Raw genomic sequence first — 68,639 nt, 5'->3', positions numbered from 1 at the left:
TCCCCGCGCTCAGGGCTTCGCCCTGAGCACGGGAACCCCTCTCACGCCTCTCTACCACCCTCCCAACAACACACCATATCTCCAAAACACTCCACCCAGGACCACCTCCAGACGCCTCAGCGAACCCCGAAACGCACTCTAGTGAGGTTCCCCAACAACCCCCAACGTAAACACTTAGAGCAATTTCACCCATTTTTCAACTTGCTCCCACCCAGTACATGACCTCTCCCGCACTCAGGGCTTCGCCTGAGCACGGGGAACCCGCTCCCGGCTCGATCCGACCTTCCTAGCCGGAGCTGAAAAATGAATGGGGGTCTATGCAGCTATAGGAAGGGGAGGGGCTAGTGCACCAAACTCACAGGGAACCTGGGGGGCCCATGGGGAGTCTACACACCGAGTTTCAGCCAATGAACCCCTTCCGTTCGGGAGTTATTTTGAATGAACCGTTTTTTGAAATGAATGGGTGTCTATGGCAGCTATGTCTTAGGAACCAGCCACCTCAGCCAAACTCACAGGGTCCGTGGGGGACCTCCTGGGGATCCTCTGTGCCAAGTTTGGTCCACCTGGGACTTTTACTTTTGAGTTATTGAGCGTGAGCACTTGAGATTTTTGGCTATCATCCTATATCCTAACCCTAACCCTTACCCTTACCCTAACCCTAACCCTAACCCTAACCTAACCCTAACCCCTAACCCTAACCCTAACCCTAACCCTAACCCTAACCCTTACCCTAACCCTAACCCTAACCCTAACCCTAACCCTAACCCTAGTGAGGTTCCCCCAACAACCCCCAACGTAAACACTTAGCAATTTCACCCATTTTTCAACTTGCTCCCACCCAAGTACATGACCTCTCCCCGCACTCAGGGCTTCGCCCTGAGCACGGGGGACGTGGTCTCGGGTCGCTACGACCTTCCTAGCCCGAGATATCACACTTTGAAAATCCACGCTCGGCCTACCAACCATGGTCTCGGGTCAAATTTTGACCGATTTTCACACATCACCCATCCACGCATATGACACATGCCCGCACTCAGGGCTTCGCCCTGAGCACGGGAAGCCCTCTCACGCCTCTCTACCACCCTCCCAACAACACACCATATCTCCAAAACACTCCACCCAGGACCACCTCCAGACGCCTCAGCGAGCCCCGAAACGCACTCTAGTGAGGTTTCCCCCAACGACCCCAACGTAAACACTTAGAGCAATTTCACCCATTTTTCAACTTGCTCCCACCAAGTACATGACCTCTCCCCGCACTCAGGGCTTCGCCCTGAGCACGGGGGACGTGGTCTCGGGTCGCTACGACCTCCTAGCCCGAGATATCACACTTTGAAAATCCACGCTCGGCCTACAACCATGGTCTCGGGGTCAAATTTTGACCGATTTTCACACATCACCCCATCCACGCATATGACATGCCCGCACTCAGGGCTTCGCCCTGAGCACGGGAAGCCCTCTCACGCCTCTCTACCACCCTCCCAACAACACACCATATCTCCAAAACACTCCACCCAGGACCACCTCCAGACGCCTCAGCGAGCCCCGAAACGCACTCTAGTGAGGTTCCCCCAACGACCCCCAACGTAAACACTTAGAGCAATTTCACCCATTTTTCAACTTGCTCCCACCCAAGTACATGACCTCTCCCCGCACTCAGGGCTTCGCCCTGAGCACGGGGAACCCGCTCCCGGCTCGATCCGACCTTCCTAGCCGGAGCTGAAAAATGAATGGGGGTCTATGGCAGCTATAGGAAGGGGAGGGGCTAGGGCCACCAAACTCACAGGGAACCTGGGGGGGCCCATGGGGAGTCTACACACCGAGTTTGGTCCCCTGAGCACTTATGGTTTTTGAGTTATTGAGCGTGTGAGCACTTTTTGAAATGAATGGGTGTCTATGGCAGCTATGTCTTAGGAACCAGCCACTTCCACCAAATTCACAGGGTACCTGGGGGACCTCCTGGGGATCCTCTGTGCCAAGTTTGGTCCACCTGGACTTTTACTTTTTGAGTTATTGAGCGTGAGCACTTGAGATTTTTGGCTATCATCCTATATCCTACCCTACCCTAACCCTAACCCTAACCCTAACCCTAACCCTAACCCTAACCCTAACCCTAACCCTAACCCTTACCCTAACCCTAACCCTAACCCTTACCCTAACCCTAACCCTCTCGGGTCGCTACGACCTTCCTAGCCCGAGATATCACACTTTGAAAATCCACGCTCGGCCTACCAACCATGGTCTCGGGGTCAAATTTTGACCGATTTTCACACATCACCCCATCCACGCATATGACACATGCCCGCACTCAGGGCTTCGCCCTGAGCACGGGAACCCCTCTCACGCCTCTCTACCACCCCCCAACAACACACCATATCTCCAAAACACTCCACCCAGGACCACCTCCAGACCTCAGCGAGCCCCGAAAACGCACTCTAGTGAGGTTCCCCCAACAACCCCCAACGTAAACACTTAGAGCAATTTCACCCATTTTTCAACTTGCTCCCACCCAAGTACATGACCTCTCCCCGCACTCAGGGCTTCGCCCTGAGCACGGGGGACGTGGTCCAGGTCGCTACGACCTTCCTAGCCCGAGATATCACACTTTGAAAATCCACGCTCGGCCTACCAACCATGGTCTCGGGGTCAAATTTTGACCGATTTTCACACATCACCCCAGCCACGCATATGACACATCCCCGCGCTCAGGGCTTCGCCCTGAGCACGGGAACCCCTCTCACGCCTCTCTACCACCCTCCCAACAACACCCCATATCTCCAAAACACTCCACCCAGGACCACCTCCAGACGCCTCAGCGAGCCCCGAAACGCACTCTAGTGAGGTTCCCCCAACAACCCCCAACATCAACACTTAGAGCAATTTCACCCATTTTTCAACTTGCTCCCACCCAAGTACATGACCTCTCCCCGCACTCAGGGCTTCGCCCTGAGCACGGGGAACCCGCTCCCGGCTCGATCCGACCTTCCTAGCCGGAGATGAAAAATGAATGGGGGTCTATGGCAGCTATAGGAAGGGGAGGGGCTAGGGCCACCAAACTCACGGGGGACCTGGGGGGGCCCATGGGGAGTCTACACACCGAGTTTGGGTCCCCTGAGCACTTATGGTTTTTGAGTTATTGAGCGTGAGCACTTTTTTGAAATGAATGGGTGTCTATGGCAGCTATGTCTTAGGAACCAGCCACTTCCACCAAATTCACAGGGTACCTGGGGGACCTCCTGGGGATCCTCTGTGCCAAGTTTGGTCCACCTGGGACTTTTACTTTTTTGAGTTATTGAGCGTGAGCACTTGAGATTTTTGGCTATCATCCTATATCCTAACCCTAACCCTAACCCTCTCACGCCTCTCTACCACCCTCCCAACAACACACCATATCTCCAAAACACTCCACCCAGGACCACCTCCAGACGCCTCAGCGGCCCCGAAACGCACTCTAGTGAGGTTCCCCCAAACGACCCCCAACGTAAACACTTAGAGCAATTTCACCCATTTTCAACTTGCTCCCACCCAAGTACATGACCTCCCCGCACTCAGGGCTTCGCCCTGAGCACGGGGAACCCGCTCCGGCTCGATCCGACCTTCCTAGCCGGAGATGAAAAATGAATGGGGGTCTATGGCAGCTATAGGAAGGGGAGGGGCTAGGCCACCAAACTCACAGGGAACCTGGGGGGCCCATGGGGAGTCTACACACCGAGTTTCAGCCAATGAACCCCTTCCGTTCGGGAGTTATTTTGAATGAACCGTTTTTTGAAATGAATGGGTGTCTATGGCAGCTATGTCTTAGGAACCAGCCACCTCAGCCAAACTCACAGGGTCCGTGGGGGACCTCCGGGGATCCTCTGTGCCAAGTTTGGTCCACCTGGACCTTACTTTTTGAGTTATTTTGAATGAACCACTTCGATTTTTGGTTTTCATCCCTATATCCTAACCCTAACCCTAACCCTAACCCTAACCCTAACCCTAACCCTAACCCTAACCCTAACCCTAACCCTAACCCTAACCCTACCCTAACCCTAACCCTAACCCTACCCTAACCCTAACCCTAACCCTGAGCACGGGGGACGTGGTCCCGGGTCGCTACGACCTCCTAGCCCGAGATATGACACTTTGAAAATCCACGCTCGGCCTACCTACCATGGTCTCGGGGTCAAATTTTGACCGATTTTCACACATACCCCAGCCACGCATATGACACATCCCCGCGCTCAGGGCTTCGCCCTGAGCACGGGAACCCCTCTCACGCCTCTCTACCACTCTCCCAACAACACACCATATCTCCAAAACACTCCACCCAGGACCACCTCCAGACGCCTCAGCGAGCCCCGAAACGCACTCTAGTGAGGTTCCCCCAACAACCCCCAACGTAAACACTTAGAGCAATTTCACCCATTTTTCAACTTGCTCCCACCCAAGTACATGACCTCTCCCCGCACTCAGGGCTTCGCCCTGAGCACGGGAACCCGCTCCCTCGATCCGACCTTCCTAGCCGGAGATGAAAAATGAATGGGGGTCTATGGCAGCTATGGGAGGGAGGGGCTAGGGCCACCAAACTCACAGGGAACCTGGGGGGGCCCATGGGGAGTCTACACACCGAGTTTGGTCCCTGAGCACTTATGGTTTTTGAGTTATTGAGCGTGAGCACTTTTTTTGAAATGAATGGGTGTCTATGGCAGCTATGTCTTAGGAACCAGCCACTTCCACCAAATTCACAGGGTACCTGGGGGACCTCCTGGGGATCCTCTGTGCCAAGTTTGGTCCACCTGGGACTTTTACTTTTTGAGTTTATTGAGCGTGAGCACTTGAGATTTTTGGCTATCATCCTATATCCTAACCCTAACCCTAACCCTAACCCTAACCCTAACCCTAACCCTAACCCTAACCTTACCCTAACCCTAACCCTAACCCTACCACTACCCTAACCCTAACCCCTAACTTGCTCCCACCCAGTACATGACCTCTCCCCGCACTCAGGGCTTCGCCCTGAGCACGGGGGACGTGGTCCCGGGTCGCTACGACCTTCTAGCCCGAGATATGACACTTTGAAAATCCACGCTCGGCCTACCTACCATGTCTCGGGGTCAAATTTTGACCGATTTTCACACATCACCCCATCCACGCATATGACACATCCCCGCGCTCAGGGCTTCGCCCTGAGCACGGGAAGCCCTCTCACGCCTCTCTACCACCCTCCCAACAACACACCATATCTCCAAAACACTCCACCCAGGACCACCTCCAGACGCCTCAGCGAGCCCCGAAACGCACTCTAGTGAGGTTCCCCCAACAACCCCCAACGTAAACACTTAGAGCAATTTCACCCATTTTTCAACTTGCTCCCACCCAAGTACATGACCTCTCCCCGCACTCAGGGCTTCGCCCTGAGCACGGGGGACGTGGTCCCGGGTCGCTACGACCTTCCTAGCCCGAGATATCACACTTTGAAAATCCACGCTCGGCCTACCTACCATGGTCTCGGGGTCAAATTTTGACCGATTTTCACACATCACCCCATCCACGCATATGACACATCCCCGCGCTCAGGGCTTCGCCCTGAGCACGGGAACCCCTCTCACGCCTCTCTACCACCCTCCCAACAACACACCATATCTCCAAAACACTCCACCCAGGACCACCTCCAGACGCCTCAGCGAGCCCCGAAACGCACTCTAGTGAGGTTCCCCCAACAACCCCCAACGTAAACACTTAGAGCAATTTCACCCATTTTTCAACTTGCTCCACCCAAGTACATGACCTCTCCCCGCACTCAGGGCTTCGCCCTGAGCACGGGGAACCCGCTCCCGGCTCGATCCGACTTCCTAGCCGGAGATGAAAAATGAATGGGGGTCTATGGCAGCTATAGGAAGGGGAGGGGCTAGGGCCACCAAACTCACAGGGAACCTGGGGGGCCCATGGGGAGTCTACACACCGAGTTTGGTCCCCTGAGCACTTATGGTTTTTGAGTTATTGAGCGTGAGCACTTTTTTGAAATGAATGGGTGTCTATGGCAGCTATGTCTTAGGAACCAGCCACTTCCACCAAATTCACAGGGTACCTGGGGGACCTCCTGGGGATCCTCTGTGCCAAGTTTGGTCCACCTGGGACTTTTACTTTTTGAGTTATTGAGCGTGAGCACTTGAGATTTTTGGCTATCATCCTATATCCTAACCCTAACCCTAACCCTCTCTACCACCCTCCCAACAACACCCCATATCTCCAAAACACTCCACCCAGGACCACCTCCAGACGCCTCAGCGGGCCCCGAAACGCACTCTAGTGAGGTTCCCCCAACAACCCCCAACGTAAACACTTAGAGCAATTTCACCCATTTTTCAACTTGCTCCCACCCAAGTACATGACCTCTCCCCGCACTCAGGGCTTCGCCCTGAGCACGGGGAACCCGCTCCCGGCTCGATCCGACCTTCCTAGCCGGAGATGAAAAATGAATGGGGGTCTATGGCAGCTATAGGAAGGGGAGGGGCTAGGGCCACCAAACTCACAGGGAACCTGGGGGGGCCCATGGGGAGTCTACACACCGAGTTTCAGCCAATGAACCCCTTCCGTTCGGGAGTTATTTTGAATGAACCGTTTTTGAAATGAATGGGTGTCTATGGCAGCTATGTCTTAGGAACCAGCCACCTCAGCCAAACTCACAGGGTCCGTGGGGGACCTCCTGGGGATCCTCTGTGCCAAGTTTGGTCCACCTGGGACCTTTACTTTTTGAGTTATTTTGAATGAACCACTTCGATTTTTGGTTTTCATCCCTATATCCTAACCCTAACCCTAACCCTAACCCTAACCCTAACCCTAACCCTAACCCTAACCCTAACCCTAACCCTAACCCTAACCCTAACCCTAACCCTAACCCTAACCCTAACCCTAACCCCTAACCCTAACCCTAACCCTAACCCTAACCCTAACCCTAACCCCAATCCTAACCCTAACCCTAACCCTAACCCTAACCCTACCCTAACCCTAACCCTAACCCTAACCCTTACCCTAACCCTAACCCTTCAACTTTCTCCCACCCACGTAAACGACCTCTCCCCGCACTCAGGGCTTCGCCCTGAGCACGGGGGACGTGGTCCCGGGTCGCTACGACCTTCCTAGCCCGAGATATGACACTTTGAAAATCCACGCTCGGCCTACCAACCATGGTCTCGGGGTCAAATTTTGACCGATTTTCACACATCACCCCATCCACGCATATGACACATGCCCGCACTCAGGGCTTCGCCCTGAGCACGGGAAGCCCTCTCACGCCTCTCTACCACCCTCCCAACAACACAACATATCTCCAAAACACTCCACCCAGGACCACCTCCAGACGCCTCAGCGGGCCCCGAAACGCACTCTAGTGAGGTTCCCCCAACAACCCCCAACGTAAACACTTAGAGCAATTTCACCCATTTTTCAACTTGCTCCCACCCAAGTACATGACCTCTCCCCGCACTCAGGGCTTCGCCCTGAGCACGGGGGACGTGGTCCCGGGTCGCTACGACCTTCCTAGCCGGAGATGAAAAATGAATGGGGGTCTATGGCAGCTATAGGAAGGGGAGGGGCTAGGGCCACCAAACTCACAGGGAACCTGGGGGGGCCCATGGGGAGTCTACACACCGAGTTTGGTCCCCTGAGCACTTATGGTTTTTGAGTTATTGAGCGTGAGCACTTTTTTGAAATGAATGGGTGTCTATGGCAGCTATGTCTTAGGAACCAGCCACTTCCACCAAATTCACAGGGTACCTGGGGGACCTCCTGGGGATCCTCTGTGCCAAGTTTGGTCCACCTGGGACTTTTACTTTTGAGTTATTGAGCGTGAGCACTTGAGATTTTTGGCTATCATCCTATATCCTAACCCTAACCCTAAGACCAAACCCTAAAGACCAAAACCCTAAAGACCAAAACCCTAAAGACCAAAACCCTAAAGACCAAAACCCTAAAGACCAAACCCTAAAGACCAAAACCCTAAAGACCAAAACCCTAAAGACCAAAACCCTAAAGACCAAAACCCTAAAGACCAAAACCCTAAAGACCAAAACCCTAAAGACCAAAACCCTAAAGACCAAAACCCTAAAGACCAAAACCCTAAAGACCAAAACCCTAAAGACCAAAACCCTAAAGACCAAACCCTAAAGACCAAAACCCTAAAGACCAAAACCCTAAAGACCAAAACCCTAAAGACCAAAACCCTAAAGACCAAAACCCTAAAGACCAAAACCCTAAAGACCAAAACCCTAAAGACCAAAACCCTAAAGACCAAAACCCTAAAGACCAAAACCCTAAAGACCAAAACCCTAAAGACCAAAACCCTAAAGACCAAAACCCTAAAGACCAAAACCCTAAAGACCAAAACCCTAAAGACCAAAACCCTAAAGACCAAAACCCTAAAGACCAAAACCCTAAAGACCAAAACCCTAAAGACCAAAACCCTAAAGACCAAAACCCTAAAGACCAAAACCCTAAAGACCAAAACCCTAAAGACCAAAACCCTAAAGACCAAAACCCTAAAGACCAAAACCCTAAAGACCAAAACCCTAAAGACCAAAACCCTAAAGACCAAAACCCTAAAGACCAAAACCCTAAAGACCAAAACCCTAAAGACCAAAACCCTAAAGACCAAAACCCTAAAGACCAAAACCCTAAAGACCAAAACCCTAAAGACCAAAACCCTAAAGACCAAAACCCTAAAGACCAAAACCCTAAAGACCAAAACCCTAAAGACCAAAACCCTAAAGACCAAAACCCTAAAGACCAAAACCCTAAAGACCAAAACCCTAAAGACCAAAACCCTAAAGACCAAAACCCTAAAGACCAAAACCCTAAAGACCAAAACCCTAAAGACCAAAACCCTAAAGACCAAAACCCTAAAGACCAAAACCCTAAAGACCAAAACCCTAAAGAAAGGTTTTCCCAGGGCCACCTATTCCTTAAAAATGATTAAGTTGAATGTATAAATTCATTTAGAAATTTAAAATTTCTAAATGAAAATATACATTTCACATTTTACATATACAAGCAATAATTTACTTTTCTGTAGAGTTGAATATTAACATTATAAATCTCTTGTCTTAAATCCTTTAAGTTTTTAGCCATTTCATTTAGAAGTGCATAGAAATTGAACTTAAATTTCTATGAACAGGGATCCACATTTGGCATGTACTCCACAATGCAAAATTCTACATGTAATTTTATTGTCCTGCAAGGTTACAGCTACAATTGCTAGAGGCAATTTGGCTAAGGTAAGAGAAGCACTTGATCCTAAATACTTTCTGGGGGGAACAAAATTCTGTAAGTCATATTTTTTTCAGATTGGTGCATAAGTTACATATTTTTCAAGTTTAACCATTCATTTACAATTCTCCTTTAAATAATTTACCAATTTGTGGAAATAAAGACTTTAAGATTTACAGTTAACACTGGGAATTTTTGGTAAAAAATGTTACAATACTATAAATTGCTGCTGTTGTGAATGGTCACTTTCTGTCACTGACCTTTCAAACTGACCTCTCAATTTAAAATTGAACTTTAAATTGAACTCCAAATTTAAAATTTATCTTTAAATTGGATTAAATTAAATATTGCAACTCTACTATATAGTAAATGGAATTTTATTTTAAAAAATCTACAAATATTTTTACTAGGTTTTTCCAGAGCACTACTCTTTAAAGAGATGGAGCTACTGGGGTTAAATAGTGGCCAAAAAATGAACATTGAAGGTGCCAGTTAGAGATTTAGGATTAGCCAATAGTTGGCAAAATGTTCTACAAAGATCTCTGTGGCACATGAAGAGCATCATGCTCTTTTTACATAGAAGCAGCTAAAAATGTCAGCTAAGCTTGATAACTGACTTTTCAGAGTGAAAATTGGACCCTGACATTTTACTACAACAGAAAAAGTGCCCATTGAAGGCCAGATGCCCATATGTAAAAGGTGGAAAACTTCAACAATCCAATGCAGAGTTAAAGGGCATCACCAAAAATTAGGGTGCATTTTCTCTTCTAACAGGCAGATTACAATTGTTACAAGGCCGTTTACACATAAATATAAGCATGATCCCATAAGTGGAAAGTTAGGGGAAACCAAACCATCCAAAACATTTTAAGTAGGTTTGGCGTGAATAAAATTAAATGTCATAATATATTCAGAGATTGAAATTAACTGTTTAGAACAGCAGCAATGAAATTGGCTTAGATAAATGTTACCCTTTAGGGAGATGGATTTAGCCTCTACCCGTTAGCAGTACTTTGAATAGGCCACATTTCTGAAAGAGTTACAGCTATTCTGTGTATTGTTTTGGAACTCAAATATCCTAATCTGAACAGACACTAAAGAGTTTTGGATTTCATCCAGTTGTTTAACTGTTGTCTTTTACATTTAAAATAAATCTCCTGATGTTAATTTTTCTCATCATGTCAAAATAATTTTATTTGGGCTGATTGGGACCTAACCCTGCAATAATAATCCATGCCATGCTAGCGCTCAGATCATAGGAAGTTAAAGCTATTGACTTTAAGCTGAAGATTTTCTGAAATTAAAATTCTTAAGCATTTCTAAGCTGTAGGACTGAATACAGAATACCAGCTGGAGTGCATGTTGCTGTGTGAGGCTATTCCTCTAGAAGACTGGACTGCATTTAAGACTCCCGAGTCCTGGAGTCACCTTTCCCACGTGCTGTTCCTATAGGCGGAACCTGGGAAGGCTGATACGTACCGCGCCCCTGGTTTAAAAAACACACTGTCCGTTAACACCGCAAGGTGGAACCAGCATGCCCAGGAAGCAGAAGAGTTCTCCGTTGATTCTCTACTGGTCTGAGTTGAATCCTGGCAGCCTGCAAGTTTACTGACTCACCTTAGTTTCCAGTGCAGAGTGAACTGCACACCAGTAGATCTCCAACAGGTTGTTACAGAGACCAAGAAAGATGAGAAAAAGCAGAAATAGCAAGCTGTTGCCACCCAATGATCCTCCCAGGAAAAAAGAACCTGGACACCATCAAGCTGCTGCCTTCCTGATCTCCAGAGAACTGCTGGGATTCAAGCCACCAACCTTGAAATGAGAACAAAGAGCAATTCTAGTGCCATCATACACCGCAAGACCTCTAGAATGCTCGTTATTTGTGGTCCAAGAAAATGCATGATCACATTCACAAAAGGACGCCACTTACCGAAAGCTGTCAGTAGGGGAGTCTGCAGCAGGTAGCAGTTCAACAATCCACACCCCATTCTGACTCATGGTGCTGATTTTCTACATGTTTCCAAGGTCATTTTCAGACATCAAAGTCCACGGATGATATTCAGAGCTGTGTTTAACACTCATTTCTGCAACCAAGCAGAAGTTCAGAGATGAGATGTTCAAGTTTGGCTGTGATTTATTTAAAAAATAACTGATGTTAGGGATAAGTACCAGCGAGGAAATTCCTAGCCAGTTTTTGATTAGGCTGAAAAATGAATGGAAGTCTATAGGAGCTATATGAAGACAGTGAGCTAGGACTACCAGGCTCACTGAGGGCTGGAGGGCGTATGCATAACAAGTTTGGTAAATTGAGCACTTATACTTTTTTAGTTATTTTGAATGAGCAATTTTTAAAATAATGGGAAATAACAGCTGCTATGGTACAGAAATGAGCTACTCCCACCAAACTTGGAGAGTATGTTTGATGATCCGACCAATTTTTGTTTTCCAGCTACTCCAAGTGCCCCATCGATCAAGCGGGCTTTTATTCCTGTGTGCCCTAACCCAGCACTGTTTGAGTGCAACAGTAGAAATCACTCCTGAGCAGTGAGTGAAGCATGGAGTAATGCTGTTTCAGGCTTTCTTTGGCCATTCACCTCCACCACATGCAGGAGGTGAACTATCTGGGGTCTGCCTCAGAGAAAGTACTCATGTAAATACTGCTGCACCTCCCACTTATAGGAAGAAGGTAGGAAAACAAGCACTCACCTGCAGCCCTGTGAATCCAACTGTAACACCTACATATGAATCTCTACATGAAGCTGTTTAAAGGTCATTGATGGGTGACTTTTGAAAATATCTCTGCTAATTTCCTAATGGAACCACATCAAAGTTTATCCTAAATAGAAACGAGTTACTGTGTCTTATCAAGTAAATGTTTAAGTTCATACTCTTGTGAATTTTCCAAATCTATTTTTATAAAGTGGCTTTTAATTTGAAAAAGATTCTACACCAGGGCTAATCAAATTCAGGCCTAATGGGTCAGTTGATGTTTCCTCTTTCCAACACACTTGAATGAAATAGTTGAATCCTGAGTGGTGAGTTAAGTTTTCAGAACCCTTCTATGAATATCATCGTCACTCATGTGTGTTGAAACAGACATTCATCTAAAACCTGCTGATTCTGGCACATGTAGAACAAGTGCCTGACAAAAGTGCGATATAAATAAAATTACCCTGAAGGCTTGGGGTTGACGTTCCCTGGTCTAAACTTTGAACTTAACCAGATCAACATTGCCTGAGCTCATGGTCTGTTGACGGGTTTGGTTCAGTGGTCCATCTATTTAACAAAAGATAATTGCTGTCAGGAGTGCTAATATCTAATCCCAAAGAGCTACCATGTTTTATATGCATCCCTGCTCCAACATGTCTGGTTCAAGTTCATGGTTTATTAAAGTTCTTGGTTTATTAGCAGACCTCTGAAGAGCTGAGAGGGAAGTCAGCCTTTTGACTTTAAAGCAGGAATGCATGTAAAGTTGCATTCCTGCAGTTGCATACCATTTAGGATGGTAACTAAATGTCTGAAGACGAACCAACTGACTCACATCTTCCTTAATTAACCATCTGAACAAAGTTTTTATGAAAATTTATTAATAAAATGTTGGGTTAGGGTCTTAAATATAAAACCCTCTGATGAACATTTTAGATCATAACTTAGGAAAAGAAAGGCCTAGAAAAATCCAGCATGTTTTCATGTATCTTTCTCCTGAAGGTGACATTATGGAGTTATCATGTTTGTAGATCTAAAACTTGCAAATCATGAAGCTTAAACTGAAATGTATTTTTCTTTAACAACATGTTCAGCTGATTATCAGTTGTTGCAATGGGATGTCCATCTGATTCTGTAATCTGGGACAGATATGCAACACAGTCTTCATTTATGAATTATGCTTTATTTGTTTTTTACACAGGTTAGTTTTCTACATTTCCTAAACGTCTACAGGTGAACAGTAACTTGCTAACAGAAGAGATTTTATTTATCTACCTGAGTCTTGAAGTCACATTGCCAAATATTGCATATTCAGTTTTATATATTATATATTTCCTTCTGTCCATTTCAACATAAACAGGTTGATTTGGATTATCATTAAGGAAAATTCTGCCTTTTAATTATGCTAGAAGTGACTTTCATAAATACTCAGATTATTGATATCAGGATTTCTGAAACACATTATGATCCATGAACACGTATTAAACAATGAAAGAGTGATTAAAGAGCCACAGCAACAATGAGCATTGGAATCAAGATACAGGATTCATTATTTTCATATAACATAAAAGCACAGACATAGATAACTGCACAAAGTTGATCAGATTTTTCAAGTTAATTTCAACACACATGCTGCAGGGAAGCTACACCTCACCTCAGTTTTACACAGTTAAAAATGTCGATATAATTTATCCTTTATGTTGCATTTCTGCAAAAATTCTCTATTAAATCTTTCTAGTTTTAATAGAAGGAAACATGTCATTCAGAGAGAAGGTACAACAGAGTGACTTCATGCTGACAAGGAACTGATGTGTTGTTTTAGTGGCTGTCAATGCAACAGTGCTGCAGATTAGTTTCCTAAACTGAACAGGCTCAGCTACATACTGTCTTGGCAGATCCAATACATATTTGATAGATTCCTCTTTATCTAAAGTTGTTCATTCAAACGCTGAGTAAAGTTTTCAGGGAAAAGTCCTCTTTGTGCTCCAACGCCAAGGTTTGACCAGTCGCTTTCTTTCATGCCTGTGAGCCAGCCTGCTTCCTGTAACACAAATCTCATAATCAGATGAATGTTTGAATATTTCTTACTGCTTGTTTTCTTGCAGCTCCTGTTGCTCTTACTTGATCTTCCACTGAAGCAGTAGGCACCACCAGAACCACATCTCCTCTCTTCAGTTCAAGCTCATCTGAATTTGCAGCCTCAAAATCATGCATGGTCTCCACCTGAAGCATGAAAGCAATATTCAAGAAACCACTTAAATCCCAAACAGGTCAAATCAGTAGGTTTGTTTTACAAGACCTGCCTTGTACAGAAAGTCATCAGGAAATCCTGATGGACTCATGTGTTTGAGGCCGCGGCTTTGTGGCGTCGCCCCGTCGTCGCCGACAGCTGTAGGTGAGATGATGTCAGCATCTCTGTCATCGTCACCTTCGTTACTGGAGGCAGGTTCAATCACTACAGAGGGGATGGGCATCTTCTCCTGCACACAAGTTCAGTTTCCACCATTTCAATTTATTTATCCAAGGACAAAATAAGAAAAAGGCTTTGGACCATGAAACTTCAAGTCTTTTTTAAATTCATTTATCCAGGTTATATTGATAGCTACAGAAATATTCTTAAGATTAAATGAGAAAATGTTTGCATAACAGGTGATGTTTCCAAATAGTGATTTATTAAGCCAATAATTATGTTTTCCAGTGACTTGGTCCGGACTCGTGTCCAGTTGGACTTACCGATGGAGCGCTTTCACCTCCAGATGATTTGGTCTCAGCCACAAGAACCTGTTCAAATATTGCAATCAGATTCTATTTGTTTCATTAACAAACGAGCAGGACACAGATTCTCAATAACTGAGAAAATAACTGAGAATTCTCACTAAACTATTGGCACAAGATAAGCATCGTTACTGATTTACTACAACTGACAACCTTGATTTTATCAAATTTTGAAATATCGGCATATCTGTCCATTTAATATGTTTGTAATTAAAGAATGGTTGCTAATGTCTTCTCATCACTGCTGTTTAGTCCACTTTAATAATTCATAATGAGCTTTGTTAAAGATGCTTTAATGGTCATTAAAGCATCATTTTCACTTTTTGTCCAAAACAGACAAAAGTGAAAATGATGCTTTAATGTGAGAAGGCAACTGAACTGGAGAGTCGCTCCAAAGACAGGATGCTAACTCCAGCAGGGCATTGTGGGTAATGTATTCCTCTCTGCAAGATGACAACAGGTCTGAATGTCGACAGAGAGAACAAGCAGAATAGAAATAAAGTTGTTTTACTGTTTGACAAATTAGTTTTCCTTTACTGAGTCGAAATGCAGCTGAAAACCTAACTGGACTCATTTGTTAGAACATAATCATCAAAAGCCTGAAATATTTCATGTCTCATAAGTATATGAGTCATAGTTTGTCACATTTTTCAACAAACTAATTTTATCAGCAGCAATTATGTAATATTAAATTATTCACTGAGGTAAATGAGCAATTTAGTTCTTGTATCTTGACAGAAACCAAACAGTTTATAGATTTATAAACAGTTTATAGATTTATAAACAGTTTATAGATTTATGTTTCTAGATATTAATAAACTGCAGCAGTTTCCTCAGCTGTTATTTATTTCTAGAAATAAAGTTGCTGCCATCATTTGGTGATTCCTGGACCAGCCTGGTTTAGTGGGACAGACTCACTGCGGTGGTAACGACACCTGCAGGAGCGCTAGCGTTAGCGGCTAACAGGCCATGTCCAGACAAGTCTGAATGGAGGAAACCTTCAGCCACTAAAATCTGACGCCGCTCCATTTTTGTTTCCTTTTTGTGAAGAAGAAAGTTGCGCTGGTCTTCTTCAGAGGTTTTGTGTCGATTCCTTCAGTAGTTCTTGGTGCAGCGCCCCCACAGGCGACGGGGGAAACAGGTTTTTCTGTTAGTTTGGGCCGTTTGTTTCACTGCAGTGTGAATGTGAACTAGAGTTCACAGCGTGCGCCAACGGGCCGACACGCTCGATGAGGCGTCTACGTATCCATGTTTATGACATGCCTGGTATGAGGGATTGATGGAATGTCAACGTCACAATGCAAGCGATTGTTGCCCCCTGCTGGTCAATAGGAGCCATGCTACAAGTCACTCAATGTAATTTGCTGGCTTTAGTTCCAGATTGTTTTCTCTATTTTGAATGATTCTGAGCATCCTGCAGGGGATGATAACTGGGGTCAAATGTTAACATAAATATGGTTGAATTGAAATGATCTTTGCTTTGTAAAGGGCCTTGAGAAGACATTTGTTGTGAAAACAAACAGAATTAAACTGAATAGGAAATGTTGAACAGAAAATTTAACAAGAAATATAAAAAGTAATTGATTTAACAAACCTCAGCAGGCTCTGGCTTCTCTGGACTTCCAGGTTTGGTCTGAAGAGAAACAAGAAATGAAACAGAACAATAAAAAGGTTCACAAGTTATGCTCGACTTTGACAAAGTTAAATTGATGTTCTGTGAAAAAAAGTGTGTTTTGATTGAGCCTAAAACTAACCCTAACCCTTCCTCTTTGCCTCAAACTCTCACTGACACCATGTTGGTTGTTTTCTACGAGCAGCGTGATTGGTAGAACATCTTCGGGTTGGGAGAGGCCAGGGACTACTGATGCATTTGTAGGGTGTCAGATAAACTATACTTGCAGTGAATTTAACGGCAAACATTTATTGTGATGAGAATTTATACTCTGTGATTATGATAGAGCCCTTTCAACAATCATAATATGAAAAAGTGGCAATACATCAAATATTATCGATACATCGCCTGATGATGTTGCTGATCAAGAAGGAATTTCACATTAACCCGGCATTTAGGGAGACTTTAAAGTTATGGTGATGATGATGATAAGATTGATAATGATGATCAGACTGATGATGATGAGATTGATGATGATGATGAGATTGATGATGAGACTGATGATAATGATGGTTAGACTGATGATGATGAGATTGATGATGAGACTGATGATAATAATGGTTAGACTGATGATGATGATAAGATTGATAATGATGATCAGACTGATGATGATGATAAGATTGATAATGATGATCAGACTGATGATGATGATAAGATTGATAATGATGATCAGACTGATGATGATGAGATTGATGATGAGACTGATGGTTAGACTGATGATGATGATAAGATTGATAATGATGATCAGACTGATGATGATGAGATTGATGATGAGACTGATGATAATGATGGTTAGACTGATGATGATGATAAGATTGATAATGATGATCAGACTGATGATGATGATAAGATTGATAATGATGATCAGACTGATGATGATGAGATTGATGATGAGACTGATGATAATGATGGTTAGACTGATGATGATGAGATTGATGATGAGACTGATGATAATAATGGTTAGACTGATGATGATAAGATTGATAATGATGATCAGACTGATGATGATGATAAGATTGATAATGATGATCAGACTGATGATGATGAGATTGATGATGAGACTGATGATAATGATGGTTAGACTGATGATGATAAGATTGATAATGATGATCAGACTGATGATGATGAGATTGATGATGAGACTGATGATAATGATGGTTAGACTGATGATGATGATAAGATTGATAATGATGATCAGACTGATGATGATGATAAGATTGATAATGATGATCAGACTGATGATGATGAGATTGATGATGAGACTGATGATAATAATGGTTAGACTGATGATGATGATAAGATTGATAATGATGATCAGACTGATGATGAGATTGATGATGATGACCAGACTGATGATGATGATGAGCACACTGATGATGACGATGGTATTAATTGGTTTTGGAGCATTTCTACTCACAGCTGGCTCTTCCTCCTGCTGATTCTCTGAAGGTTTGTCGTTCTCTTCTTCATCATCAGCAGGAGCCTCATGTTCTTGGGCTTCACCAGCAGGGGGAGCTGGAGCTTCCTCCACTTTTGACTCCAGAGGCTGCTGTTCTTCATCAGCAAGAAGAGGTGGACTCGCACACTTTTCTCCAGCAGGGGGTGCTGTGGCCTCTTTGAATTCATTGGTTGTTTGTTTCAGTGATGCTGCGGGATCTTCTTCTGTTAATTCACTCTCATTCTTCAGCAGAGAAACATTTTTGGAGCTCAAAGTGAGTTCAATCAGTCACTCTGGTACCTGAAGTTCTACAGAAATCAGCCCAACGATCCGAAGACGTAACTTTTCTAAGCTGACATGATTTAAATACTTCTATCTTAAGTAAACCTTCCACATCCACTAAAACAGTCTCTTCTAATTTCTAACAACAAAGGCTAAATGACGAAACCAGCTAATCTCTTCCAATTGAAGCCTCTTAATAAACACTGTTTTAATATTTAAGGAAGAAAAGTTTTTGTTTCAGAAAAAAAGTAAACATGTCACAAATAAACACACAAATGTTGAGAAACTCACCATCTTATCGAAATCTGTAAAAAATGATGGCGCAGAAGCATCCTGAAGGTTGCATGCAACAAAAACAGAAAATAAATTAATAAGAAGCAATCATTCTTAATAACATAATTCAGGGATAAAGACTAAAGAGTGAAATTAGGGTAGACAAACAAACACTAGGAAAGGAGGAAGAAGATGATATTTTGATCTACATGCTGGTTGGGTCTCAGTCCTCTTTAAAAGTTACTTCTGTCAAGTACAAAGCTCAATATCTGAAGTCTGCTCTCCTGAAGATAAAACATTGAGGTCATAAAAATCATTTACTATTAATGTGGAATAAGATTAAAAAAAAAAAACATTTGGAAAAATATTGTAAAACTACAGAATAATTCACACTGAAGTAAGTGAAAGTCTCCATATAATATATATTGAACACAGAGTTCAACAAGCAAAGATGATAAATATCTTAAACTTGTCCTTTGTTTATCACTTCACCAGCTCATTTACCTAGAAAGGTCTATTCAATTCCACTAAATTACATTTGAGCAATACCCAAACATAATATTTGGGGTATGAAGCTGGCTGAGGTGAAAAGATGGTTTGAACGTCAAATGGGTCTGACGGTACCAACAGAAGACTTTTAGAGACAGGAAATAGGATGAGAAGGAGTTCAGGCTGGGATCCTGCGTCTACAAATATTTGATTCAGTTCCTGAGTCTGTGAAAGGGTAAAAGAAAGGAATGAACTTGTATTGACCTATTTACTACTGTACACTAATCTACCATACTGGAGGAGGAAGAAGGAAGACAAAGTACCTCTTCCTTTCCTGTATCTAGCTCTTGGTACAACTTTCCCAATCTCCGGTTTGCAGCCTCGTCTTCGGACATATCTGAATTTTCTTGTTCTTTGTGATTTCTGGGTTTGGTAACTTCTTTCTTTCCCTCTGCTGCAGTTCCACACATGTAGTTTGGGTAAGTGACAGTAGAGTTGAAGCCATGTCTGTCACTATAAACCAAGGTGTTGGACAATGGATCTTCAGTTCCTGAGGCAGGTGTTGGAAAGCTTTTGGCCAAATGTTCTGGATTCTGCCCAGATCCAGCAATTTCACAAACAACAACACTGGAGTTCACAAAAGATCCAGCAAATCGGTCGGACGCAGCAACATCCTTGTTGTCGCTAAATTGGACTTTAGCAAATGTTTCAGATTCAAACCCAACTCCACCCTGTGATTCTGCGAATGGATCCGATTCAAACCCAACTCCACCCTGTGATTCTGCGAACGGATCCGATTCAAACCCAACTCCACCCTGTGATTCTGCGAACGGATCCGATTCAAACCCAACTCCACCCGGCGATTCTGCGAACGGGTCCAATTCAAACCCAACTCCACCCGGCGATTCTGCGAACGGGTCCAATTCAAACCCAACTCCACCCTGTGATTCTGCGAATGGATCCGATTCAAACCCAACTCCACCCTGTGATTCTGCAAACGGATCCGATTCAAACCCAACTCCACCCGGCGATTCTGCGAACGGGTCCAATTCAAACCCAACTCCACCCGGCGATTCTGCGAACGGGTCCAATTCAAACCCAACTCCACCCTGTGATTCTGCGAATGGATCCGATTCAAACCCAACTCCACCCAGTGATTCTGCCAATGGATCCGATTCACCTCCACCCTGTGATTCTGTGAACGGAAATGAATCCAGCTCAGTCGGGTCAGAATCAACTGTTTTGGCAGACAGTTCTCTATCTTCCCATCCTGTTATTTCAGAGATATTTCTACAAAGTGATGCTGGGTCACTTTGTTTTCCCAATTCATTTTGATCTTTTCCACCTTCCTGGTTCTCCATTATGTTCACAGGAAATTGATATTCGTAAGAAAGGTCATCATCTGCACTCACCCAGCCTCCACCCTGGCCACCATCAGCCCATTCTTCAGCTGTCTCATACTCAGACCCAGACCCATCCAGAGACCTGGACCTCTTATCTCTTCTGTCACCTGTGCCATCCTCAATCTCTTCACCAAACTCATTGGTGAAGATAAGTCCTGGGGTAGATTTTCTACGATTTTCCAGCCCCATGTCCTCACTGCCTATTTCTACCTGGTCAGTCTCATATTTATCATTACTAGCAGTAGATGGATGAAGGTCGGAGTAAGTCAGGGTTTCCCAGCTGCTAACCTCATCTCCCTTGTCTCTGGGCTCACTGTCCTGGACAGCAGTTGTGTCTCCACCTGGTAGTGAGCTTTCTGCCTGGGGCCAGCTCTCAGCTCCACCCTGAACACCAACTTGCTCCCCCTCTGGCATTTCAACCAGAGTTTCTGAAGCAACCGGGACTGTAGCTGAAGAAACATCTCCATTCGCTGACATCGAACCAAAGTCGGCAGACCAGTCGGCAACGAATCCAGCATTGGCAGCCTATTGGAGAAACACAAAGAATTTGGGTTAATGATTGACCCTTGCTCTATGGAGACAGTGAAAAGACTTATGGAATCATTGATACCTGACGTCACTGGTAACCTTTGTTAAGATTACTACATGAGGAGTTAAGACAAACATGACTAAACTGGCTTGTTTGTTGTAAATGTGTGGATGCACTGAAACACCTCTTCCTACCCTGATGTATCCCAGAGTTTTAAAGTAGATGTAATTAAACATTTACTTTAGAAACCTTCACTCCATCAAGATAATTTCAACCATTACAAACCATTATCTTTCAGAAAATAGTTGCTGATCAAATGTGAGCATCAAAACATGTAAACCGACGGTCTCAAACTGCATTCCTCGAGAGCCAGACTCCTGCAATATTTTTTGGGAACCTTTGTAATTTTATTGATTAGAATACTACTTAGTACTGATTTATTAGAACATAAAATGGATTTGGTAACATCATAAAGCCTTGAACTTCATATACAACTGCATCCAATCAATTTATTTGATAGCACCTCCATTTACTACCGTTGGTGCAGTTTGGTGTGATGCTAGACTGATACACACCTTTGATAGATGTATAGCACAAGTCCAAGGTGATGAAACAAGCATTGAGTTGTTTGGTCACAACAAAAGTAGCATTATGCATGGCTGCAAAAACAGCATCCAAGAAAAACACTTGCTGCCCACCACAGAATTTGGTGGAGGTTCCATCATGCTTTGGGGTGATGTGGCCAAAGACGGTGTTAGGAATCTCATTAAAGTTAGGGGTCACATGGATTTCACTGAATATCAGCAGATTAATGAGTATAATGTTCATTGATTAGTCACAATTTAAAGTTATGCTGCAAGTGGATATTTGAACCAAATCTATTCAGGCAAAGGAAGAAATACTCTGTTCTGCAGAGGCCATCCCAGACCTGAATAACTTCACATCTGTGGGATGATTTGAAGTGGGTTGTCCATGCTGGGCAACTATCAAGCCCAACTGAACTGGATGTGTTTTATGAGAAAGAAAGAATGGTTCAAAGTTCCTTCATCCAGGATCCAAACACTCATTAGAAGCTGTCTAAGCATCTAGAGGCAGTTATTTCTGCTAAAGGAGCATCTACTAAATGTTTATGTGATTTTTCTGTTGGGATTCCCTAACATCTTTCAAATTTTGTTTTCATACATATTGCATATATTCTGCTAACTGAATTACCCTCATTTCACTACTGAAATATAACCTTGATTACAGGACAATTTAAGTGGGAAGGATGTTGTCTCTATCTTTGGATGTTTGTCTTATAACATCCAAAGATAGATAGATGTTATAAGACAAACGGGGGGCTGGGCACATTTTATGGTATCTGGCACAAAAGAACAAAGCATAACAAACTGTGTCCATCTGTTATTTGATATATCAAACTGATATAGCTGATCAAAAAACCCAAATATTTGAATATGAAAATAATTAAGATTATCAGAGGTGCCCAAATTTTTCATATGACTGTATTTTGAAATCACAGATGCATAAGACAACAGATAAAGAAGTGAAGAGTTAGCTGAGATTGATACTTACAGGCTGAGTAGATTGGGCATTTCCCTAAAAGAGAGCAAAAAATGGCTCATATAAGAAAACTAATTCCTTTACCCGTTCAATCATTATGATGGAGAAAAGCTGCCATCATTTTAGAAGAGATGGAATTACAACCAGACAGGCACCAACATCAGTTAGATGGAAATAGCTTCATTTTACCAACAGACTTGGATATCTGCCGTGTTCTTCATTTAAACAACCACAATATTCTCCAGCTGGCCTGATTCTTTATTTTACAAACTACTGAGAACATGAAGAGGATTTCTACGGAGGCCTCTAAGGGCCATGGGAATTTTTTGTCTTTTGCGTTCTCTCGCAATAATGTACTGATCAGTTCGCGGCATAACTGAACACTGTAAGCCAGGGGTGTCAAACTGCAATCCTGCAGGTTTTAGATGAGTCAAAACACAGGAACAAAACGGCTTCATGACCTCCTGCTGTGGACCAGATCTCCAGAGCCTTAGTGACCTCATTATTCTATTCAGGTGCAGCAGAGGCTCTGCTAAAAAGACTGGGGGCCGTCCAGGACTGGGGGCCGTCCAGGACTGGGGGCCGTCCAGGACTGGTCCAGGACTGCTCCAGGACTGCTCCAGGACTGGTCCAGGACTGCTCCAGGACTGCTCCAGGACTGGTCCAGGACTGGGGGCCGTCGACTTTCTGCCTTAATGTAAGGTTATGAAGGTTTTTCCGTGAATGTTAATATCTCGTTGTGAAATATCTGAAGTTTTATATAGAAAGGCACCACAAATCTATGATATAAACAGAAACTTTATGTAAAAAAGAAAGAAATAAAAATACATCCAAACTATTTGGACTATTTCTGAGTTCTTCTCCTGGTAATGACACAGTTCTGATTGCGTCTCTGTCGCATCTGAATGGTTTAAAGGGCCGTTCTCCTGTGCAGTTTCATCTCAGCCTTAACAGAGATAAACATGCAGTGAATAAATCGAGTTTCGATCAGTTTTTTGCACCAAACAGTTAATAATAATAAACATGTTTTCACTGAGGCTAAATCAAAATTAAAAATGAAAAAGCCTGAATAATGTTATTCACCACTGGAGGAGCCAGTCATTTACCCAGAATGCATTGCAGCGTGAACAACATGGCGACATTCCTGTGAAAACATTTTATTGAAATGAATAAAAACTAAATAACCCGCAGTGTTATTACTGTGTTGGTTTTATATCCATGATAAATATTTCTCAAATAAAGACTGTTACAACTCATCATGGATCCTTTGAAAGGTGAGTTTTTTCTCTCCATCTGTTGGTCAGGAGTGATGCTGTGGGTCAACGACTCGTTACACTGTTGTGTTACCTTGGAAACATTTCAACCATTTTGGATAATGATCTGAACTTGATAAGTTGGATCAATCAGAATCAATACCACTAACTTGAAGTCTGGATGATTGGATTGATATTTTTGGTAAAGTATTTTGTGAACTGGTACAATATGAATAAACTGGAGCATGCAGCAGGATTCTAAAGTGTTCAATGGCTTGTCAGCAGCCAAAGTATAATGAAGATGTTTTAAATGATTTTTTAAATGTCTTTTAGGGTGAAATTATGCTAATTATGACCACACTTTTATGGGGGATTTTTCTATCCATCTGTTGCCCTCATAAGCCAGTGGTGAAAAACTTTTTAAACCTTACTGACTCTTTTAGTCTTGGTCTGGTTTGCTCCTGTGATTTGCCTGTTCATAACTTAGACATCTGCAGTGTTTTTATTGAAAGTTGCTGTACAACTTGTTGCTGTTTTTCCCCAGATCTTTCCAGTCTGTGTGTGATTAGACTGTCAAGCTTTGGACCAGAGCCTGCAGACAATCACTCTGCTGAACCCATCTGCTTTTTCTGTGCAATTCTCCATAACCTGCTGTTAGTGCTATCTGGTTTTTAGTGCCAATAAATAGTTACATTTTAATCAAATTAAAATGTATTTTCTGTGCTCTAGCCTCACAATGTGCAAAAAAACATGCTACATTAAAACAGCTCAATTATCCCTGAGTATGATCAGGAAAGAGTGGATCCAAACAGCATGTCTGAGAGCAACCTGCAGACCTTTCAGAAAAAAACTGAAAAGAAAACGTTTCCATGTAGAGTTTTGGAGATTCAACTCACCGTCCACATGTCCCACGGTACAGCCGTCTAAAACCAAGACAGAGCATGTTAATGCAGCTCATATTCAACCAGAGTAAAGTACACTCACTGAAAATCATAAGAATATTTAGAAGCAACTTGGAGACTCTCAGGATCACCTGCAGATAATTGGATATTAAGTTACAACCAGTTGGCATCTCAAACTGCTTCCAGAGGACAAAATGGCACAACAAGCCTGTTGCACAGCAGACCCCCAGAACCCGAAGACCCCCAGGACCCGAAGACCCCCAGGACCCGAAGACCCCCAGGACCCGAAGACCCCCAGGACCCGAAGACCCCCAGAACCCGAAGGACCCCAGGACCCGAAGACCCCCAGGACCCGAAGACCCCCAGGACCCGAAGACCCCCAGGACCCGAAGACCCCCAGGACCCGAAGACCCCCAGGACCCGAAGAACCCCAGGACCCGAAGACCCCCAGGACCCGAAGGACCCCAGGACCCGAAGACCCCCAGGACCCAAAGACCCCCAGGACCCGAAGACCCCCAGAACCCGAAGGACCCCAGGACCCGAAGACCCCCAGGACCCGAAGACCCCCAGGACCCGAAGACCCCCAGAACCCGAAGGACCCCAGGACCCGAAGGACCCCAGGACCCGAAGACCCCCAGGACCCGAAGACCCCCAGGACCCGAAGACCCCCAGGACCCGAAGACCCCCCCAAAGGACCCCGAGGACTGGCCCTAACCTTTGACCTTCAACAGCTCTCAGGTTTCGGCAGCTAAAGCAGGAATTTGTTGTTGTTATGACGATCCTACCCATTTTCTAGGAGGCCTCAGGAACCACAGTGACCCACTGAAACACCTGGACCTCCACACGCTGAGTGACTCCACAACCAACCCACCAGTCTAGTTCTACCCCACAATGAGAGCGTCTGGTAGCCGTCTGGTGGTTCCTGGCATGTTGGCTCCTTGTAAATGAAATCTCTATGGCATGTGGAGTTTCAGCTGCTGCACAGCAAAACCTGATTCAATCTTCTTAGGGCTGGACAATAAACCAACAACAATATACATCGCAAAAGACACTTGAACCATATCGACAGACAATACACCTGAAAGAATGTTCAATAATTTCGCTGGACTCAGATCCAGAGACGCACAGCATTCTGGGGGATGTAGGCAGAGGAAAGGAGGAAATGCTTTAGCTACTCATCCTTAGCTAGGGTGCTAGCAAACACTAAAAGCCTCCATCTACTCAGGCGTTGTGTCCACTCTGTGAGCCACGCAGAATCCTTGGCCCTTTCCACGGCTGGTTGGGGCTTTATGCTGCACCATACCGACTGCCTAAAACGTTCTGATGTCACATTCCTTTATTTCCCACAATCCTAGTGGACACTAGCATGTTTGACGAGCTGTCAGCCGGGGTCAGAAAGTGGACGTCCCGCTCGCCACTTTGTGCACTGACTCCACTTTATCAGGTCGCGTCGCATGAAAACAGTTTGCTGTGAACACTGAGAAGGTTACAGTGCAACAGAGTCATAATCATTGATCTTTGTACGAACGTCGGCTTCAAGTGTGTAACTCATTTGCTCTTTGGCTGCCGAGCAACAACCTGCTGGGTAACTTGTGCCGCAGCACTTTACGGTTTTACCAGTTTGAAAATAAAAACATGGAAGAAAAACTGGAGAAAACAAGAAAAGACACTTCACCAATTTGGCAACACTTCAGATATTTAAAACTAAGAATTACCAATAATTATTGATGTCAACTGCTATGAGACATGAATATCGTTTTACGTTTTCAGCCCCATCGTCCAGCCCTACCTATTCTAAAACTTGTTGCTCTCTCACAGGTGTTAAAATCACTTTCCCAAGTTGAGCGCACCTGAGGAATCGGTGAAACACTTTCATCCGGCTGGAAAGCATCAAAGTCCAGGTCAAGAAGAGACTCTCCTGGTCGTTCGTTTGGCTGTGGACAGCAGCAGAGGAAGACAATCAATGGACAGAAAAACTCATGGAAACTGGGTTTTATTTGCTGTCCTACCTGCGAAGGTGAAGGAGCAGGTAGAAATTCTCCTCCAAACAAGTCGATGATTTGTTCTTCTGCCACTTCTTTAGTGGGTGTGACTTTAGGAGGTGGAGGAACCGGCGGACCCTTTTTGAGCTGCCAAAGGAAATAAAGCCTCGTTAGCAGGTGAGCTGATGAGACAGAGACTTAACGCTGTTCCACTAACAACCAGTTCTACCAATATGTGTGAACCTCTCCATTAATCAAGCTAAGGTTACTTTCATAGTTTCAAATGCTAAAGTCTGAAAAGTCCAGTAAAGGTTAGTGAAGCATGTGAGAACTTTTTCTGTTCAGTGTCAGAAAAGGAGGAACCTTTAAAAAAATCAAGATGCTGAAAACAACTAAATTGAGAATGTCTACTTCACTGACTCCAAATATTAAAATACATCCATTTATAAGAGATGATTATGTTTGGTTGGTAAAAGGTCAAATTGAAGGTTGAAAATCCTCATTCATCTCAACAAACACATGGAAGAAGAGTACAATAACAGGTCCGGGTCTTTAACTTAGTCAATCACTTCATCTGGATGGCAATAAATTATTGTCCAATAAGGAAGTGAAGAACCTTGGTTTCAGTATTTAAATTTAAATCACATATGAATTAAGTTTCTATTTCAAAACATCCCATGACAAACCAATCCATGCATTTGTTACTTCAGGATTGATCTCATTGGTCAGGATGTTCCTAACGGAGAACAGACAGATCCCAGGTTACTGAGCCAGACGCCCGTCTACTAATGAAGCTGCGGTTATCCAGAGCCGTTTCTGTAGTCATCCTGCTACAGGCTGCATGGCCTCTTCACTCTGCTACTTTCTCCAGCTGCTCTTCTTTTTCTCCAGCTGCTGTTGTTGCTGAGATTGACATTATTTTCTGCCTTTGGAGAACGTCTTCTCAAACTTTACAAACCTAACCTAAAAATCCAATAAGGTGTTTGACTTCGGTTTTTAAATTTATGATTAGTCGCAACACTTTCTACAGATCTACAAAAGGCTGGAGTGGCCTCATGTGTTTGACTCATTTTGTTTCTTTTCATATAAAACCAAAAAAAAAGTTAAATGTTTGCAACTCCTCCTGAAGTAAAGGGCGTGTCATAACTTTTCATCCAATCAAATTTAGGCTGAGATGATGCAGGATATGGGCAGAGTCCAAAAGAATGTAACGATTAAATCTGTTTGCTTAAATTAGTTTACAACTAGAAATGTAGACCTCAAACTATTCAAATGCATATCAGAAATGGCTTTAAAGTAATTGTTTAATTTGACCAACATGTTTGTGTTTTAGTCATGAGTCCAGACATAGATGGACTCTTCTAGGTCTGGATTCTTCTAGGTCTGGACTCTTCTAGGTCTGGACTCTTCTAGGTCTGGACTCTCAGGATGACGGCTGAGATGCTTTCCAACCTCAACCTGGAGCTTCATAAACCATCAGAATATCAGACGAAAAATATTCTCAGCTGTCAGAAGAAATTCCTCTGATTATTGAATAAGATGTCTTTTTTAAAATGAGTATTTAATGAGATGAAAGTGGAACTAATCCCTGTGTGACAAATTTAGAAAAATTTGAGTAAAGTGGGTGGAGCCTAGATAAAGAGAGGGGCGTGGCTAAGTGTGGCAGCGGGAGGAGGGGGAGCTGTGATCAGGAAGAAAGATCTGTTGCTGATTTTTAAACTGTCTGATTCTAGGTCCTGGTGTTGGAAATGTTGAGAACCTGCAGCTTTGAACAAAAATCTTCCTTCCTGAACTCAACTCCTCACTCATAACGTCCTTCCCTCCAGACGCTGGAATCGGATCTGCAGCGGCGTTCCCATGATGTTAGCTCACAATGACCAACAGGTGGATTAGTTCACACATTCACAGAAACTAAAAGCTGCATGTTCAGTTTTAGTTCGGATCAAACACCAGGAGCCTCAGGGTTTGCTAATCCAACCCCTGAGGCTCCTGTGTGGGATCTACCTGGGATCTATCTGGGATCTATCTAGGGTCTACCTGGGATCTATTTGGGATCTACCTGGGATCTATCTAGGATCTATCTGGGATCTATCTAGGATCTATTTGGGATCTACCTGGGATCTATCTAGGATCGACCTGGGATCTATCTAGGATCTACCTGGGATCTATTTGGGATCGACCTTCCCTAGGTACCAGAAAAGGTCGATCCTGAAGCTTCACGATTGATAAAGTTGAAAAGGTTGGCTGCTTTATTTGACAGGATTCAGTAAAAGTCCAACATCCTTCATCTCTCGTGGTTATAAAATAATTATTGATAAACTGCTTTAGCAATAATTACATTCGCTTATTTCGTCTTCAGCTAACGGTGTGCTGACGGTGTGATGAAATAAAAACTGATCATCATGCAGTTTTAGTTTCCTCTGAGATGTTGGAGAAGACGTCATCATGTTTGCATCATGAGCCGATCAGAACCAGAACCTGGGATCTACATCAGGTCTGATGTTCTACAGATGTTCCCCGACAGAACATTCACGTCTACAGACATGAACACGACTGAAACACGCCACTTAGACAGACAACAAAAAGGCCTCATAACTCACCAAGTAACAGACAAAAGTCAGCAGCGAGGAAAAAACAGTCAAAGTTCAGAACCAATAATCAATCATAAATTTCATCAATCACTCTACTGGCGGGCATCAGTAACAGTGGCATCGATTGACCCGCTTCATCAATAATCAATACAAGACTGTAGAGAAGTCAGGATCATCTGAGCTAAAAGGCCTTAAAGCAAACGACGGGTCACTGGACGGGTCTCTGGACGGGTCACTGGACGGGTCTGGGCGGGTCACTGGACGGGTCTCTGGACAGGTCACTGGACGGGTCACTGGACGGGTCTCTGGACGGGTCTCTGGACCGGTCTCTGGACGGGTCTCTGGACGGGTCAATGGACGGGTCTCTGGACGGGTCACTGGACGGGTCACTGGACGGGTCACTGGACGGGTCACTGGACGGGTCTCTGGGCGGGTCTCTGGACGGGTCACTGGACGGGTCACTGGACGGGTCTCTGGACGGGTCTCTGGACGGGTCACTGGACGGGTCACTGGACGGGTCTCTGGACGGGTCTCTGGACGGGTCACTGGACGGGTCTCTGGACGGGTCACTGGACGGGTCACTGGACGGGTCTCTGGGCGGGTCTCTGGACGGGTCTCTGGACGGGTCTCTGGACGGGTCACTGGACGGGTCACTGGACGGGTCTCTGGACGGGTCACTGGACGGGTCTCTGGACGGGTCACTGGACGGGTCTCTGGACGGGTCACTGGACGGGTCACTGGACGGGTCTCTGGACGGGTCTCTGGACGGGTCACTGGACGGGTCTCTGGACGGGTCTCTGGATTATAAATTTGGTGTCAAACTGTTGACAGATTTTCTCATTTCATCCTCAGATTGAAAACCAGTTCAAACTGGACTCACTGGATCAAAACCCTTTGCAGTCTGGCTTCTCGGCCCCAGGTTTCTAAACCAATCTGCATGTTGGGGTGGCGTTGGTCAGCGAGACCAGAGGTTTGACCTTTGACCTCAGCAAGTCGGGAACCTGGAGGCCTCCAGTCACACTGCTGCTGGTATCTCCATGGTAACCACCATGGGTCCAGATCCAACCATCAGGTTGCCTGATTTATCTTAGCGCTACTTTCTTTGTGTCCGATTGGACCCGGCTGCACTCACCTGGACTCAGATTACCTGAATCGGGGATTTTGGCCTGGGTGGACCAGGTGAAACTGGGCGGAGCATGTGATTGGAGCTGGAATCTGGGCTTTCTGGGGGAGTCTCGTCTTCCGGTGGTGACGGGGTTCTGGCGAGGCGCAGAGGTCCAGAATCACTGAGGAACAGAAGACAAGGGGGATTAATCAGTCTACTGAGGATTGATTAATCAGTCTACTGAGGATTGATTAATCAGTCTACTGAGGATTGATTAATCAGTCTACTGAGGATTGATTAATCCTCAGTAATCTGAGGGAGCAGTTGGGATTGAAGTGCTGCAGCTCTGAATTAAACCGAGGCCTTGAACACAACGTCTGATCGGATTCCAGCCTCTGAGGTTTGAACGAGTTTCTTTGCAGTAAAACTGCAGACAGTCGGCTGGATGAACTCACCTTGGAGCTCCTTGGATGGTGAATATCTTATCAGAGTGTTGCTCCCTTAGCTTGGTCATGACTTCATACAGCTCCTTGCACACCTGGAAACAGAAGAATCACCTGAGCTCCGAACGTCTGCTGGACGCTTCCGAGGAACAGATCCACTCACCAGTGAGATTTCTCGGTGAACTTGGCCTCCAGACTGGTGACGCACCTGAAGGTGCTGATGTAGAAACCGACTCGGCTGGAGAAAGGAAATGAACAGTTGACATAAACCGAGCCAGTCAGACTGAAGAGGGCGCTAAATCTCACAACATCAGATAGTCATAAATCATCAGAGGAAATGTTCTTGCAGCAAAAAGAGGCAAAATATTTAAGCAATTAACACAGTACCAGCTTCCTGGTTCTGTTCAGCTGCAGGTTAATGGGGATCATTTCTGCCATCAGTAGATTATTCCTGACCGTACGCTGCTTGGGACCAGAACCAACTACAGAATAAAGCTTCACTTTGAGATCTTTTTTCAGCTTCCAAGAACACCTTGTTGCTGTGTAAGAAAGTGAGATTAGAAAATAAATGTTCCTAACAGGCTGGTTGGTTCCTCTCCTCATCCTTCTGCGTTTTATTCACACCTGGCAGGTGAACATGAGCAGCAGCGTCACAACCACGTTCACAGGCTGAGCATCATCCACTGCCTGCCTGCCGCACTAAAGAGTTGACTTATACTCCAGTTGTTTACATGGTTGACCTGAGGTCGCTAGCTGAGTTCATGCAAAGCATCATGGGAAAGTTAAGGCCATAATTATTCGTACTAAATGGAGCGCCACCGATATTCCACACTGTAATTCTGCCACAGTTTGTTCTGTCTGAAAAATTCCAACGTTTTTGAACAGGGAGACGTTGTGTTGACAGTCCATATCGTGTTTTTACCGTAATTTCTCCCTCGCTGTAGGAGGGAGTGAAATCAATCTGAGGCAACATAATAGCTGGTAAATTGTGAAAATAACTTGCTAGATAATGAAAGTTCCAGTTATGGATAAATAGGCACATATATATTTATTCACAGAACATTTAAGAACTGTGTACAATTGAAATAATAATAATAATTGTGACCCGTCCAGGTGACCCCGCCTCTCGCCTGCAACGTTGCTGGAGAGGCAGCAGCTCCTGACCCCACTGGGGAGCAAGTGTTAGAAAATGGATGGATAGATAATTATAATGATTTAGGGTTAGTGGTGTCAATGTTCTGGAGTCCAGAAACAGTGGAGAGCTTTAAAGATTAGGGTGATGGTCAGAAGACCTTCACAGACTTGGAGCATCAGAAGGTCATCAAACTGAGTTCAGAGGCGAGCAGAACGGCCAACCATCATGCGGCGCTCCGACCGGCGGGCGGCCGACGGTCTGACTTACCGATCCCACAGAGTTGGCAGCTCATCCTGAAGGCCGACGTTCAGCTCATCAAAAACTTTCTGAGCCTTTTTAAGCTCGTCTTCTGCCTGCAAAGTTCAGCAAACAGTTAAGCACCTTCATCAGGTTGAGAATAAATTATTCGGTGTTTTCCTTCCATCTCTGTTAGCTAGTTGCTAAGCTAAGACTAAAGGAAATGACATGTTAGGAAACGCCCTCTTTGGGCGTAGCTTAGAGAGAGGCTAACAAAGGGAAGGAAAACGGTTTGTCTGTCAGCTGAACAGTTATAATGGATCAGCTGTATTTTGGTATTAATAAATGGAATTCATGAATTAAACTCACTAACTCTTCAGTGACCTCATACATCAAGAACTCAGCATGGAGAACGGATGATTCTCCACAATCTCCAACACATCCTCCTCCATCAGCTCACACTCACCTTCATAACCTTCCTGTCGTTCTTCATCCCAGCCACCTGCAAAGACTCCAGTTGATGCCGAGCGCTGTCGTAATCGATGAGTTTCCGACTTCTTTTGGCAACACGCACCTGAAAGCATCAGGCGTCATTTTCCTCTCTGCTTCTCCTTCAATCATGAGCAGCAGCTCTTACCTTCAGGTCGGGGAACTGCTGCAGGTATCCGTCCAGGTTTAGCAGAGTTGAGTCCACCAGTTTGTTGTGGAAATCTTCCCACAGTGCGTCACAGTCCTGCAGCACACAGTTGAGACTCAAATCAGTTGGTTTCAATGAGTCCAATCAGCTTCTGCCAGGAAACCTCTGAAAAGTGGAACCCTGAATGACCTTTGACCCTGCATTGCACCAAGCCATCTGGACCTCAAACCAACACCTGAGCAAAGTCCAGGTCAACAAGGAGGAACTTCACTGCCAATAATCTCTTGCGTTTGAGGTTGAGGTGAAACATCTGCAGCGGCAACTGGATCCACACGGCCGTGCAACGCAGCAATGCAACGCAGCAGTGCAACGCAGCAATGCAACGCAGCAATGCAACGCAGCAGTGCAACGCAGCAATGCAACGCAGCAATGCAACGCAGCAATGCAACGCAGCAATGCAACGCAGCAATGCAACGCAGCAATGCAACGCAGCAATGCAACGCAGCAGTGCAACGCAGCAGTGCAACGCAGCAATGCAACGCAGCAATGCAACGCAGCAATGCAACGCAGCAGTGCAACGCAGCAATGCAACGCAGCAGTGCAACGCAGCAATGCAACGCAGCAATGCAACGCAGCAATGCAACGCAGCAATGCAACGCAGCAGTGCAACGCAGCAATGCAACGCAGCAATGCAACGCAGCAATGCAACGCAGCAATGCAACGCAGCAATGCAACGCAGCAGTGCAACGCAGCAATGCAACGCAGCAATGCAACGCAGCAGTGCAACGCAGCAGTGCAACGCAGCAGTGCAACGCAGCAATGCAACGCAGCAATGCAACGCAGCAGTGCAACGCAGCAGTGCAACGCAGCAGTGCAACGCAGCAACGAACAGGGCATATATGCAAGAGGGCAAAAACGCCAGAGGGGGCGCTGTGACCCATCTTGTGAGACAGGAAGCTAAAGATGCTGAAGCACAAAAGAAAAATGGAGACGGATAAAGACGTAGTTGGGATGAGAAAAGCTTTTCAAAGCAGTCAGTCAGTTTTAGAAATGCTCAGCTTAGCTTCAGGTCCTAGTAAAGGACAGGTCACTGCATTTTCTGGAAAAATAAACTATGTTGTTGCTCAATCAGTCATCAGTTAATTCGATGGTGAATCACAAAACAGATGGATTATAAACTTAGCAGAAATAGACTCAGGTTTAAATGTCATGATTGACCAGAGGAAAGTCTAACCCTAACCCTGAACCAGAGTGAAGAAGCCAGTAAAGATAAAAAGCTGATATTGTGTTACGTAGGCAAACATTCATCCTTCTGACCAACCTTCCCAATGGTCACGATGTCATCTTTGCCGTGCCAGTCCGGTTCGTAGACTTCATGCAGAGACTGCGTCAGGTTGATGGACGCCTGCTGCATCCCTACAAGAAAAATGTGAGAAAACCTGAGACCCATCAAACACATGCAAATGTTGAATGTAATCTTTGAACTGCAGCGAGGACAGGAAGAGCAGTGATGAGCTACCTTTGATGGCAGACATGTAGGACTTCATCTCTCTCTGCAGCCGAGCGCCTTCAGACTAACAGGAAGTTGATTCAGTCAGATTAAAGACAGATTATCATGACACAGATTAGACTTGGACGGTCAAAAACTGAAACCGTTCAGATAAGCAACCCTGAATCAGGGTAGTTCCTGGAGCGTCAGTCTCTCTGGTAGATCTGGTAATTCATGGAGAAGAAGTAGAGTTTGGAAAGACAGTAGAACAAGAAACATCTCTCACCTCTTGTCTCTTGAAGTTTATCACCACTTGTTCAAACTGCTCATCTTTGGTCTCATCTGCTTTTCCTAGTTTCTGCAAAACCTGAAAAATAAATGAAAGAAACTTTAACTGGTTTATGTCTGAAGCCATTTAAAAGCCTTCAAACACCTGACAAGATCCAGACATTCACTAAGTACAACCATGACAGCAGACACATACTTTACCAGACGTCAAGTGGACCAGACTAGGCTTCGGGTGACCCACTCAGGGTTGGACACAATGGACATAAAACATTCATTCAATATCATCACTTAGAGCCAGAAAACCGATTCATTCAGGGCGACAAAGCTGCTCCTCCTAAGGAAGCCGTTCCGTTCTGACCCAAAGCTCATGTCAGTCGGGGTTCAGCTTTAATTCTGTCAGTATCACCACTGGTCCAAGTAATCCACCAGTTACTGTACCAGTGGCTGAGGACTTGGGGAGTCTAACCACGTGCCCTTTAAGAATTGGCCTGTGGTGAGAGCAACACCCCAAAAGGTCACTCCATTTGTAGGGAGGACATGGATTCAAGCATTCTGTTTTAGGGCATAAGAAATTTGACTAAAAGGAAAAGTTTATTTTTATTTTGTAAAGGAAAAAGTGCAAGTATAATATTCTTACAGGAAGTCATTATAAACATGAAGATAGCATCTTTTGGTCTAAACTATGGGGAGAGAAGCTTCTTCCTGTCATGGCTCCTGAAGGTCAGCAGGGGTCGCTGTTCTTCTAAAAACCTCCAGGTCAGATCATGTCCAGTAAAATGGATGGAAATGGTCACTGGTTATTCCTCACTGTCTGTTTGCATAACTCACAACTTATTTTGTTTAATATAGATGGTTATAATAATCTAAACCAGAACAAATGATTGCTGGAGGAAACATCCCTAAACTTGGATCACCTGAAATCATTTTACTTGACACACAATATAATCGTTGGGAATCTCGACTCGTTCCAGATGAACTTTATGATAAATGACTTTCTAAACATAACTCAAGTTACCCAAACAAAATATGTCTTTTAGAACCACATTCAGCCAATCAGGACGCTTTTAGAACCACATTCAGCCAATCAGGACGCTTTTAGAACCACATTCAGCCAATCAGGACGCTTTTAGAACCACACTCAGCCTCCTGAAAACCAAATGTTTTTCATGTAACCTTCAAACTTTTCATCCTTTGCTGAGGAATTTCATGTACAAATTTATCAAACAACTTAAAATAAGAGCTCTGATAACTGCAACATACGGATATTAGATTCACTTCTAGCTTTTTGAAATATTGGAATAATAATCTGCTTTGTCATGGAAATGTCCTTTTTTACGTGATGATTTATTCATTTCATTTTATTTTTCCAGATTATATGGAATACTTTTCATCTCAAAATGAAGACAAATAAATTTATATCCTGGTAGTTTGGTCATTTTGTACCGAGGCTCCAAACATTGAATGAAATGAATATTTCATAAATATTTTTGTTTTTGAAGCTTTACTCTCAGATTTACTCTCAGACACAAAAAAATCTCAAAAATTTAAAAACTTATTTAGTGGCTTTGTAAAAATTCTTAGAAATGATTTTTCCAGAATGAATGACGATGAGACTTCAGAACCAGAACCAGAACCGAGCCATTACTGGACGGTACCTGCACACAGGTGACCAATCAGAACGAGGCTCTGACGAACTGAAGCTTTTGACCAAAAAAAAAAAAACACGTCACCGTCCCTGCTTACGTCATCTAATTCCTCACGTGAAAACCCGTTTTCCACGCAGCTGAAGCGTCACGTACAGACAGCTTTCATCAGCCAATCAGAAGGCTCTCCGTCAGCTGCTCCTAATTTGCGTTTTTTCCCCAATAAAAACATTTTAGATCAGTTTCTTTAAAAGAGCTGCGTGGTGACGTCATGCCTTTTAAGAAAATTAAACGAGATCAACGAAAATCAGAAAATAAAATGTGAGATTTACTGTGACTATCAGCGGCGGCCTGCATCCTCCTGCCCGACCCGAACCCGAACCCAGCCGAACCCCCACCAGAACCAGGCGGCTCCTACCTTCTCCTGGGCCCGGTTCAGGCGTTTCTGAACGTTCTTCGCAAAGATTCCCGTTTTAATTTCCGCCATGATGCCTGGAGAGGACGCAGGATTAGAGAGGAGGCGGGAGGGAGGGGGCGCGTGTCTGTGCGCATGTCTGTGCGCGTGCGTGCAGGGGGCGTGTTTGAGAGGCTATCTGGGAGCTGATTGGCTGCGGTCAGTCAGAGGAGATGCTGGTCCTGGTCAAGAAGCTGCAGGTGAGACCAGAGGCGCGGGACGTCATGTCCGCAGCGCGCGAGGACGCACAGAAAGCGGACATGCGCAGTTTCACCCTCACGTTCATCAATAATGAAGTGGAAACATGAGAATCTTTTGTCCTGACGCATGAAGCTTCCTGCTGAGCTCCAGAAACCGGAAGGAGAAGCTGCAGACGTCGGAAGGATCCCGGAAGTTTCCTCGTAATAAAATAATCACAGCTGGTTCTGGTTCTGGTTCTGGTTCTGAAACAGATGCAGCTCTGACTGCAGTCTGGACAATGACCTCATGTAACCAGCAGGGGGCAGCAGAGAGCCGCCAGTTTCTGAACCCGAAGCAGAAAGTCAATTATTTTATTTTCAAAAAACATTTGCAGTCAAGAGGAACCTGGTCCAAAGGTCAAGGGTCAGGGTTATAATAAACTTGAACACATGTCCAACATCTGCCGATTCGATTCACTTTATGGCCAGATCACCACCTCCAGCAGAACCAGAACCAGAACCAGCCTCAGGGTGAAAAGAAGCGCTGATCCAGAAGAACTCCGTGTCAGAAAGTAACTTCCTGTTCTTTGGTCAGAAGCGTTGGAGGCCGCAGCTGCAGCTGCAGCTTCATGCAGGACAGAAACGGGTCACAGAGACCCGGTTTGACTCAGACCAGGACAGGTGGGCCGCCAGGTGAGACGCTCATTCATGACGTCACTGTGATGGTTTGACTGCACAGACCAGGAACTTCTGATTGTCATGCTGCGGGCCTGGAAATAGAGGAGATCTATATCAGGTCCTCTGCTATTAACCATTTCTATAAATCACCTGGGACAGAATGATTGATGGAAATGTTCATTTTTACTCATTTATTTGATCCAGTCCTGCAAAAAGGATCCACTGCTTCTTATTCCAGACCCAGTTTGAATGGCAGTTCTGCAGGCCACTGATTTAAACTCATACGTCACACAGTAACTTTGAAAACTTGGCTTAGATCCGTAAATATCCCGGATCAGATCGGACCACAAGTACTTCTGCAGCTCAGACAGAAGTCCTGTTGACCAGCTGATGGTGGAACTCGAGGAGTCGGCAGCTTTCCGTGTTCAGGAAGGAAAGACAGTCAGACGGACGATCCGATCGGTTTCACATTCCAGCTGATAAAAGCTCAAAATGTCACACTGTTTACAAAACGCAGGAAAAGTTCATTAAAGCAACATGTTGACTTTGGAGCGTGTCTTTTTTCTTTTTTGGACGGTCAGTAAATAACTTCTTGTTTTCTCAGCATCTGGTATGAAGAGGGAATCCAGTGAATCTAATCCAGATTGAACTGAGCCGACCAGCATTTCAGATCCAGAGTCAGAAAAGATTTTCTCAGGGGAGTCGGCTCCATGTCTGGGCAATGACACCCTCAACTTTTAAACGCATGAAAAAAGTCGCGTTAAAAGTTGAATGCAAGTTTTCTTTTCCTTTTTCCGCTAAAGCAGTTTGAGTGTCTGGACATGATTTTACCTGCACAGCATTTTAGTTTTATGAGATGATTGATAAATACATGATGATGAATGACTGGTCCACATTTCTAGGAAAACAAGCATATTTGGTCACTGTTTGATCCCAAACAGAAAATCAAGGTCGTTTTGACGCAATTTGATTGGCTGATAGGTTTTTGTGTAGCGCTACACCCCCCCCTATGGGTTGGCATGTTAGAAACGACGCTTCGGGTCAAATTGCTGCAGGATCTTGTGGATGAAAAGCCTTTTTGTACCAGAGGACTTTATTTGACAGGAATCTGACAGGAAGGGATCAAAGGGAAGGAAAGGGACGGGAGTCAAAGTCGAGATCTGCGGCCTCTAACCGCGGCGCAGCGCAACGCCACAATGAAACCGAGTGTCGGATGTTATTTATTTCATTGACGTGGAAGAGATATTAGGGTTCATTTAGACTCGGTGCATCTGCTCTCTGAGGTTCATTACAAGCTGCAACATGTCAACACAGCGCCGTGTTTGATTGACCTGGACTGGCTGTGAACTCCAATTGGTTATCTTTTATTTACCAGGCTGTTTCTGCTGCTCTGTCTGAACTGGGATGGCACCGAGAAATGTTGACTTGCTCTCAACTTGCTGCTTCTTTCTGTCTCTTTTTGCTTGGATTGAATTAGGTAAACGGTTTTTGTTCACTCTGCTCCCTCATCCTCACTACAGAAAACTTTCAAACCGACTGAATTTATCTCCAAACTGACGGTTCTTCAGGCTCAGTGATGTGAACCTGATTTTCATAGCTTGTCATTTTCTTTGACCTTTGTTGTGTTTTATTTGTTGACGTCTTGAATCTTGATGGGATTTTATCCTGGCCAAATAAAAAAGTTACAGTAGAAGGTCTTTAATTTGTTCAGCTCAGATATTTGCATGCACCCTGTCTGGTCTGCTGATGGGTTGGAGGAACTTTCTTCTCCCGTTTTGCTTCCAGGTCTTCGATGGAAAGCTGCCAGCAGAAGTTTCAGATGTTGAGTGATTCCTCCGTCCTGCCGAAGCCGACAGGAACAGGTGAATCAGGCCTCAGGTGATGCTCTGTCTCCGGCTGTCGGCAGCAGAGGGCCTGCTGATGTCAGAAGATCTGATTCGACGTGGACTCACTCCATCTGCTCCTCTCCGATTATAACAAGTCATCTCCAGCCCAAAGATCTAGTTCACACCGACGGAGTTTCTCCTCCACGTGAGCTGACGAAGACGATGCTCTGATTCATCAGTGTGTGTGTGTGTGTGTGTGGTATGAGTGAATCAGGGATGCTGCCTTCCTCCTCTTCCCTCCTTCCTCCTCTTCTTCTGTCGTGACGTTGGATCAGGAGGAAACACCACAAACAGTCCGGAGATATTCTGAGATCCTGCCGAGTTGTGAGTGACTCAGAGGGAAATACCTCTGTGGATGGAGGGAGGAGTTTATCTGCTGGAGGTATAATTACTGTCAGAGAGCAGAGAGGGAGAGCAGAGTGACCCGGCTCAGTGTTTGCTCAGATTCAGAACCAGAGAGGACCGGAACCAGCACCAGAATCTCCAACATGACTGACTGATAGACCAGAACCTCTGGACCCAGCTCCAGCCTCTTAACTGCTTCATCTGCATCTCCACAAAACACTGGCTTTGGGTTCTAACTTCAGACTGCTGTCAGAACCAGAACCCGTCTGGATCGGCCCGTCCTGCTGCCAACTCTTCCCTCGGACCGGACCAGCAGCCACTGGTCTGACTGGACTGATTAGTCCTCTGCATCAAAACCGTTCAGGATGTCTTCTTGGGCTGCGTTGCTCTTTGCCGTTCCCGTCTTTCTTCTGATCGGCGCCTCGCCCCTGGAGGACGCTCCGTCCTCCGCCTGCCCCTCCTGCTCTCTGGCTCAGCTGAGGAAGAACTCGTCTTCGCCCGGCGCTCAGGATGACATGGTGGAGGCCGTGAAGCATCACATTCTGACCATGCTGCACCTGAGCGCCCGGCCCAATCTGACCCAGCCGGTTCCTCGTGCGGCGCTACTCAACGCCATCAAGAAGCTGCACGTTGGACGGGTTACTGAAGACGGCGCTGTGGAGATACCAGAGGAAAGTTTGGGTCCGGGGACATCAGTCACACCTGAATCTCCATCAGAGCTGATCATCTTTGGAGAACCAGGTGAGTCCAGAATCTAGTTTGGGTTCTATCAGCCGGTTTGGATCGGGTCCAGCTCGGGTCCAAAGGTCCTGGCTGGATCAGTCCTGGGTAACCGCAGGTTGCATGAAGCAGGGCTTCAAACTTGTGAACTGCTGTCATTGTGGGACTGCGAGGACAAGGCAGGTCCTGCGGCGCTGGATAGGATCCAGGCCGTCATCGACCGGATCGGCTGCATGGGAGACGTCACGTCCTCTCTGTCCTCCCTTATCGCTTCATTCACAAAATCCCACAAGGTCAAAGTTTGTTTACAGATTTCTGTCAGATGGAAGGACTTTCCTCCATGTGGGGATCTGATGCCTGCAGGAATCAGTTCAGAGTGTCTGGATCCAGACAGGAACTAGAACCTTGTGGTCTGGTCGTGTCACAGTCCACATGGTTCAGATCCAATTTACCAGAACTTCAGTCCAGCTGGGTTTAAACCTCAGCAGATAGGCCATGGTTGGCGGTGGAGACGTTTACAGAACCGGGTCGGTCTCTTCAGTCCAGCATCTCAAATCAGAACAAAACATTACCTGGCAGAACAAGTGACCGGTTCTGTTTCCAGAGGAGAAGTTAAAGCAGAAGAACCAGGTTCTATAAATAGTTTCCCTGGTTCTGAGGTTCTTCACAGGCTGGCCCAAATTAACGGGCAGTAACGAGGCCGGGGGTGCGGGGCATACCGAGTGATCTCAGGCCGTAAATAATCCCTTTATTCAGAGAAATCTGGGCCTCAGTAATTATTCTGCAGCAGGAGACAAAGAGGACAGAGAGGACAGGGTGGACAGCGTCCCCGGCCTGTTTTAGGCTGTTTATATGGAATATATTTAGAGGCAAACATCCATTCATGCAGTTATTATAGGAGACTTTCCCTTTGTTGCTTCATTTCCATACGGGGGGGGTGAGCACCGCATGCCTTCAGCAGAACTAACATGTCGGCTGTTTTCCGCTGCAGGAGACTCTCCAAACACCGTGACCTTTGACGTGTCGAAGGAGGGCGGCGCTGCCAGGGTGGAGCAGGCCAATGTTTGGATATTCTTGAAGATGTCAAAGGTCAATCGGGTCCAAAGTAAAGTGGTGCTGCAGCTGCTGTGGACTCGCCGCGACGGTGGCTCCAACAAGGACGAGTTTGTTTCAGAGAAGATGGTGGACAGTCGGCGCAGCGGCTGGCACACGCTCGCCGTGACGCACGGCGTTCAGGCGCTGCTGGATGGCGGCGGTAGCTCGCTCGGCCTGCGGGTCTCCTGCCCGCGCTGCGCCGAGGTCGGGGCGGCACCCATCCTCGCGTCCGGCGACAGAGCGAAGGCGACGGGCCACGACCAGTCCCACCGGCCGTTTCTCATGGTGATGCTGCGGGCCGAGGACGAGGAGCCTCAGCGCAGGGTCAGGCGAGGTCTAGAGTGCAACGGAAAGACCCACGGTTGCTGCAAACGGCAATTCTACGTCAACTTCAAAGACATTGGCTGGAGCGACTGGATTATAGCTCCGTCCGGTTACCATGCCAACTACTGCGAGGGGGAGTGCCCCGCCCACACGAGCGGCTCGGCGCTGTCCTTTCACTCGCGGTCATCAGCCACTACCGTCTGCGCGGCTACGCGCCGTTCCAGAACAGCAAGTCGTGCTGCGTGCCGACGCGGCTGCGCGCCATGTCCATGCTCTACTACAACGAGGAGCAGAAGATCGTCAAGAAGGACATCCACAACATGATCGTGGAGGAGTGCGGCTGCTCTTAGAGCATCCTTCCCGTCAGCACTCAGGTTCTCGCTGCTGCTCCACATTGGAGCGAGCCAGAACATTTGCCCTGGACCGGCCGATTGTTCTGATCCGGAGGAACCGAAGGTTCCGACCAGATGGAGGCCAATCATCGTAGAGTATTCCAACAGCTGTGTGAGGCGCAGGGAGACCGGACCCAGAAACCTTCTGGACGATCTCACATTCAGACCAAAAACAAGCCAACGATCAAAGTTTGTCCCGTTTTTAAAAAAATCAAAATGAGACAAAAATCTGAAAAACACCTGAACTGTTTCTGGGTCTGCTCTAATTTATTTACATCGTTTTGTCATTAAACTGTGATCCAACATGTTGTCTTGGTTTCTTCATTCAGTCTTTTCATATGGACAGCTATCCCTGAAAAAAAGGTTCTGCTGATCCAGATCATCTTCTGGATCAGAACCAGAGAAGCTCAGAAGTCAGAAAGTGTTTGAACTGGTTCTAGAGACAGATTTTGAAGCCGATCCATCCCAAGCTGCTTCTACCAGAACCCGACCCACTCCTCTTGGTCCCCTTCTCGTCCAGTCCTTCTCTGCTCTCTGATTGGTTGCTGGAGCCCTCAAATGGTTCTGATGGTTCCATCCAGTCCAAAGTCAGTGAGAGCCCAGCAGGGGGGGAAACATGCAGTAAAACTACAAATGGCTGATGATTCTCTTCTGACTGTCCATTATTATCTTACAACAGGAACTCAAGTCGGTTGACTTCCTGTCACATGATCATCCAGGGAAGAGCGCCACCTGGCTGCAGACTACCTGACTCGTTGTTCAAACAAAAACTGCAGCCAAGTGCCGTAGCAATGACGTCATCTTCTGACCTCTGACCTCAGATCAAATGTTTGATCAATCAGACAAACAGTCCCAGTTTGTTGACTGGGAGCCCGGAAACTCACGCAATGTTTGCCCAGCAGAACCAGGCGCCTCCACACGGGTCTAACTGGTCACTAACTGGTCTAACTGGGCCAATCAAAATATAAACAGCCATCATTTGATGCAGGTGTGTTAAACTGCACTGACCAAACACTAAAATCTCTTTTTTTTTTTCTTGATTTAGGTTCTGAAAATTTGCTCTTAATTATGTCTGTACATCCTGAAGAAAATCCTGTAACATCTGTACACCAGATCAGCTGCCATTTATAGTCACAGGTAAATACATTTGAATTCGTCTGTAAAACAATGAAAAGAGACTTTTTTAAAGATACAACCCAGAGGCAGAAGATACAAGGCAAAAAGAACTGGCGCTAATATTGACCCAGACGTAGCACAGCATCCTTCAGAGTGGTAGGAAAGCATCCAGAGACCAGAGAAGCATTTACCATTTTAACACTACATGGACCATGAGTGATTGTTTCACACATCAGAAACTGGAACAGAAGGTTCTGGAGGAGAAACCATTGAGTGGGATGGACCACCGGTAGCTGAAATGGCTGATGTGAACAAATCCAACCAATGGCTGGAGAGCAATAGAGACCCAGACTGACCAGACCAGGCAACAGACCAGAGGCCGGCCATGCAAAGAGAAGCCAGAATCAATCCCACATCCACAGAGTGGAAGACACTAGCAGGAACACCTGGAACGCCGTAACCCAGTGGTGACCAGAAATATCTGTGTAGAGTATGACCTGGAGACCCAAAGGTCAGTTTGGGGAACCACCTCGCAAGAATGACCGAGCTAAGGTCATGTGGCACAAAAAGTCAACTAACCAAACGTGGTGTCCGTTGGTCAGTGCGTCCGGTCAGAGGAACAATGTGAGGAATGTGACCTTCCAAATGATGGAAACATCAGGGAAAAGGAGCAGGAGAAACACTGAGGGCTCAGGCAGGAACTGGAAGGAGGCTGGCAGGTGACGGCCGGCCTGGGTTCCCATTGTGTCTCTACTGGACCAGAGTGCAGAGCCACTGGAAACTGTTCCCAGGACAAAGCAGACTGGAGCAGCGCCATGATTTCTGCTGGCCTTCGCGCCAAGCAGAGAGTTTCGGGTGAGCCTCCAGATAACAGTCAGTTAACCTATCAGAGGTTAGTGGGAAGAAATCCAAAATATTTGACCCAAATCATGCAGTTCAATAAAACTAGCTCTTATCCTGATCAAATTTATGTAAACTTCCAGATTTGAAGACACAGAAAAATGATTGACTAGTATCTGACATGAAACTGAAGAAAAAGAATGAGAAGAATTCAGTGTATGTAAACTTATGGTTTCAACTCTACTTTTATTGGATGCAAATATGCAGTGTTGGATTTTTCCTAGTTTTTTCTTCACACTTTATATCTGTGAGCTGGAAACAAATTCCTTGTTTGTGCCTCAGTTTGAGCAATAAAACTGGTTCTGGTTCTGAAGAACATTAAAGCCGTGGTCGGGTTACGGCGCCGACGTTTCTAACCAGAAAATCTTTTCTGTGCCAACATCTGACCTCCTGGGGCCTGCAGCAGATGTTTGAGGCCGTGTGTCCAGGTGTGTCCAGCTGTGACCTGGAGCTACAGCTGGGCTCAGGTGGGTCACTTTGCTGTTCTCTATTCTAGAATCCGCCTCTAGTTCTACGTTGATCCTGCTTGGACACTGCAGTTCAGTGTCTGATGCAGCGAATTCCTCAGATTTGATGTCACTTATCAAAAACAGACAATGTGCGAGTGCCCTCTACTGGATGATCGTGGAAATGTCCTCTGATGTCGGACGAGGTCCAGCCTGGGTGGACCAGATCCGCCAAGTATCTCTGGTTCTGGATCAGAACTGGACAGGAATTGGAGTAGACCGTTGCTCTGTGAGAACATCCCGCTGTTTGTTTTACACATGATGATTTTTTCGGTTTATAAGAGGGAGTTTAAATACGGGCTGATCCGTCTCTTATAGTTGCAAGTTTCAGCAGGTCTGCTCAGATCCTGAGTTGTTGGTTGTCCAGTTCCTGAGAATCACAGTGCCCTCTGCTGGATGAGGTCAGACACTGATCATTGCTTTGAATTTGATTTTAATGTCCAGTTTTTCTCTGTGGGGAACATCTGAGCTGGCAGAGATGTGTGAACTCGCAGACATCCAGAGAAACGTGATGAGAGGTGGACAACCATCATGTGAGTCAAACTCAAGGATCTATTTTTTGTGTGTGGGTGGCCGCAGGACACGTCAGCGTTGTTAGCCGAGAGAAGGCCCGCTAACCTCGACGCCACCTCCAACACAAACTGCTGCTGCTATTCACAGACATTCACCCCCACAGAGAGCTGCTAAATCAGACCTGCATGTTTAGATCGCAGCAATCTGTGCCTCACCTGGCGGCAGAACACATCCTCCGAGTCTTTAGAGGAAAAGGTTTCCTGTCTCTCTCCGATACTTCAACTATTTCTCCTGTAAAGGCAAAAATGTCATTTTCAGACTGGAATCCTGAGTTCTTCAGTCCTAACTCCTAAAGCTGGGAAACACCATCAGCCCCCTGAAGACCAAAGGAAGACAAGCAGAACCTGACAGCAGGTTGACAAAACCTCTGCTGAGGGTACAGTCAGGACAGGAGTCCCACAGGGCCTGTCCAGATCCTGTCATTGAGTTTTTGGGTGATATTCTGACTAAGGTTAAAGGTTTGGACAGAAGTTGATTGTGTTTGTTCAGTCCATGAGAGCAGAGTTTGGTTGGATTCAGTCCTTCACTGCATCAGGCAGGAGTTCGCCAAACAGCAGCCGACAGAGACTGAATGTTGTTTGACCAATGTCGTCCATCTTCTTCCGCTTATCCGGGTCGGGTCGCGGGGTCAGCAGCTTCAGAAGGGAGGCCCAGGCTTCCCTCTCCCGGTCCGGGAATCCCACGGCGTTCCCAGGCCAGCCGGGAGACATCGTCCGTCCAGCGTGTCCTGGGTCTTTCCCTGTCACATTAACCAATGGTTCCTGCTAATTAGGTGACTAGTTAGTTTTACTAAAATAAAGTTGGAAATGCTCCCTATTTATTGTATTCTCTTTTTGACACTTATTGCATTTACATCGTTTTATTTTTGTATAATACATGGTTGACTTGCGGTTTTTAATTTGATGCTTTTATTTTGATAAGAGGGCTTCCTTTGTTTATATTGTGGAATGGCAGCTTAGCAACAGAAAGAACAGAAGACAAGTTGCAACAGGGTAAAAATGTATCTTGTCATTAGCAACCCATTGATAGAGACACAAGGTGTGTTTATGTCGAATATTGATCGGTTGAAAATATACATTTGTTTTATTGCATATCAACCCCAGGGCTTAGTTTAAGAGTTGATCGTTTTGTCTTTTTGTGTGTGTTTGTGCAGCAGCTCCAGTCAAACTCAAGTTTACTCCCAATAAACTTCTCTGTCATCAGCAAAGCCACAATCCTTCATTTGAGGGCAGTGGCGGATCTAGGGGTGGCCAAAGGGTGAGCAAGGCTTTTAACCCTTTGACTGTAGTGACCATTCGCCAAAACCTCACATTCAAAAATAAAAACTTAAGACTTAAAGGTAATCAAAGCAAACGGTGAATTCAACTCAAATAGTCACCATGGAGACCCGTGGATTGTAATAATTAAAAAAATGGTAAAATGCAGGTTTTGTTTTCTTCCACTATTCAGATAAAACAAGTTTTATCTGAATAGTGAAATAAACTGAAACAAGATTTCACTCCTTGTGCTCTGAATCCTGTTTAACATCCCAAACTGAAATTAATGAACTAATTAAGTGAATTACTAACCAAAGAATGTATTGTAAATAACAAATTAAACAAAAAATTCTAATTATAAATCAACTAGAAAATAAGCAAAAAATAAAAATGAACTAAATAATCTAAATTTTAAGATTTAACTAAAAATAGAGAAATGGCTCCTACAGAAAACCTCATGAAGCTTCATCTCCAACTTTCAGAGGAGCAGAAGGTGTTTAAGGTGGAACTCTTTGCAGAAGGTGTTTAAGGTGGAACCCTTTGCAGAAGGTGTTTAAGGTGGAACTCTTTGCAGAAGGTGTTTAAGGTGGAACTCTTTGCAGAAGGTGTTTAAGGTGGAACTCTTTGCAGAAGGTGTTTAAGGTGGAACTCTTTGCAGAAGGTGTTTAAGGTGGAACCCTTTGCAGAAGGTGTTTAAGGTGGAACCCTTTGCAGAAGGTGTTTAAGGTGGAACTCTTTGCAGAAGGTGTTTAAGGTGGAACTCTTTGCAGAAGGTGTTTAAGGTGGAACTCTTTGCAGAAGGTGTTTAAGGTGGAACTCTTTGCAGAAGGTGTTTAAGGTGGAACTCTTTGCAGAAGGTGTTTAAGGTGGAACCCTTTGCAGAAGGTGTTTAAGGTGGAACCCTTTGCAGAAGGTGTTTAAGGTGGAACCCTTTGCAGAAGGTGTTTAAGGTGGAACCCTTTGCAGTAGGTGTTTAAGGTGGAACTCTTTGCAGAAGGTGTTTAAGGTGGAACCCTTTGCAGTAGGTGTTTAAGGTGGAACTCTTTGCAGAAGGTGTTTAAGGTGGAACCCTTTGCAGAAGGTGTTTAAGGTGGAACTCTTTGCAGAAGGTGTTTAAGGTGGAACGCTTTGCAGAAGGTGTTTAAGGTGGAACTCTTTGCAGAAGGTGTTTAAGGTGGAACTCTTTGCAGAAGGTGTTTAAGGTGGAACTCTTTGCAGAAGGTGTTTAAGGTGGAACTCTTTGCAGTAGGTGTTTAAGGTGGAACTCTTTGCAGAAGGTGTTTAAGGTGGAACTCTTTGCAGTAGGTGTTTAAGGTGGAACTCTTTGCAGAAGGTGTTTAAGGTGGAACTCTTTGCAGAAGGTGTTTAAGGTGAAACTCTTTGCAGAAGGTGTTTAAGGTGGAACTCTTTGCAGTAGGTGTTTAAGGTGGAACTCTTTGCAGAAGGTGTTTAAGGTGGAACTCTTTGCAGAAGGTGTTTAAGGTGGAACTCTTTGCAGTAGGTGTTTAAGGTGGAACTCTTTGCAGAAGGTGTTTAAGGTGGAACTCTTTGCAGAAGGTGTTTAAGGTGGAACTCTTTGCAGAAGGTGTTTAAGGTGGAACCCTTTGCAGAAGGTGTTTAAGGTGGAACCCTTTGCAGAAGGTGTTTAAGGTGGAACTCTTTGCAGAAGGTGTTTAAGGTGGAACTCTTTGCAGAAGGTGTTTTAAGGTGGAACTCTTTGCAGAAGGTGTTTAAGGTGGAACTCTTTGCAGAAGGTGTTTAAGGTGGAACTCTTTGCAGAAGGTGTTTAAGGTGGAACTCTTTGCAGTAGGTGTTTAAGGTGGAACTCTTTGCAGAAGGTGTTTAAGGTGGAACTCTTTGCAGAAGGTGTTTAAGGTGGAACTCTTTGCAGAAGGTGTTTAAGGTGGAACCCTTTGCAGAAGGTGTTTAAGGTGGAACCCTTTGCAGAAGGTGTTTAAGGTGGAACTCTTTGCAGAAGGTGTTTAAGGTGGAACCTTTTGCAGTAGGTGTTTAAGGTGGAACTCTTTGCAGAAGGTGTTTAAGGTGGAACCCTTTGCAGAAGGTGTTTAAGGTGGAACTCTTTGCAGAAGGTGTTTAAGGTGGAACTCTTTGCAGAAGGTGTTTAAGGTGGAACTCTTTGCAGAAGGTGTTTAAGGTGGAACTCTTTGCAGAAGGTGTTTAAGGTGGAACTCTTTGCAGAAGGTGTTTAAGGTGGAACTCTTTGCAGTAGGTGTTTAAGGTGGAACTCTTTGCAGTAGGTGTTCAAGGTGGAACTCTTTGCAGAAGGTGTTTAAGGTGGAACTCTTTGCAGAAGGTGTTTAAGGTGGAACTCTTTGCAGTAGGTGTTTAAGGTGGAACTCTTTGCAGTAGGTGTTTAAGGTGGAACTCTTTGCAGAAGGTGTTTAAGGTGGAACTCTTTGCAGTAGGTGTTTAAGGTGGAACTCTTTGCAGTAGGTGTTCAAGGTGGAACTCTTTGCAGAAGGTGTTTAAGGTGGAACTCTTTGCAGAAGGTGTTTAAGGTGGAACTCTTTGCAGTAGGTGTTTAAGGTGGAACTCTTTGCAGAAGGTGTTTAAGGTGGAACTCTTTGCAGAAGGTGTTTAAGGTGGAACTCTTTGCAGAAGGTGTTTAAGGTGGAACTCTTTGCAGAAGGTGTTTAAGGTGGAACTCTTTGCAGTAGGTGTTTAAGGTGGAACTCTTTGCAGTAGGTGTTTAAGGTGGAACTCTTTGCAGAAGGTGTTTAAGGTGGAACTCTTTGCAGAAGGTGTTTAAGGTGGAACTCTTTGCAGAAGGTGTTTAAGGTGGAACTCTTTGCAGTAGGTGTTTAAGATGGAACTCTTTGCAGAAGGTGTTTAAGGTGGAACCCTTTGCAGAAGGTGTTTAAGGTGGAACTCTTTGCAGAAGGTGTTTAAGGTGGAACTCTTTGCAGTAGGTGTTTAAGATGGAACCCTTTGCAGAAGGTGTTTAAGGTGGAACTCTTTGCAGAAGGTGTTTAAGGTGGAACCCTTTGCAGTAGGTGTTTAAGGTGGAACTCTTTGCAGAAGGTGTTTAAGGTGGAACCCTTTGCAGAAGGTGTTTAAGGTGGAACTCTTTGCAGAAGGTGTTTAAGGTGGAACTCTTTGCAGAAGGTGTTTAAGGTGGAACTCTTTGCAGAAGGTGTTTAAGGTGGAACTCTTTGCAGTAGGTGTTTAAGGTGGAACTCTTTGCAGAAGGTGTTTAAGGTGGAACTCTTTGCAGAAGGTGTTTAAGGTGGAACTCTTTGCAGAAGGTGTTTAAGGTGGAACTCTTTGCAGAAGGTGTTTAAGGTGGAACTCTTTGCAGAAGGTGTTTAAGGTGGAACTCTTTGCAGAAGGTGTTTAAGGTGGAACTCTTTGCAGAAGGTGTTTAAGGTGGAACTCTTTGCAGAAGGTGTTTAAGGTGGAACTCTTTGCTTCCTGAACACATCATCTGGTTTCTGAGGATATGCTGTCCATCGGAGACTGGACCCACTCGTTCTTCAGATCTGAGCCGGCGTTCACACCAACATCTTAATTTCTCACTTACTTTGGCTTCAGTTGCGACTCTGGTAGTTGGGACTCCCACGCCTCGGTGGCAGATGAATCACGCTGGTGCTGACTGCCAGGAGCCGCCAGGCTCTGGACCTGCAGGACGCTCCTTCCATAGATTGACTCGTTTATGTTGGGAGAAAAGAGATAACTGCCTGTTTCATGGAAGCTGAAAGGTTCGATGAAGGTATGGTTCTACCTGTGTGCAGAGAAAAAATCTTCCAGGAGTTTTGTAATTGTCATTTTTTCAGACACTAAACTTTGCTTACAGTTCACAGGTTCTTCAGTTTGGATCATAGATTCTGTTCTGCAAGTGTCAAAATATAAAAGTCCTGCTCTCATATTTTTGCTTCATTCAGTCCAATACATTTGGAGCAAAACTAATTCAAACACGTTTAAAACATCAGCATACAGAAACTTTTCTATTCTTATAAAATTATTTTCCTTAACACAGAAAAGTCAAGAACATCAACCACGTGAAACACTCGTCACTAACGCTGCTTTACAAGCCACACCAGGCTGACGTTTGCGCCAAATGTTTTGTCTCGTGGGTAATTTGTAAACCCGTCCAGCAGGGGCGCCGCCGAGCTCAGAATAACAAACCAGAGATACGGCCAAGCGGCTCAGTGGTGCTGAGATCTTCTGGTTGACTTTGGACATGCAGCTCATATTAAATCCAACTTCTAAAGATGTGAAAACCAACTGTGATAAATATGGTTTTACTGTTTACAGAAGGCAGAATTAGGGAACCACCAAGATGAAGTTGACATACAAAAAAAGACCTTTCTGCCTTTGAATGATTTTTAATCATATAAATTTTACATTGTATTGACATTGGAATCATTCATAAATATCTAGATTCAATGTTGACACCATGTGGCATTTTAAGGTTATTTTTAGAAATCAAGCCGTATTTAGCACCACAAGGTTTTCCACAGGGTTCACCCGAACCCGAACCCAAACCCAAACCCGAACCCGAACCCAAACCCGAACCCAAACCCGGTATCCCTGGGAAATACTGTTTCTTATGCTCGACAGCCGCAACCCAATTGTTGACCTGAAAAACATATTTTTATACATTCAACACACAACATACTTTCAGGCAGGTAACATATATAAAGGTCATGGACATCTGCATAAACCACTGGAGTCCAGAGCTGCCAGGTTTAGACAAGCTGTTTCATCACAGCTGATTCAAACCTGGCAGGTCAAAGTTCAGGAGATGTTCTGCTGAGCCATTGTTCTGTTTAAACCTGGGACAGAACAGAAACATGGAGGATACTGGTAGACCTTTTAGACTGACTTTAGACAACTGATTAAATGCACACAATCCCTTTAACAGGCCCAGCAGCATGGGGCATTAGGGGCATTAGGGGCATTACCCGCCCACAGAGTCAGCTGTGCCTGGAAGCTGTTTGATGTTTTTACCTCAGACTGGCCAACTCTGTTATTCCTGTATTAATTTGATAGCGTAGGGGCTTCCACACTTCCCTTATCTGTGTCCTCTGTGTCCTCTGTCCTCTGTCCTCTGTCACTGCTTTCAACTGTTGAATCCGTTGTAAAACACGTCGTTCCTGTTTTTCCGAGGCACCTTTCAACACGCGGCGCTCGCGCCAGGTTTTACACCTGTGAGGCAGAAGGAGACCTTGGGTCAGGGTCAGGGTTAAGGTGACACAAATTGGGTTCTGATTATTCTGCTGTAAGTGTAAAATAATCAAGGCCAAGAGTCAAAATATTTTAGTTCCTGCGCTGGAGCGCGTGATCCCAGCATTAGCCTGCACCTTTTCCCTCTCCAACATGGTGGCTGCAGTCTTTTTTATTTTTTATTAATTACTTAATTATATGAAATCACGTGGTATATACATACATGGACAAGTCAACTTTTACAGGCTTAAGGCACATATAACTAAAAGATAATAACAAAATAAAGAAGTTAAATAGAACCAGTCAGACATCAAACAGGGATTATAGAACAAAAAGCTGAAAAAGACAGAAAAAAGAATTTATTTTAGTTGTCAAATAAAGTCAGGTCGTTATGAGCGTCCAAAAGTTTCATTCCCTGCTTGTTTTCCATCAGTTTTAAGGTTCTGAAGCGTTTTCCATCAGAAGGTTTTTAAAGGCTGAACAGTTTGGTTTTCTATTACAGAGTGATGAAGAATTTGGCGAGGATCAGCAGGTGGTTCAGAACCAGGCCGGGTTTTGTCTTTGTGGGTCCAAATATTACATCCTCTGTTTTTAAGGGATGATGGAGGGAAAGTTTAGTTGAGATCCAGTCCTGAAAGTTTCTCCAAAATGATGCAGTTTGCACACAATAGAAAAAAGATGATCTGTTGTTTCAATGTCAGTGTTACAAAAGGTACAAATGTTGAAGTTAAATCTTTGTCTTAAAAGTTTCCTGGATGGAAAAAATGTTGTTGAGAATTTTAAAATGAACTTCTTCAGCTTTAGGGCTCAGAGGATATTTAAGGTAATCAGTTCTCCACTTATTAACCTCAAAATCAGAAGATAAATTTAAAATGGAGTTTTTATTTGGTCGGACAGGAAATATAATATTAGTAAGATGCTGACGCATCCGTTTGTTAGAATGACTTTTGTCATTAAATCCAAACAGCTGAAGAGCTGGAAACTGAAGGTCAGCTGATTAATGTTTTATATCTGACTGCAGAGGGGATGGAGTTTAATACCATATGAAACTGAGTGCATGAGCAAACCAAGTTATACAATAAGCAAAATTCATCATAAGACAACCAATCTCCACTGTCATTAAGAAAATGTCTTATGGACCAAATACCTTTTTCCATCCAGTGATCTAAATAGAGATTTATTTCTGTCTATTGTTCCAGTTGGGAGTTTGCTGAGGAGTAAAGCTGTTCATGTTCAGAAGTTTAAACCTGCTTATGAAAAGCCGATAACTTAACAGGAAGTCTGTTGACATCAAAGTCACATCTAAGAACAAAATCCATGCATCCAATTTTTTAAACAAACCTTTGGGAAACAAAACCAGACACTGATTCCATTCATTAAAAAGATTTTAACCAATTTACCTTTATGACGGCGTTTAAACATTTAAAGTCAATGGCTTGTAAACCACCATCTTTAAAGTCTTGAACCATATTTGCTTTCTTTAACTAGTGGACTCGATTTTTCCAGATGAAACTAAAGTTCAGCTGATTTATAGCTTAATATATTTATTAGGTATGGCCATAGAATAATCTGGGTAAATGCACCGGCTCAGCGACTCCATTTTGGTTAATAGGTTCTCCAACAGGGTCAGATCTCTCTGCAGACATCGATTTAACTGTGTTTTATTCTCTATGTTAACGGTTTCATTGAGTTTAACATCTTTAGTTATTAAAATACCAAGATATTTAACTGAGGATTTCATGGGAATATTATAAGCTTCCATCAGATCAGAGTCATGAATCGCCATCAGTTCACACTTCTGCAGATTTAAGGTCAATCCTGATGCTTTGGAGAAAATATTAATTAACTTGAGTACTTTAGGGGTTTGGTCTGGATTCTTCAAAAACATTGTGGTGTCATCAGCTAGTTGACTAATTATGATTTGGTCATCTAAAACTTTCAATTTCGGTATGTTGGAGTTTTTATGAAAACTCATCACTTCAACAGCCAAGATGAAGAGAACCGGGGAAATAATGAATGGAGAGACGTGGAGACGCACCATGTGACAAGGCGGCCCCCTGCAGGCTAATGCTCCCCCGCTAGTTGGCGCTGCAGGCTGTAAGCTTTAATGGAACCGTGTGTTTCCGGTTCCGGTCCACATTCTATTCGGTTTTTGTCAGGTTCCTGCAGCTCGGATGCGCCGAGCTCCGGATGGATTTCACCGGAGCCCCAGGGCCCCTCGGCCGGCTCCAGACTGGACTTTCCCCGGGTTCGGTCTCCTTTCGGAGGTTCTCCTCAGCGCCCAGGGGCAGGCTTCTCTCCCCGGTTCTCTCCCGGCTTCTCTCCCGGCTTCTCTCCCCGGTTCAGCAGAGGAACTATGGACGGGTCACCGGCGCATTTCAGCGGCGAGAGGGGGTTCGGGTTCCGGCGGCCCCAGTCCTTCAGTCCTTCAGAGCTCCGAACCTGCAGGTGGTTCTGATGTTTCTAAACAAAAGGGAGTGGGCGGGGCTTGTTTGTTTGGTTCAGGTGTCCTGACGATCTGAGCTACCCCGTCAGATTTCCCTACCGCAGCACGGATCGACAGCTGGCTCTGTCTGTCCGTGCTACCCGTCTAAAGCTGCTACCGCCATGTTTACAAACAAACTGCAGCGGCTTGTTAATGTTCAATAATTGGATCATTTAGTGACTGGAAGCTTAGCAGTTCTGGTTAGCTTAGCATTGAACAATTGATGTGATGATGAAACCAGAAGCAGATCACTTCCTTCATCTGAATATCCTACCAAAGTTTGAAATGAAAAGCTGCAGATGCAGCTGATCCTTTCCTACAATATCTAGCTGTTAATATCTGAGACACAGAGGCGTTTGTTAGAATAAAACCGGATCAGATGGAAACAGCTTTTATTGGAATTAAACACTAATCCAGATCACTGGAACGGTTTTTGTGCATTAATACTTATATGTTATCAGCATCAGCCACAACGTGTCACTGAAATGATGGGATATGATTCATATGCACTGATATTACAGCTTCACATCGTATCGCTAACATCTATTTAGCAAGTTTAGTCGACAAGAGTGGAATTAAACTAACATATTTTAACGTATAGGGACAAAAAACCAAAACATATTTAGTCCTGATTAACCACCAAATAATAACTTGTTTACAGTAAGGACAGTGCAGAGCAAACTAAACCATCATTCCATTGACAAGCTGCTAGTAATCCAGCTGCTTCATGAAAGAAAATCAATGAAATAAAGATTATTGTCATCTGTGATGAAATAAAACACCTGAAACTAAACTTCCACAGGCAGGACGGATTGAGAAGAAATCTGCTGACTCAGCAGATTGTGACTGCTGACTCAGCAGATTGTGACTGCTGACTCAGCAGATTGTGACTGCTGACTCAGCAGATTGTGACTGCTGACTCAGCAGATTGTGACTGCTGACTCAGCAGATTGTGCGTGGATGCATAAGGTAGGATGGACTGACGGGTAGCACAGATAAATAGAACGCCTGTTCTGCTGCTGTCAGAACCACCAGTGAAACCTTCGGCTCGGTGATGATCAGAAACTATCAAAGTTCTGTAGAAAATTGTAAAAATTCTCCAGTTTCTGTGGTTCCATTGTGGTTCTGATTGTTTGGACCAGCTGATTGAACAGAACCAAGGTTCCACTTCAGCTGGTTCTTTTTAGATTCAACGTTGTTCATTTCTACTTAAAACCTGCTGGTATCAGCCAATGCTAAAAGTGGAACCAGGTCAGCAGGTTACCTGAGCGGTTCTGATCCGCTTTGCTCCAGTGTGAAGCGGTTCCTTTAATCCAGATTGTGACTCGGCTTGTTGCCTTCCAGCCCACAGACGTTCCGGTGGAGAGATATTTCAGTCCCTCCATGCTGCAGGACCCCTGGAGGACGCTGCAGCCTGTCACAGCTGAAGCTGCTGCCAGGACCAGCTGAGCCAATCAGAGCACAGAGGACCAACCTCTGCGATTGGACAGAATTTTGACCAGCACATTTGTTTTTACTGCTAAACTTATTTTAATAAAAGCTAAGAACTTAACCTGAATCCTGGAGTTTTATTTCTGCGCAAATCAAAACCTTCTTCACATTTAAAGCTGTTCTAGAGAAGTTCTGGTTCTGACCCGGTTTAGTTTCACAAAATCAGATCAGATGGACCCAGTACAGACCCATAATTTCCATACTGGGTCAGTCACTATGACATCATGGAAGGCTGGGTCAGGAGCACATTGAGCAACAAATGCATGAAGTTGATTGTCAGCACTAAGCCCCTCCTCCTGGCTCTGATTGGATGTTTCTTCAGCAGGAGATAACATTATCAGACCCATGGTGGTGGTTTAAAAACTGATGAGTAAAAGTTACACACTGCAGCTTCAACCCCTGCCGAGCGGTTTCTGATCCGGTTCTTCCAGCCTGGTCTCATTACACCTTCTGACACATTAAGCATCTTCATCACTAATGTCTCCATCGTTTCCCTTACAGAGTGGACCCCACCAGACCCAGAACGTTCTGATGAAGAGCAGTCGGGATCAATATCAGACAGGTTCTATTGGGTTTGAAAACACACCAGGTTGCCATAGAGACAGAAACTACAGAGAGAGAAAATGACAAATTTTATTAAAGTGAAGAAAACCGAGCAGCTAGAACCAGAACCCTGACCTCGTTAATCACTAACGCTCGTTAAGCTTCACCTCGTTAATCACTAACGCTCGTTAAGCTTCACCTTGTTTATCACTAACGCTCGTTAAGCTTCACCTTTTTAAAAGAACTGTTTACATTTTGAGCCGTGAGGAGCAGAACAAAGTTTCTTGTTCTTGTTTAAAACAATTTCAGTTAAATTTTTTTTTTTTCCAAGAGAAAGAATAAGTTAAATAAACCAAAGGCTGATGAGAGGATGGAAACTCGTTAACCTTGTTATCAACCATGGCAAACGTCAATTAGCTCAGGTTGTTGCAACTGGAATACTTCTCTCATTGGTTCCCTTTGACTTGTTTGAAGTTATCAGACATCATCTGATTGGTTGGGTTGACTGTGGCGGAGCAGTGGGCGGAGCAGCTGCTGATGTCTCTGATGAAATGCATCGCTGCTTCATGAGAGGAAGGCAATTAGTCAGCACCTGTAGAGAGACAGAACCGAGGGTTGTGATTGGCTGAAACAGTCTCTGTCTAACCTGGACCGACTGGAGGTCACAATCCAGATGTGCTTCCTGTGGTCGGTTCAGCAGCTAAACGTTTACCGGCCCGGCAGGCTGCCTAGGCGCCAGGTAAACGCCAGTCATGATGATGTCACTGACCAGGCGGAGGCGATGGGCGTACAGCGGCTCTGGCTCTTCAGGCTTTCTGCTTGGAACGACAATGTTCCATCGCCGCAGCTCTGCGATCATTTCTGCAGGACTGAAGAGGACGGCCGGGTCGGCGCTACACTGGTTGATCTGCTCCACCAGACGCTCCTTGTAGTGAGCCCTGCCGGAACAGACAGCAGCTCACCTCAACAGGTACGCAAGCAGAGGACGCATGGCCTCCGACTGGACCTTACTGGCAGTATCCTCCGTACGGAGCCGGCCGTCCGCAAGGCTCTTCCTTCGTCATACCACTATCATCTCGCAGTTCTGGCACGAAACACGCCACTGCCACACAAACGCACCTGTCAGACAGACCGCGATGTGCTGGGTTCCCCCGGGACAGGAAATGACCTCACCTGTCTGACTGCACTGAGCCAAGCTGCCATTGGACGGTTCCAACCAGGAAGGAGACACTCTATAGTGCTGAGAGGGAGAAGAGCATCACCAGCGAGTTCATGCGGGTCTGGCTGAGAACCAGACCCGAGTCCAGCTAACCTGCAACAGCCGGTGCAGCCGGGTCACGCTCCAGTCTCTCAGGTGGTATAGACAGTCCCTGGGGTGGTGCGCATGGAGACCTCTGGACGCACACTGAGTGGAGAAGCTGCAAGTCTGAGGAGGGAGACGTCATAAGGGGACTAGAACTCAGTAGATTCCGGTAGAACAGTTAGAACATGGACTCACCGAGCCCAGAGCAAAGCGCTGACTGCAGCCGCCACAGAACTGATGGCGACACTGAGAGCAGGTGAAGTGAAGACACCCTCCTTTAGACAGGCTGAAGACGAACTGACAACGAGGACACTCTGAGGACAAACAAGACTTTACTGGAGGAAGAATAGGGTTAGCTACCAGCTTCAGAGACACGACTGTTTCAGATGTTCCTACCAGAACCCTGAGGTTCTGGTAGGAACCTAAGACTGCAGGTTCCTAGAGGTACTAGCAGTAGAACAGCAGACAGATCCTTTTTCATAGACTTAGACTCGTACTTTATTGATCCCTTGGGAAGACTCCCTCAGGAAATTGAAGTTACCAGCAGCTTACAGGCAGAAAAGTGGCACCCAGTGAACAAAATACAAAAGAATACAAGAAATACAAATTAAAGACAAAGGTACACACTAAATGTGAGTAGCCAAAACCCTAAATTAAGATCCTTTAGCTCCTACCCTGCAGATCCAGATCCCAGTTTACCGAGGCAGATGCTATCTATCGTTAAGCTACTTGAGGCTGCATAACTTTCTCCTCGTATTGTCCCTTCAGTCACAATCTGCTGTTATTGTGGTGAGCCTCAAGGTTTTACTTGGCCGCCTGACAGTCTGGGCATTGCAGGTTATTATTATTATTATTTATAATTATTTAAAATGCATTTTTTTAGAAACATCAGCATGCCTGCTGCGTTCAGCATTTCACCAGCAGAACAGAATCATTCCTGAAAGTTTTATAGTTGATGCATCAAAAGAGTGTGAAAGCAGACCAACCACAGGCGCCTCTGCACATTGGCTGTCGGTCGACCTCGGCACGGACCGCGTCTGACCTTTCACTCAGACTGGAAGGGTTGGAAGGTGTTCTTGGAGAAAAGCTTCACCTTATTGGCAATTATATAGATTACATTTGTGCAACTGCAAATGTAATCTGTGCTTCCAGAGGTGTGTGTTGAGCGTGCTGTGCAGAGGGAATTGTATCTTTGTGAACAAAGAACAATGAGTGTCATTTACATCTCAACATGCTGCCCAGCGCATGGCTGTTTCTGCCCGTGTTCCTCAGTGGGCCGGTGGCTCAGCCAGTGGAGGAGCTGTTGCACTCGCCTCATAGTCACGCAGCACGTTGTTTTGCTTTGGGGGGGGGTTCTCTTTTTCCCACCACCACAATGCTTCAATCTGCACATCAAATGTCTTCTCTACGTCTGGTCAGGTAGAGCTGCTCTATGGAGATCAGAAAAAACTTGTTCCTTTAAGCCTGGGAACCAAATCAAATATTCTCTGGGCTTATTAAAGACTCTACAGTCAGGAAACAAAAGCTTGGTCCCTGCTAGTGCTTATAAATTAAATCTCCTTGTTTTTGTTGATATTTATTTTAATTGTATTTTTGTGGTTTGTGTTTTTCAGACTGAATAGCTGTGGATTTTAGCATTGTGAACAATGTATTCCAGAAGCATAATTACCCAGTAATATTTCCTGTTACCGTCACATCTTTTGATTCAAAAACATGGCGGACTGCCTCGGCCACCGGGCTTGTCACATTTTCTGGGGGAATCTCTGCACTGTGACAATGAACTTTATGTTTCCTTTTAGTCCAAATGCAGATTGAACCAACCAGATCGAGCCACCCTGACGGGACCAAGCCCAAATCAGACGCTAGAACCGGGTAGAGCTCAAACCTTGGTATCAACTCGGACCTCGATTACTTGAAGGGGTGTTTTACCGATGGTTTTGTAGGCCCACATGGAGCTGTCCCAGTCCTGCTGGGTCTGCTGTTGCCACACCTTGAACTCTGTACAGGAAAGTCCCTGATGGTGAGGAGACCACTGCAGAGCAGACAGACCAGGTCAGATTCTACTTGGAGTTCAGCTCAAACTGCAGGTGTGTGTGCCTTACAGGTGACCTGCACTTGGAACAGGTGCTCTTTCTACAGCTGGGACAGTCCATCCTCAACCGGTCTGATTCATGGAGCATCCCAAAGGAACACTGAAACGAAAGTTAGAACTCTACAGTTCTATGAATCCTGGATGACTGCCAGAGGCGGAGCTTCATGCACTGAATGATCATTCTTGTGCATGCTCAAGTCATTTGCCAGTAACCCATGTGACACTAGTCACATGATACCTGGCGCTCAATCCCTCAATCTTCTCACGCGCCGTAAGGATTCCAATGGACCGAGTACTCTGGTGGTCATCCTGGATGGATAGAACTGTGGTTACAGTCATAAATTTTGCCGTATTTCATCCGTAGTGACCACCAGAGGGTGGAGTTTTAAGCACTGGATGACTATGTCAACAAAATCTAAAAGAAAAGCCAGTGCACTGCCTACCTCAGTAGAAGGATGCTGCTCCAGGAAGCCTTGGAGGGGATGGGCCAAAGCCACATTCACTCTCATCATTGCTCCTGAAATGGGGAGAGGGTCACTGTGACCCATAGGGTGAACACCCTGGGAGACAGCATAAGTCCATACAGGAACCATAATCTGCAAATGCTTCCATTGGAAAGCAAAACAAAGAAAGCGCCAGTGAGGCAGAGCAATTGAGACATGAAAATAAGCATCTGTGAGATCAGCATGTGAAAAGGTAAGACCTTCAGAAATTAAAAGAAGACCCGTGGTCTTCTGAAAAAAAACTGCTTTGAATAAAAGCCCCTGGATCCAACAGAGGTCCATGGGAACCGAGGTGCAGATTTCCTGGTTCAGTGCCTGTGCCGTCACAGGCTTGCGGATGACAGTCGTCCTCCTCACCCAGCTAGGGACAAGGGGCTGGCTTCTGACTTGAAGACCCTGGGGTAAAATAACTGACTGCTGATCTTAAACATTACCTGTGGGGTAACTTGCCTCTTGAATGCCTGGGAGGGCACCAGCCAACCAGTGCCACACAAAAGCAGTACGTTGTCTGGACCCCTGACTGGGAGCAGGTTTTTGGCAATCTCTGGTTCCATAACTGGCATTTGCCCCAAGTCAAACCTAGATGCTTCTTGCATGGCTGCCAGGCATGCAGTTCCCATATTTGCTCCTCCGAGGGAGAAACCATAGATCGTGGAGCTTAACTCCAGAAGGTAATTGAAGGTAATTGAGGAACTGCGTACCCAAGGTTGCCACTGAAATAATATTGTTACCATTGGCCGACACTCCATCCTGCTCAGGAGGAAGTGCCATGCAGCCAGTATTTGCCTGAAAACACCAGAAGACAGACTTCATTTGGGCCAGTTCATTAGTGAGGTGATCCACCTTTGTGGACAATCTCCCCGTATCAGTCCATCAAAGGTCCCTCCACAGCAGGCTGCATTGGGCCCACCATCTGTCCTCGTGGCAACAGGTCTTGCTGTGCAGATCCTGCCCAGTCGGTTGATTTAGCCTGACCTAGCACGACGCTACAGTTGGGCCACGCGTTGTTCGACAGTGAGATGCACACGAGCAACACGAGTCGTCATCAGGCTGGAGCGAAGCCAAGTGCAGCATCATAAATGATAAAGTATCATATCATCACAATAAGCACAATCTTCATAGAGGCAAATTAAAGGACTCACTCAAGCACGAGCAGAAAATGCCTTAGGCAAGTCAAAAAAGCCACAAATAAGCCATCATTCACAGTGAACAGTAAACTACTGCTGTAGAATAAAGAAAAACAAAACATAACCACTTAACCCTAACCTAACTGAAAGTACCTTGTGCTGGAAGACAAGACTGACCATAAACAAGGCTGCAAGCACAAGAAGAAAACCGGTGAAACACAAAAGCTACCAGCTTTGTACAACCACACCTGTACTCTGCACACCTTCGCACGAGAACAAAAGGGATTGAATGCTGGGAGTCATGTGGCTATAAAGTCACATGGGTTACTGGCAGGTCAAAGATGACTTTGTTGTGACTAACTTGATGCACGAGCCACTTTTTTCAATTTCACTACAGATATGTGAGGTTTAGTATTGGCCCATATTGATCCGATGTAATTTTAATGACTTAATAATACAAGTACATCCTGCCAAAGATAAATATGCTTTATTTTCAAAAGAACATTTAGCACTGGAACTGGTGAACAAAATAAACAAAACAGCCTAAAATGGGCTCTCAGTCTCTGTTAACAAAAATATGCTTGAATAAAAACTGAACACAACATAAAACCAAAGTTTAAATAAAAACTACATTCATCCAAAAGAGTACAGATTATAAAATCTAAATCATTTTTATGAACAAAAAGTGCAAAATGACAAAAGCACACTAAATAAGACCATTGGCCTCAACAGTCTATAGCAGATCTGTAGCTACTTTAGTCAGACAGATTCCAACATGTTGAGTTTGTGTGGCTCAAGGCAGGATCTCTCAGGAGGACCAATGTTTCCAGCTGTGTTAAACATTCCCTCTGAACTGGTGCTTGTTGCACAAATACACATGTATTTTGGAGCCAAGTTTGCCATCAAAGGATATCTCCTATGGCTGTCATGCCACCACGTCTCAAGAGACACCAACAGCATCTTCAGCCTGCTCTCTTTGTGGATATGTAGCCTTGGTCTGACCTGTTGGTTGAGCTCTTCTGTTTTGGAGAAGGTAACTTAGACTCTTCTTCTTGCAGGGGGTGGGGGGCAGCGGTAGAGTCACCTTTGTTTCCTCTAGCAGCTTTGCTGCAGCCCTCACCTTCTTCACTTACTTCTGACAGTTCTAAGTCCAGTTTGCTCTTGCACCAGCTGATTGATGCCATCCAATGCCCCTGCCTTGTCCGTGCTGCCATGGTACCTCAGATCCAAGACGGTGGTCTTGGATGGCAGGTGAGCTGTAGTTTTCAGTCAGTATCTTGGATGTGTTTTGTGTAATTCTGGCAGTCAGTGTGCTGTTGTCATGACCTTGAGAGAGAAGGTCGCCTTTAATCAGGTCCAGCACAGGCTTATCAGACGTGCGTTTCCCCTGAGAGGACATCTGACCTCAGTCAGGCAGTGGTTTCATTGCTGCGTTGATGGACTCCAACACCAAAACATCGTGCCAGGTTGGGTTGAGATGGCCATGTTTTCTGTCTTGAACCAGGACTCGTCTTCCAGCTGGGAGTTGCTCCAACACCTTCTTCTGCTTAGTGCCCCATCGGTTGACAACATCAGCAAGGTGGAGGTGGAGGCCAAAGCAGCTGAGCCATGGCCAGCCAAGATTTCTTATTGCAGCAACTATATTAGCACCATTGTCTGTTGGGATGCAACCCAGTTTGTGCTCATCCAGTCCCCAATCTGCTACAGCAGATTTCAGGTTTTCTTCAAGGGCGTCAGCAGTATGGTTATCTGGGACATATCTGGTCTCTAAACATTTAGAGTTTAGAGACTCTAAATGTCCAGTCAGCAGCTACATAGTGAATGGTCAAGATCAGATAAGGGGTCATGTTTGAACTTACCACATAATAATGTCTTTTATTTCCTTAAGTATGTCCTCTTTAATACTGTTGGACAGTTGTGGAATCTCTGTTTGTGATACTTCTATATTTTCCCAGGGATTTTGGATTGTCTGTCAAATGTTTGCAACATTTTTGGAATATTAAATGGGAGCATCTCATTACCAATTACACCAACTATGGTGTCTGTGAGCACGCACCACTTTGTCGTCCGTTTTGTTCACTGCTTGTCGATTAATTGCTTCAATGATGGTGGACTGTTGCGAATTTGAAGACTGGGACAGCCCACCAATTGTACTTTATTCCCCAGCTGGGAAAACGTCTTTGGACGGTCGTGCTTTAGGTGCAATTTGGCTGTACTGCTGCTCTTAGTTGCTACTGTTTTATGATAAATGTGACATACCAGCTCGCAAAGGATCAGCGGTTCTCCTCAGTCATTTGGTTTGAATCTGAAATACTCCCTCACTGCTGCAGTTGCGTTCGGCTGTGAAACCAGTCCCATTTCAAGTTTTTTTCCCCAATATCAGATACTATATCTGTAGCTTTCTAAGTCCTCAAGGGGCTCTCAAGCTGCAGAAGTATGAAATGATGTGCATCCTGACTACCTGACGCTATAGCTCAGTGGTCCCCAACCCTTCTACCACCACGGACTGGTCAAGGCTCGGCAATTTTACTGTGGCTTGGGGTGAAGGGGAGAATAGAGCGGCTGCTCCCACTGTCTTTTATGATCCACAAACTGTCACTATTGCTTCTACATCATGTTGATTATTCTGTGGGATGTTGGGGTTTTACTGGATCTTCTTCTGGAACCGGGACGTTCAGTAGAACCGGTTCTGGTTCCGTGTTGCTCCTGGACTCTCAAACCGACCGAACCTGTTGGACTTTTATCGCCTCTGAGGTCACAGAGGTTTGGGAAATCGGCCAACGATCCTTAAACCGTGAACCAAACCTAGAACTCACATCTCCTCTCATCTCGACCTCTGACCTCACGCTGTCTGACTCTGGTCACCATGGTAACCGTTACATATCCCTTCAAAATAAGATGCAGATGGGCCACAAAACCAACATTTTCCTTTTCTAAACATTTAACTCAGGATATCGACTGATGGACCCTGAGCTGTTTCTCCTGCTGGAGACGCTGAAGTGATGCTCAGGGAGACACTGGGTCTCCATGGTGATGCAGTCTGAAGCTTCATTGGCTCATCAGGTCACCTGATCATGCAGAGCAGCTTGGACTGTGGGAATCAACCCACCGGGACAAACCCATCCTCCTGCCTCTCTGGGCCTGCAGACAAACTTTCCAAAGAATCTGATCTGGTTCTGTTCATTTTGCTGCTTGTGGATCAATGTTGGCGCCAAAACGCCACCGAGAGAATCTGTTGAAGGATTTTCAAAATAAAAGACCCTCCAGACTCACATAATACATAAAACGGAAATATTTCATTATTTCTTGTGCGGCCCTTTACCAATTGGTCCACGGACCGGTACCGGGCCGCAGCCCGGAGGTTGGGGACCACTGCTATAGCTCACTTCTCCCTTACGCTAAAAAATGAGGAAGAGAGGGGTCAGTGGAGAGAACGAGAGCTGAGCCGTTTTTCATCCAGTGTCATCAATAGAAAGAGAAAAAGGCAGGAAGAAGCGATAAAGCAGATAAATTAAAATGAGGTCAATAGTTTTTATTTAGCGTGGGATTAATTGATTTATTGTTTAGCGTGACAGGCCTAAACATCAATACAGAAATATTATTCTGAAGGCGTTTTTTATTTTGTGGTAATGCGTACATTTGCTCAGAGCACGAAGCATAGAATTAGTCTGAATAGATCGTCTCTTAGGGATAGGGAACATTTTCACCAACATCTGATCTAAAATATTTGTCAGTATCAGGATGGGTGCAGATATTTAGAGATGGGCCGGTGCATCTCTAATTCTGACTCAAACTGCAGTTATCACCTTCAAACTCCGCATCATATCAGGAGCAGTTATCAGGGATGAAATGTAAAAACAAACACCCTGATGGATCCTGGATTGGATCAGAACCGGACCCAGAACCGGTTCAACTCATGGAGCGCCCCAAAGCAACATTGAAACAACGACCTGCCAAGGTTCCGACCCTAATGGTCTCATCAGAACCGGGCCCAGTGAGGTTCTTACGTGAGCGCACCAGCAGAACCGGGGCATCTCCTGCAGGGCTCGGTCCCGGAGTTTCCTCTGGAAGAGTTCATGGATGTCGGGAGGCAAGAAGTGACGAATCTGGAAGCACAACACATGTCAGGACCAGTGTTGAATTGTAACGAAGTAAGAATACTTCACTACTTTACTTAAGTACATTTTGGAGTACTTCATACTTTCCTCGAGTATGAACATTTTTGATAACTTTCACTTTAACTTCACTACATATCCGAACTTAATTTTATACTTTTACTCCGATACATTTTCAGTGTGGTTTAGTTACTCGTTACAAAAAATCGAGAGAGAAAAAGTGTTTTAACCCAACCTACTGACCGACTGCAACAAAGCCTGCTTCCCTGGGCTTGTTCATCTCCACCAATAGGATGCACAGGTTTCACAGTCTGATTGGTCAGTGCTCCGTTTGTGTAGGTTTGTGCCGTTAAAATGTTCGTTTGTGCAGCTTTGGTTTCCGAGATATTAAAATGATTTTTTAGGCCATCCAGAGTTACCATCACCGCAGTTTGCTCCAAAACAAACCAAAGTGGGCTGGTTCGTTAGTGCTCCGTTTGTGCCGTTAAAACAAAACGCAGCAAAGTTGTTTTCAATTTGGATTTTGGCTATTCCAATATCCAGTGTGAGCGGCGCCTAACTCGAGGTTGATCCGATTCATGAACGCTATTTTCGGCCAGCCGGTCTCTGGTCTCCTCCTTCCTCAAGGTGTCGGAGTTTCACTCAGGGAGAGTCAACAAATTTTACATCCAAACTCTCCTGAGAAACTAATGGAAATAGATTTCTTGCCTTGTGACAAACTGACACTAAATTCATGACACATTCCTAGAAATTGTAATCTTAAAAAGTATATATTTTGGATGGCCTAAAAAATCTTTTTTAATATCTCGGAAACCAAAGCTGCACAAACGAACATTTTAATAGCACAAACGGAGCACAAACCAATCAGACTAATTGCTGGATTATTTGAGTAGGTGGTGTCAGCTTCACGGAGGTCTGTTTCCTTCTCCCATTAAACACCAAGTTAACTAAAAGCTCTCTTCAGATGTCAATAAGCTGCATTTCCCTCCCAATTCTTTTTCTTTTGCATAATGACCAGTTGTTGCACCTATAGTGTGTGAAGTAGAGGAATCCTAACGGGTTTTTCTCTTCATGTTGGCCGCATTTTCTGTACTGACTATTTATTTTTCTCATTTTCAGCACTGACCTTACTGAAAGGAAAAACTTAAGGCTTACAAAAACTTTGTATTTTCTGTCTTGGAGGGTTTACTAAGAAGCTGGTTCAGTTGGAAAGCAGGTTAAGTTAACTTAAAGCAGGTTAAGTTAACTTAAAGCAGGTTAAGTTAATCTAAAGCAGGTTAAGTTAACCTTGTGATTTAAGTAAAGCACCTAATTTTCTTAACTAAATGATGCTGCAGGTTTATCTATTAGCAGGTTTCATTTTGCCTGCACTTGGTTCTGTTCATTATTTTAAGTGTATTTAACAAGTTTACCAAAATATAAAAAATGTCAAACTGCATTTGCCTTGTTTTACTTTTTACTTGTACTTTTAATTTCATTACTTGAGTTCATCCATTGTTACAGTAATTTCCAGACTTCAGTACAAGACGTTTCAGATACTTTAAGACTTTAACTCAAGTAACATTTCAGTGACTTGGACTTTTACCAAAGTCATATTTTGGAGCGGTACCTGTACTTTTACTGGACTCTGAGATTTCAGGACTTTATACAACACTGGTCAGGACTCCCAGCAGCTCTCTCTCACCTGACTAACTCACCTGACTGACTCACCTGAGTGTCCAGGAGATTAAAGTAGTCCATGGACTCCTCTAGCGCCCCCTGGCTCCTGATCTCTGGTTGGCCGCACTGCGGACAGGTGAGCTGGTGAACGGCGCGCTCCTTGATGGCAACGGAGAAACAGGAAGTGAAGCAGCTCTGACACAAGAAGCAGGAGCAATGGGTCATGGAGATGATCTGCAGAAAACAAGCAGAGATGAAGAGCTAACAGGAAGCAGAGCGGTGTCTGTCCTTTGATTGGCTGGCTGAGACAGTCACCTTGCTGAAGGTCACCTGGTCACGACAGATTGGACAGGTGTGTGTCAGGAACTTCAACGCTGAAGGGAGATCTGGATTATGCTGAACTGCCTCTATGACATCATCAGTGCTGAAGCTCCGCCCAGTCATGGTGATCAGAGCCATGAAGACGGCGGCCCGGTCTGGAGACAGGTGAGCCGACACCTGGGAGACACATCAGCTGAGATGAGCTGGGTCCGTCCAGATGAACACCTGGACGGACCCAGAGGCAGGACTGTCCAGGTTCCCACCAGGTGATCCAGTTCTGGGTCAGAACCACCCAGGTAGGGGTTGTGTAATACTTCCAGAAACTCCCTCCACCTAGAGGGCAATCCTAACCTGGGACCTGATGATCAGAACCAGAACCCACCTGTGGTCAGCAGATCACAGCCAACATGGCGGCTTGTCTACTTTGAGCGCTGTCAAGCAGCTAACACATTGAACTGAGTGTGCTCCAACCCATAACTGCTAGCTCAGTTAGCACTGGCTAGCGCTAGTCATAACAAGCTTTCAAAAGCGCCAACAACAAAGTCAACAGCTAAACCAAAATGTTCAGTCACTTGAATGGAGTCAGGTCCGACGATGAACACGAAGTCCACAGTAAAACAGTCGCAAACAGCTGCAAAGCGTTTTTTTTTAAATGTATCAAGTTTCCTTTCGATGGCAGCAGTTCCTCTGGAGGAATCTTCTGTAGAAACAGCAGAAATCTCATCATCGCCCAGCAAGACCCGCTTGGCCATCAGAGGGACGGAGCCCCTCTGTCTGGATGTTTGAGCCTGAGATTGGTAAGGAAATACATAACTGGTGTACTTAGCGAGCAATAGATGCAATAGATAAAGGTAGATTTAATGACCGGGTTCCGACTTGACCAGTCAGAAACATTCCAGTAAGAATAGAGCATGTGAAAACGAGCTCAAGTCGCTCTCTGCATATTATTGGCTTGGAAAAAGCCTTGTCATAACATTATTGGTGGAATGCGGCGTCAATCAAAAGGGGCGGGCTCTAGGCTGCCCAATAAAAGCGTCATAACGGACACCAGCAGAGTTTAAGTAGATTTCCTTTAATTGATCTCACCTCACAAACTAATAAACCCAGATCTCTGAAATTAATTATAGTGATTCAAAGAGCCCTGAGACACAAAAATATCCTTGGATATACTTTTTTACATATAAAAATGAAATATTTATTACACTTGAATCCAATTTGCATAATAATTTGGAACATGGTGTAGAGCAGCCATGTTAGGGTTAATGAGTCTTGGAAGGCCGGCATCCTGCAGGTTTTATTCTCTCTCTGGTA

General features: G+C 45.0%; 3 protein-coding genes across 5 annotated transcripts in view; 1 reads left to right on the top strand and 2 right to left on the bottom strand.

Annotated features, from left to right (window-relative positions):
• Window positions 1-13,115: 13,115 nt before the first annotated feature.
• On the bottom strand, window positions 13,116-36,854 carry LOC129356919 (amphiphysin-like). Its single transcript, XM_055026458.1, is given in 23 exon segments — window positions 13,116-13,993; window positions 14,074-14,175; window positions 14,256-14,432; window positions 14,686-14,733; window positions 16,322-16,360; window positions 17,817-18,080; window positions 18,411-18,452; window positions 20,573-20,809; window positions 22,386-22,409; window positions 24,523-24,549; window positions 26,379-26,462; window positions 26,538-26,657; window positions 30,249-30,387; window positions 30,662-30,744; window positions 30,813-30,832; window positions 30,835-30,887; window positions 32,052-32,137; window positions 32,488-32,595; window positions 32,659-32,754; window positions 33,980-34,074; window positions 34,178-34,232; window positions 34,434-34,514; window positions 36,497-36,854. Coding segments are annotated over 23 exon segments (2,163 nt in total). The 5' UTR covers window positions 36,566-36,854; the 3' UTR covers window positions 13,116-13,879.
• A 2,252-nt stretch (window positions 36,855-39,106) lies between these two features.
• Window positions 39,107-42,456, top strand: LOC129356914 (inhibin beta A chain-like). The gene is given in 3 exon segments (XM_055026454.1): window positions 39,107-40,361; window positions 41,332-41,937; window positions 41,940-42,456. Coding segments are annotated over 3 exon segments (1,152 nt in total). The 5' UTR covers window positions 39,107-39,985; the 3' UTR covers window positions 42,110-42,456.
• Window positions 42,457-56,278: 13,822 nt separating this feature from the next.
• The window catches only part of si:dkey-181m9.8 (E3 ubiquitin-protein ligase RNF31), a 12,912-nt gene continuing 551 nt past the window's right edge, over window positions 56,279-68,639 (bottom strand). The window contains exons 2-12 of one of the 3 annotated variants that reach the window (XM_055026463.1): window positions 67,323-67,505; window positions 67,059-67,241; window positions 65,241-65,339; window positions 59,614-59,703; window positions 59,441-59,543; window positions 57,707-57,825; window positions 57,521-57,634; window positions 57,382-57,448; window positions 57,220-57,310; window positions 56,978-57,146; window positions 56,279-56,800 (exon numbers count right to left, since the gene is read on the bottom strand). In XM_055026463.1, coding sequence (XP_054882438.1) covers window positions 56,693-56,800; window positions 56,978-57,146; window positions 57,220-57,310; window positions 57,382-57,448; window positions 57,521-57,634; window positions 57,707-57,825; window positions 59,441-59,543; window positions 59,614-59,703; window positions 65,241-65,339; window positions 67,059-67,241; window positions 67,323-67,505 — 1,326 coding nt within the window. In that variant the 3' untranslated portion in view covers window positions 56,279-56,692. Of the gene's footprint in view, window positions 56,801-56,977; window positions 57,147-57,219; window positions 57,311-57,381; window positions 57,449-57,520; window positions 57,635-57,706; window positions 57,826-59,440; window positions 59,544-59,613; window positions 59,704-60,046; window positions 64,526-65,240; window positions 65,340-67,058; window positions 67,242-67,322; window positions 67,506-68,639 lie in introns of those variants that run through there. The other 2 variants (XM_055026466.1, XM_055026467.1) reach the window with 2 other exon arrangements.

This window comes from Poeciliopsis prolifica, unplaced genomic scaffold (genome assembly GCF_027474105.1).
Source record: "Poeciliopsis prolifica strain line A6 unplaced genomic scaffold, Auburn_PproV2 SCAFFOLD209, whole genome shotgun sequence".
NCBI lineage: Eukaryota > Metazoa > Chordata > Actinopteri > Cyprinodontiformes > Poeciliidae > Poeciliopsis > Poeciliopsis prolifica.
The sequence above is the reverse complement of the archived record's forward strand: the minus strand, read 5'-3'. Positions and strand labels throughout refer to the sequence as shown.